Below are 72,089 nucleotides of genomic sequence, written 5' to 3'. Positions count from 1 at the left end.
CATTCGATTCCCAGCATCCCATATGGTTCACCGAGCATCGCCAGGAATAATTCCTGAATGCAGAGCCAGGAGCAACCCCCTGAGCATTGCTGGGTGTGACCCAAAAAGAAAAAGAAAGTAAGAAAGAAAGAAAAAAAGACAGACAGACGAAAGAAAGAAAGAAAGAAAGAAAGAAAGAAAGAAGGGAAAATTCAAAATAATGGTGGTGGGAAGGTCTATGGAGGTGGGATTGGTGTTGGAATATTTAATGTAATAAATTATTGTGAACAACTTTATAAAAATAAAAAAATTTTAAAAGGCAAATAAATATTTCCTTTTCCCTAATCAGTATGCCATCAACATTTCACTAAAGTATAAACATACTTCTCTGAACAAATTCATGTTTATACTCAATGTTTATATTTCTAATTTAACTAAAAACCTCCACAATGTTTTGCCCTGTATTCACCCTATATCTCCATTCACCTAACAAATCCAAGAGGCAGATAGGAGACACAGGTTAGGAGAAGAACAAAACTTAGGTGATGGAGCTGAGATAATTTCAGGCCATGATCGTTCTTCCCCGAGGTTCTTCAAGAGCTTTTTTCTTACTTTTACGTGTTCCTTCTGGAGGGATAGCACAGTGGTAGGGCGTTTGCCTTGCACGCAGCCAACGTGGCCGACGCGAGTTCGATTCCTCCGCCCCTCTCGGAGAGCCCGGCAAGCTACCGAGAGTATCTCATCTGCACGGCAGAGCCTGGCAAGCTCCCCGTGACGTATTTGATATGCCAAACACAGTAACAACAAAGTCTCCAATGGAGATGTTACTGGGCCCGCACGAGCAAATCTTGAACAACGGGAGGGCCTTTACTTTACTTTACGTGTTCCTTCCATGGCCATGGAAAAATCAAGGTATTTCACAGTAGAAAGAGAAACACTCAGACAAATTCATTTCACAAAGTCATGTCTGATCTACATCAAATTGAAATATTAGAACCAAGGGGCTAGAAGATAACAGAAGTGAGAATACATGCTTCTCACAAAATCATTGCCAGTCATATCTCTGGCATGACATGTTCCCTGAGCGTCAAGATAAAGCCTTACAGTCCCTTGAGCACAACCAGATGTGGCCCAGAGGTTTCCCCAGCATCAGTGGGGTGGCCTGCAGGACCTAACAACACTGCATCCTCAAACTGAGCAGGTAGGCCATACATCACTGAGAGGAGTTTTCAGGCCACCTAAACAGCATTTTTGAGAAACCCTAAATCAATTAATTTATCAGTTAAATTTGGACACCCAAACCAGAGAAACTTTGAGATCCAGATTCCTGACTCCAAAAACCAAAGGACCCCAGAACTTAGAGGCCAGCCGGGTATCCTAGAGGAAAGGGCTGTTCAGATAGAGAAGGGAGCACCAAATAAAGGATGTTTGGAGGATCCTCCCAGGAGGGGAGATGCATGTCGAAAGTAGACTATGGACTGAACATGTTTGCCACTCAATGCCTCTTTTGCAGACCACAACACCCAAAAGGAGAGAGAGAACACAGGGGATTGCCCTGCCACAGAGACAGGGGGGATGGGGGGATGGGGGTGGGAGGGATATTATCCATGGTGGTGGAAAATGGGCACTGGTGGAGGGATGGGTATCTGATCATTGTATAATTGAAACCAAAGCACAAAAAATTGTAAATCTACAACTTTAAAAAAAATAAAATAAAATAAAGGGGGAAAAAAAAAAAAACAAAAACCAAAGGACCCCAGAATTTCAGTGTCTTCAACTTGAGTAACTTTGAAGCTTTCAGAAGGACACATTTTTCACAAGAGGAACTAGAAGAGTCCAGCTCTCTGGAAATGACGCACAGAGGGACAAGGTCCACTGGCCTCCATGCTAATTAGAGATTTTGATGAGCTAGAATCCCATTCCCCATCTCCCACCCACACCCACACCATAGCCACTCACTGTTCTCGGTGAGCTTTCCCCAGCCAGTTATCCAACAAGATGTGCCAAGGGGCAGCTCCATGCCAGGGGTTGGAAGGCAGACAGGAATGATATAGGAGCTGAAGTTCACAGGTTGGTGCAGTTGTAACACCGTTGCAAAATGGTGGAGCTTCTTAAAGTCTGGATGATAATGGATGATAATGCAGCTCACAGTCACCCTCCTGGCGTATTGGGTGTCCTGGTAGAGCTGGGTACTTCCCCCAAACACCCAGTAATCTTCAGGGGCATGAGACTTCCTGCAGCAGGGAAGGTGACAGTCATTATCTTCTGCATATGGCAGCTTGCGCCTCTACACCATCATCTGACCCCCAGCACTGCCTTGTCTGCACCACCCCACATGACTCTCCCTTTCTGTCAGCCCTTCTCTCTGGAGACCAGCGGCGGTTTTAATCACAACTCAGCACACACCCACTACTGGAGGAAGGGATCACGGAGGGCTGGAGGCCCCCATGAGTCTAGACGATCCTGACCTTCCTTGGGCACATGCAGACAGCCCTGGCTCCGTCTTGGCTCTTGACCCGCCTTATGACCAAACTGCTCTAGCACCACTCCTTTCTCTCACTTCCTTCTATTTTATTTTTATTTTTATTTTTATTTGCTTTTTCGGTCACACCCGGCAATGCACAGGGATCACCCCTGGCGCTGCACTCAGGAATTACTCCTGGCGGTGCTCAGGGCACCATATGGGATGTTGGGGATCGAACCCAGGTTCGCCACGTGTAAGGCAAATGCCCTACCCACTGTGCTATCGCTCCCGCCCCTCACTTCCTTCTTGGTACTCACCTGTTCTAAAACTGCACAAAATCATTGGTCAATGGGAGACCATGTGTGCAGGATGTCCTGTGTTCTGACCATGAGGGAGGAAACATCGCACCTTCCACTCCACCACCTGGAAATTCCTCCCCACACAGTCGGTGACCAAACTCTTGCTTCCACAAGCTGACCTATGCCCACAGGAGCCTACCCATCTGCCTTCCACACTCGAATGGTGTCAGCCCTGCTCATCCACAGGGGGAACTTTGGCTCTGACTAAATAAAGACACAGTGAGGTGGGTCAAGCCAACCTAATCCATAGTGAGTGTCAAGTGGGACACAGCACAGAGCAGATGCTTGTGGTTCTCTATGTACCGAAGATCCAGCTCCTGGTTACTGCCCCTCCCAAACCTATAGGAACAGCCAACTAGACCAAGGACAGAGAGCAGCTCTGTTCTTCTTCAAGGTCACGGACTCCATATCTAGTGTCCATGCAGCTGGCCAATAGACATGTGGTGAGCAGAGACCCCAGGCCAGAGACTTGCAGAACACCAGCATCTGCCCCTGCATCCTAGGTTCCAGCCTCTCTCCGCCAACCAGGATTGCAGGGACATTGAGGGAAGCCCTGGTGTGAGGTGACAAAGAGTCAGCTCTCATTGCACCTGGGAGGCAGGATGAACACTGCCATCTCGGGGGCATACCTGTGTCGGGGGAAGGCACAGGGACAAGGATGGAAGATGAGCAAAGTCAGGTGAGGAGTGAGGACAATACAGGAGAGGACAGGTCACAGGCAGAAAGACTTGGACTAGAAGGACACAGATTATCCCAGCACACAGCCTTGAGGACTTGAGAGCTCTAATCTCTTAACCCTCCCCCCCCTGCCAGCCCAGCTGCAAGGACCCAAGAAACAACTCGCTTTGTAAATCAGTGGGCGGTAGAGAACACCCAGTGGGAATCAATGAGCACAGCTCTGCACGGATGAATGCCCCAGTACTGCAGGCTGGCCTGCCATGGCCACTGGCCCTCCACGGCCTCCTGGCCACCAGTGATCATCCCTACGTCCCTGGGCTTCCCGCACACTGTGGAGACCAGCCCGATGCCGTGTGGGAAACAGGGAGGTCCCCGTTTCCTCTCCGGTAGAACCTTGACCTCTTCTCGGTGGGAAAGCCAGGAGCAGGGCTCAACCAGCCCAGAGCCACAGGGCAGCTTGGTGTCTGATGTCCCTGCCTGCTGCCTGGGCAGCAGGAACCTGGACAGCAGAGCGCGCGTGAGCAAGCCCCGTGGGAGGACGCGGAAGGGATGTGGTGGTCACAGCTGGTTCCAGCCGCATCCCGGCGACCCCATGCCCAGAGTGCCCCCCACCCCACTCCCACCCCGGCCCAGACACCAGCTTTGTGTGCGGGGCTGTCCTAGTATCCCGCCTCCACCTCCCCGCTGTCTCGGGAGGGGCGGTGGTGGGCCGTGTGGCCTGGACAGGGTGGGCCGGGTGCCCCAACCGCGTGGTCGCAGTGGCTGGCTGCCCGCACGAAGACTGGGGAACACCGCGAGGAACAAACAGGCTGGGCCAGTCCACTCCAGGCTGTTCCCTGCCCAAGGCCATCCGCTCACCTGCGCCCAGGGCGCCCCAGGCACCTCCTGGGCCCTCGGGCTTTGGGGGCGGGACTTCCTGCAGGGGCTTCCTGGTTCTGTGCCCAGGGCCAGAGTGGCCCCGCCCCTCTGTCCTCTGACCCACCCTGACACTGCCCCCTGACCCTAAGACATACATGACCTCTCTAATCCCACCCTCCTCCTTGGACACAGCTCTCTCCTGAGCCCTCCTTGACCTCGGACCTGCCCCTGCGCTGTCCCCGCGCTGGCCCCGCCCTGACCCCGTCCTAATCCCCTCGGACCCGAGCTCTCACACCCCACCTTGGCCCCACTCTGACCAGGTCAGGCCCCGGAGAGTTGGAGCAGGGTCCACGGAGCAGCTGAGTGCTTCTGCTCACTCAAGGGAGGGACCTAGGGACTCCAGGTGGCTTTTGGAAGAGATCTGGGCTGGAGAGGTCGAGCTCTGAGTTGAGTAGGGGCCTCAGGCGCAGCTGGAGCTGCGGGGTGGATCCATCCTGAGATGAGAACGTTGGAGCAGAACGGGAGACCCCAGGAGCGAGCCGAGAGGAGGGACCCAGGGAGGCAGGATTGTACGGGGATGCTTCAACCCAGGAAGGGCAAGCCACACCACTAGATAAGGGATACGCGTCTTAGCTTGTTACAGAGTTCAACTGAGATAGAATTCATGTCATAAAATTCACCCTTTAGAAGGGACAATTCCATAATTTTCAGTATCATTTAGAATTTTTCAGTAATGACTTTCATTGTAAATAATCTGAAAGATCCTTAGTGAGTGAATCATCAGGGAAAACAGTATAATCCGTTGTAACAAATACTAAAGTCCAATATAAGAAACATTGATTCTATCAGAGGATGTCAAGTGAATTTTGCTCAGTCATCTAGTCAGTAGTCATTTCTATAAAATTTCATTTTCATAGCATGTATAGTCCCGTTCGGAGAATATCATTCTCAATAAGACAAAGTTATAAAGATGGAAAACTGTGGCATGGTGATCACTTACCATGAAAACCATCTTACTCAAAATATGAGATTTAAATATTGATGTTCAGTTTATTCATTTTTCAGCTTATTAATCTGGTGTTTTCTATCATCGCTAAGAATTTTACTTTTGCACCTTTGTCAAAACTGATTTTGTTTTTCTGTTTATGTGTCTGGGATTGTCAGAAATTTCTTATAAATTGCTAAGTCTGGAAATTAGATTCTTCCTCCTGGATTTCTTGGCTTACTGTAGTATTTTTTTCCTCCCCTTGTGAAATCTACAATAATATATATGCTGATTTGGAGAGTTTTCCAATTTGTTGTTGATTTTCTGTCGCAAAGCCTATTCCTTATCGTGTGTGGTCAGTGATGTTTCTGTTCTTTACTTCATGTCCTCCTTGTGTCCATCTGAGCTCTCAGCTCCCTGAGATCCATTATAACACTAGTGAACAAGAGACAAGAAAACAAAATTCACATTTTCCTCTGCTGTGAAATGTCTCTTCTGTCAGATGAACCTACAGGAGAGATCAGAGGCAGCTGATGTCAGAAAGACCCTGTCTTTCATCTTCTCTGCCGAAACCTATGTTAAAACGCAAAGAAGTGGGGCTGGAGCAATAGCACAGCAGGTAGGGCGTTTGCCTTACACATGGCTGACCCGGGTTCGATTCCCAGCATTCCATATGGTTCTCTGAGTAGCCCCAGGAGTAATTCCTGACTGCATGAGCCAAGAGTAAACCCTGTGCATCACTGGGTGAGACCCAAAAAGAAAAAAAAGAAAAAAAAGAAAAAAGCAAAGAAGAGCCAGACATAGGTACAGAGGTAAAGACTTGCATGTGACTAAATCCTGCTTTGATCCAGGAAACATTTATGGTCCTCTGAGCACTGCCAGGAATGGTTTCTGAGCACAGAACCTAGAGTAGGTCGTGAGCACCACTGGATGTATTCCAAAAACCAAAAGGGAAGAGAAAAAAATAACAAAAAAAGTAAAGAGAGAATATCTCATAAATCTACAGTCAAAGGCCTTACTTTGTCATTTATGAGTTCCTAAAAAAAGAAGAATGCCTGAGATAGAATTTCTTTCTGCATCACACCCACCAGACACCTTAGGAATGAGATTCAAATAATTTGGGCTCCTATGTCATTTTAATTTTTGTTTATTTATAATCAAGTTCCTATCATTTCCTTCTGCTAATTTTTTCTTTCCATCTCCATATTCTTCACATGTGACCTCAAATTGATTATTTGAATCTTTCTTACTTTTTCTTTTCTTTTTTTAAAGGTAGGCCTGTATCGCTTTGATCTTCCCTCATTCCCATCACTTTCTTTGCTGCATGTCCTAGTTTATTTTTACTTTGTCTCCTGTTATTGTTCATATATCTTATTTATTTCCTCATTATTTCAAGCGCTATTCAGAAGAATCTTGTTCTGCTTCTGTTTAGTGTGATTCTTACTGTTTGCTTTTGGGTTGATTTTTTTTTTCCTTTATAGCTTTGTAATGGGAAAAGATGCTTAATTTCACTTAAACGTTTATATTATTATTGATACTTTTGTAGAGATCTATGATTGAGTTGAACTGGACAACGATCCACATGCACTAAGAAAAACGTGAGTGTTTCCTCATAGGTTCATTCTCTTGAAGCCTTGCCAGCTTGTGATTTCTAAATCGCCGCTTTTTCCAATACCAGAAGGTGTCGCTGTGACCTTACTTCTGGGTTTCTTTTGGTTCCTGGTTGGAGGAGGGGAAAGGCAAGCCAGAGACAAGTTCCCTTAGCCACCCACAGCCCCTGGGCACATGGACTATTCACCTACTCTCACAGAGAAGCACGTGTGAACACACATGGATTCATGCACACACCTGACATAAAGACACACACTTTTCCACCTCTAGGTACGTGTACATGTATCTGCACATGTCCGCGCAAAGCCCACACAGTACACACAGATGTTGACACCCAGAGATGTTCACACATCGATCAAACTCAGAAATGCACAAACAAAGGCCAATGTTTGTACACAGAGACACAAATGCACACATGCACACAAACACTAGTAGAAATATTCAAGAACAGGTGTGCATACACACACAGAGCTCAAAGTAAAGACCACACGTCACTACCAAGTCCTGACAGAAGCAGCCCTGCACTTTCCCACCCCACAGCAGCGCCCAAACCCCCACCTTGGTGACAAAGGCCTCCTGGGAGCACAGCTCTTCCACGTAGCTCAGGAGCACCGGCTCAGGCAGGTCCCAGCTTTCTTGTGCTGCTCCTTCCTATCCGATGCCCGTCGGCCGAGATGGCCAACCTGGGTTCCATCCCAGTCATCCCAGATGGTACCCTGAGCACGGCCAGAGTAATTCCTGAGTGTGAAGGAATTACTGAGCACAGCCATTGTGGTTTAAATCCAAAACAAAAGAATCTCAAAATAAAACAGCAATAAAACAGCAGGAGCAAACAAAGCCCTACTACCTTGTGGACATTTTCTTATGATGCAAAAGCAAACATAGTGTTTCCTTATTGAAAACTTTAGCCCTTGAACGTGAAGAAAGTCAGGTCAGTTGTAAATGGGGAAAATGGGAAGCTCTAACATATGTGAAAATACATACATAGAAAAGTTTCACCTTTGTTTCCCAAAACGTTTTGGAACCAACAATTAGGTTCCATCACTATTCCCTCATCAATAAATGAAACAGTATTCTTGACTTAAAATAATGAAAATAATCCTAATCTGACATCCAATTGTTGTGCAATTGGTAGCAGGGTTAGCAGGAGATGCAAGAATTAAGCAAATATCAACAAAGACATGTAAGTTTCAGTTGAGCTTACAAAATTGACAGTGAAACTATGTTTTTGTATATTTTAATGCCTTAAAATATTTAAAATGTGCATTCATCATCTGTAATATTTTTGGACACAGACACTTCATTTATAGAGAACAGGTAGAGGTGTTCCAGCCATTGTCAGCTCACAAGCACATGGGTGTAATGATGCAATCCCAGATCTGTTTGAGTTTAAACATCATGATTACCAATTCGAAGAAAGCAGTAGGAGGGCCAGGTGACAAGACATGGATTTCAGGTTGTTTACTTAAGGAAGCAGCCAGTGAGATTTTGGATCCAGCAGGGCAAGCCACGCCTGGTGACCCATGAAATATGAGGAACCTGTGGTGGTGGTGGTGCTGGTATCACGACTAAACTAATTCAGTATCCTTCATTCCACGAAGAATTTGTTAGGATGATAAATATCTGCTGTTGAAAGGGCAGAGCAAAGAGCAATTGGAAAGAAACTTGAGAAATCCCAGGGGGAAGAAAGATGGTGTACTGGGCAGAGAAGGCGCCAGCTCACTGAGTGTGTCTACTCTCTCCTGGGAGTAGCCAGTCATGGAAGATTTTATGGATTCTTCTCCAGGACACAGAATGAGGGGTGTCCTTCCATTTCCCCACGAGCAGCTTCGGGAGTTTAAGTTGCTTTATGTAGCTGAGGACTGAAGGTCCAGTGTTGGTGTGTTTGAAAAATTAGGCACATGTGTAGTGTTCATGGGATGGGATGTAGTTTTCAGCATGTTATACGTGCATCGAACAACTAAGGGCATATATGTTGTCATCAGTAACTCTCGACCTGGGTGCCTTTCCCCACCATTGTCCTCAGATCACTTTCAGTCTGCTTCCTTGACTGAGGTTTTCTTAGTGTAATCAAAAATCAAGACATTCTCTTCATTCAGGATTTTTTAACTACCTTCTTTAATTTAAATAGCACGCTGAGGTCATACAGTATTTGTCCTTTCTCTGAATTATTTTGCTTGTCAGGATGCCCTCCATCCATCCATCCATCCATCCATCCATCCATCCATCCATGCATCCATCCATCCATCCATCCATCCATCCATCCATCCATCCAAATTGCAGGAGTCTGCAAGATTTTACCTTTTCTTGTAGCTGAGTAGTGTTCTGTTGTGTGTGTTTATACTACAACTTTGTCTGTTTGTGTGTCCATTTGGGGGTTTCCTGAGTATTGTACTTAGCACTGCAGTGAATATAGGAGTGCATATATCATTTTGATTTTTCTATTAAGGGGTTTTGGAGGTAACATGCAAATGTGAAATCACTAGGTCTTTTGGAACCTATATTCTTGCTCCACTTCCCAAGTTCTGCCACACTCCAGGCCGCTTTCCAGACGCTTGGGCCAAGCCTCACATATGAGTGAACATATTCCTGGGCAACACATCATAAGACACTCCCATATGTGTATATATATATATATATGACATATATATGTATATATATATATATATATATATATATACACATTTCCACGAAGCCAACATAGCCAACCCAAGTTTGATTCCTCCACCCCTCTCGGAGAGCCCGACAAGCTATCCAGAGTATCTCGCCCGCACTCCAAAGCCTGGGAAGCTCCCCATGGCGTATTCGATATGCCAAACACAGTAACAACAAGTCTCACAATGGAGACGTTACTGGGCCTGCTCGAGCAAATCGATGAACAATGGGAGGACGGTGACATATATATTTATATATATATATATATATATATATTATATCTCAGAGAGTCCGGCAATCTACCGACAGTATCCTAGTATCCTGCCCACACTGCAGAGCCTGGCAAACTACTCATGGTGTATTCAATATGCTAAAATCAGCAAAAATAATGAGTCTCATTCCCCTGACCCTGAAAGAGCCTCCAATCATTGAGAAAGATGAGTAAGGAAAGGCTGCTAAAATCTCAGGGCTGGGACGAATGGAGACGTTTTTCATATATATATATGTATGTATATATATACTCACACACATATACGTATATATCAGTTATATTTAGTTATATATAGCTAAAAATATATGTCTTTCTGACTCATGTGACTTGAAATTCATTGATTTTTAATTTTTGCTTTGCATTTCTTAGATAACAAGTGACTAGTAATATCTTTTCAGATGTCTGCTGGCTTTACTTAGCCATTTTGGGAAAATGGATACTCATATCCAGTTTTTTTTATATTTATTTATTTTTTAATAGTGAGGCACCATGAGGTACAGTTGTAGACTTACACATTTTTGTGCTTGGGTTTCGATTATACAATGCTCAAACACCCATCCCTCCACCAATGCGCATTTCCCACCACCACGGATCCCAGCATTGTGATTCATTGATTTTTAATTTTTGCTTTGCATTTCTTAGATAACAAGTGACTAGTAATATCTTTTCAGATGTCTGCTGGCTTTACTTAGCCATTTTGGGAAAATGGATACTCATCTCCAGTTTTATGTAATTGTTGAGTTTTTCTAGTTGAGCTTTATAACACTTTATGTATATATAATATTTAACCCTTTACCAAAAGCATGGCTTTCAAATGTTTTCTCCCATTTCATAGGAAGTGTTTTAATTTTAAGAAAGTCTGATTTTGATTTTAAGGAAGTCTGATTTTTTTGGCATGCATAAGCTTTCAGATGTAGGTCCATTTGTTTATTTCTGGTTTTATCTTATGTATTTTTTTCCTGAGTCAATCCTGTTTAGATTTGTTGGTGTACCATTGTTCACAGTAGCTGTATTCTTCTTTGTATTTTAATGTTGGTTTAAATGTTCACTTTTCAAGTTTTATCATTTTAGGCTATTTATTTATTTTTCTTCTCAATTTTGTTTATTATTCCAGATTGGCTAATTTTCCCTATCATTTGAGAATTTTCTTATATTTCTTTTTTTAATTTTATTTTTATAAAGTGGTTCACAATATTTGATACATTTTATATTTGATCACCAATCCCAACACCATTACACCTTCCCACTACCATATTTCGAATGTTTTCACCCCAAACCCCAACCCCTGCCCCAAAGCAGAACCAAAATAATTTATTTTGTATTGTTTGTATGAATAAACCACTGAAAATGCTCCAAAAAAGTTTCCTTAGAGAAAAGTGTGTGACAATTGTTGTATTTCACCAGGACCCACTAAGTCCTTCTATAAGACATTATGAGACTATGAGCATGTTGTTAAAGGTTGAGCCTTGTGTGTGTGTGTGTGTGTGTGTGTGTATATATATATTTAAATATATATATATATAGGGCTGGAGCGATAGCACCGCAGAAGGGTGTTTGTCTTGCATGCGGCCCACCCGACCGTCCCGAGTTAAATTTCTGCATCCCTCTCGGATAGCCCAGCAAGCTACCGAGAGTATCTCGCCTGCACAGCAAAGCCTAGCAAGCTACCCATGACGTATTAAATATGCCAAACACAGTAACAACAAGTCTCAAAATGGAGACATTACTGGGCCTGCTCAAGCAAATCGATGAACAACAGGAGGGCAGTGACAGTGATATATATATATATATATATATATATTCATTTATATTTATATATGTGTAAAAATATATTTCCCTCTGGGATTGGTTGCCTTCTACTTTAAACCCCATCAAATGTGGTGTTCCACTCTTGGAAGGTGAGTGGTGTCAGGTATGAGATGCAGCCGCACGGTCCAGGAATAGGTTCACTCATGGGTGAGGCTCAGCCTGAGCATGAGAAGAGCGGCCGTGAGCATGGCACCTGTTGAGTTCTGGAGGTTTTTGGCTGCCATGACTTGACGTAGGCCTTCAATGCTGTGAAATTTCTCTTAACTATGCAGCATGTCACGTGTTTTAGAAAGCTGTGTTTACATTTTCATTTGTTTCATTTTTTTCCCCTCTAATTGCCATTTAACTTTCTTTCTTGTGCCATTGGCTGTTCAGAGAGTTGTTTTATTTCCATGCATATATGTAGTTCTATTTTTTCTTTATGATTAATTTCTACTTTCTTGCCATTGTGTTCACATTAGTTACTTGGCATGTTTTAGATCTTCTTAAATTTGCTAAGAAAATTTTTGTGGTCTAAAAAATTATCAGACCTAGCAAATGTCCCATGTGCACTTGAGAGAAGATTGTGTTGCATCGAATGCTATATATATGTGTGTACTAAATATGTATGCATGTATATTTTTCCTTCATTGCTTTAAATTTGATTTCTGATTCTCTGGCTCTGCTGTGTTGGTTGGCCTCTGATTATTTGCACTCTGACTCTGTAGGTAGAGACCCCAGGTAGATTGTTGTGTTCCCTTCTGCCCATTCCAGGCTTGAATGAGTCCTAAATACACCAAGAGACCAGCACCCACTGAAATCTAGCTCCCAAGTGGGTTGAACACCAAAGGAGTTTATGGATGTCTAAGATGGTTAAAATAATAAGCATAGTGTGTGCATAGTCTGAGTCATGTGAAAGCAAGAGGGAATTTTTCTCATTGGAAACCATCACTACTTCAGTCCATAACATTTCAAGTCCTCATAAGTGAGGATGATGAGTGACAGGTCTAACTTAAATCTTTGCAGATCATGTGTGCCTTCCCTGTTAACATAGAATTAATAACCAACAGTTCTAACCACTACTTTGTTGGGGGACCAGTGTTTATTATTACAGTTGTTGCAGTTCATCCCACCAAAATGCCCAAGACTTTCCACCACTATCCATGTACTACTTCCAGCTTCACCTCTTGTTTTATCCCAATCCTCCCCAAGTGCATGGTAATCTCAGGTTTGCAATTCAAGGTCAAGGGGTTTCCCTTTATTTGACACTCTCTATTTCCTTGTTTTCTGACTCCCAATATCACAGATGAGTGAGATTGTGTGATTTTTGTCTTAATCCCTCTTACTTATTTCAGCTCCAGTCACAGATTTCATTATTTTTTAATAGCTTAGTGAAATTCCATTGTGTATGTCTGCCTGTGTGCACGTGTGTCCTAACTTCTTTATTCTTCCAACATTGATGTTTGTGTTGTCTCCATATCCTGGCTATTCTAATTAGTGTTTCAATGAACACAGGTATACATATATTTTTCCAAATTAATATTTTTTGGTTTTAGGGGGCAATGCCAAGAAGTGAAATCTCTGAATCATATGGAAATTATATTTTATTGCAATTTTTGACAAAGTGGAATAAAGTGGAATAATTTCCCCACAGACCACATAGAGTGGCAGGGTAAGCGTCATAGTTAGGATGCAAGGACCCGATGGAGCACACCTATGCTTGAGCCCATTTCCATGGTGTTTCACGTGTGACTTGCGAACATCGTCTATTTCTCAGGTAATATCAGCTGTGTCCTTAGATTCGGCAATATTTATTTCTGGCACAGCTTAACATATGGCATTCAACATTTTGGAATTAGCTAATATTGTTATAACTAGGGGCTGGAGTGATACACAGTGGGTAGGGCGTTTGATTTGCATGCGACCGACTTGGCAACCTGGGTCCAATTCCTTCACCCCTCTTGGAGAGCCCGGCAAGCTATCTCACCTGCACAGAAAAGCCTGGCAAGCTACCCGTGACTTATTTGATATGCCAAACAAGTCACAACAAGTCTCACATTGGAGACGTTACTGGGCCCGCTCGAGCAAATGATGAACAGTGGGAGGACCGTGCTACCCATTTTGGTGAAATCTCTGGAGTGTTTTCCCTAGAAGTTGAACTAGATCATATCCTCAGTGAGGGAGGGATCCTTTTTCACATTGCTGCCAACAGTGGTTGTTTCTACTCTTTCTGACATATGCCATTCTCACTGGTGTGTGATAACATTTCATTGTTTTGATTTGCAATTTCCTGGTAATAGTTGATACTGAACATGTTTTCATACACTTATTGATCATTTGTATGTCCTCTTTGTAGATGAGTCTCACCTCACATTTTGTGATGTGATGATTAATGTTTTGTTGGGCTTTTGCTTGCTTTATACATCTTAACATTAGTCCTTCTTTTGATCTACGTTTGAAAATATTTTCTCCTGCTCAGTAAGGCAGTTTTAAAATTTTAGCCCACGTTTCTTTTGCTCTGTAATCACTTGTACATTTGCTTTCATCCCCTTTGTATTTTTATTTCTTTTACCAGTGAAGTCAAACTATTGCAGACACCCATGAGGTTCCTTTCCCAGACAGGTCTGCGCATGCTTTCGTGAATGTATTGTATGGATTCTGGTCCAATCTCAACATCTATAATCCACTTTGAATTAAGTTTAGGTGGATATGAGATACATATTTCTTTGGTTTTTTTTACATTTTATTTTTCAGTTTTCCCAACATGTTAGTTGAAGAGGACTTGTCTGCCCCACTTTATGTACCCAGCAACATTGTCACAGATTTTCAATAAATATGTGAGTTATATCTGTGTGTTGTCAATTCTACCCCATTGGCCTGAGAGTTTGCTTTTCTTTCAGTAGATCACAATTTTGATCACTATGCTTTGCAACATTGTTTCTGACCTTTTCTTTAATGTGCCCCCTTCCAATCTTGATTCTTCCTGTATCTCCCTATCTTATTGGTTAACCCTATAGTCTCATGCTATCCCCACCACCACCTCCTCCAGTTAACTAATTTTCACCCCGGCCCCTTTGGGTATTGCTGGGGTCTCACTGAGAACCATACATTCTATAATGAGAAAATTTACTATAGTACAGTGTTAAGTCAGGAAATGCAATACTTCCCTCATTTTTTCTTAGAATTGCTTTTAGTTCTCAGGGAGTTTGATTCCGTATTAATTTCACAAAAAAAAATTTCTAAATCGTTGATGAATGTCATCAGAATCTTGAACAACTGCATTAAATATGTATAATTTGGGTATTATCATTTGGGCAATGTTATTTTTTCAAATCCATAAACATGTAATATTTTCCCATTTCCAGGATTTCTCTTCTTTTCATTTGTAAAATGACTGATAATACTCGTGTAGGTTTTTTACATTTGTTGTGAATATTAGGTTGATGTCTAGGTTATTGGTTTTTTTGCGTCACTCCCAGAGGAGCTCAGGTTTTACTGCTGGCTCAGAGTCAGAGTAAGCCCAGAACCCAGAGCACCTGTGGATGTGGTCCACAAACAAATAAAAAAGAGGTTATATATAGAAAAGAAAATTTGGGGGCTTGGGAAAACATATGGGTGCTGAGGATTTGGGTTGGTTGCATGTTACTGAATCCATTCTGGATCTGTACTTTTGTTTGGGGAGGTTTGTTACTGGTTTTTTTCATTTTAATTTTTTGTTTGGGGTCTACACAGGCAGTGCTCAGGGCTTACTCCTGGCTCTGTACACAGAGGTCACTCCTGGTGGAACTTGGGGGACCCTGTGTGGTGTTGAATATTGGATCCAAGTCAGCCTCATGCAAGAAAGAACCTTACCTGCTATACTATTGCATTTGTCTCTTTACTGTCCTTCTATAAATTCTATAATTCAGTGATTGTTTCTCTTCTGTTGTCAGTTAAATAGCTTACATTTAATTATTTAAAAATTTTCTTTTCTATATATAACCTCTTTTTTATTTGTTAAGGTGCCCGAGGGTACCAGCCTTCCTTAGCAGCCCATAGACTCCAGGAGAAGTTTGGTAGGCGGGCGAAGGAACAATGAGATTCACTGAGAACAGGTACCTTCCCGAACACCTTCTTACCTGGACAGACTTCCAGGAAAGCCCTTAGCTCCTCTCCCAGGGAGAGTTTGGATTCCAAGTCCTTTTCAGAATGTGAGGAGTGAATTTCCCCTCTGGATGGAGTTTGACTCTCAGGTGCCAGGACTGGCCCCAAGAGGCCCACAGAGTGCCTGGTCTGAACAACGTTTTGACAATGGTTTCTCACTCAGGGGCCTGAGAGAGTCTGATCACCTACTCAATGTAGGGAAGGGTTAATCAGCCACCCATGTATAGTTTTTGTCTTTTTTTGTTTGGGGAATTCCCAAGGATCTGGTATTCATTTCCCTGCTCACCATCTTTTTCTCTTTCCTCTTACCCCACTTCATCTGGTGAGCTGAGACTTTCTTTTCGTATCACTCTGCATGTGGAGGAGTGAGCAACTTTTCTGTCTTAGGAGGCTGGGATGAAATATTTTGGAGTTACTCATCTTTCTTATCTATCTTCAGGAGCTCACCATTATTTTACCAAGATTTCCATTCCCCAGGAAGCCAGGGGTTAATAACTTCCCTGTAAGAAAGCATAAGAGGTCCCCGACAGTTTGATTTTTAGTGACAAGAGAACCAGAACTCCTCCTCTCTGTTGGTGTCATACAAGTTGCTTTGGTCATTTCTCTGAAACTTATTAGCTGACAGGTTCCTACACGGAACACTAAGAAATTCTTTTTTAAAAATTTTTTTTTATTTTATAAGGTAGTTCACAATAAATGATAGCACAGCGGTAGGTCATTTGCCTTATGCTCAGCCAGTCCGACCGAGCCGGGTTCGATTCCTCCGCCCCTCTTGGAGAGTCTGGCAAGCTACCAAGAGTATTCAATATGCCAAACACAGTAACAAGAAGTCTCACAATGGAGACGTTACTGGGCCCACTCGAGCAAATCGATGAACAACAGGAGGGCAGTTTGTTTGTTTTATTTAATATTCAAACACCAATGCCATCACCATTACACCTTCCCACCACCCAATTTGTGATGTTTTCATCCCAAATCCCAATCCCAGTCCCAAAACAAAAACTGAAATAATATATTTTGTATTGTCTGTTATGAAAAAAACTCTGAAAATGCTACAAAAAATATCCATAGAGGAAACAGTGTGAAGATTATTCTATTTTGGCAGGGACCATTAAGATATTCTTTAGGATATCACTAACAAGTGCTAATACAGAGGATTCCAACACTTGAGCTTTTGAGCTTTTGAGTTTGTTTTGCTTGAAAGACTGATAAGACCCAAGGAATAGGGTAAAAATGAGCTAATCTGAGATGTGAGATAAAATAACTAATTTTTGGCTTCCTCTGTCTGGAGAGAGAGGTGTCTTTTTTTTTTTCAAATTTTATTGAATCACCATGAGATCGTTACAAGCTTTCACATTTGGGTTACAATAACACAATGATCAAACACCTGTCCCTCCACCAGTGCACATTTCCCAGCACCAATATCCCTTATATAACCCCCTTTCCCACCCTCTCCCTGCCTCCATGGTGTTGGTGGCACCCACCGCCCTCCTTCTTCTTCAGCAGGCTGTAGCCCCTCCACCTTGTCACATAAGCTGCAGAAAGTCCGCCACCTTGAGACTCCTTGTTTGCTGAGAAAATGCCTCTATCAGAACTAGAAAAGCTGAGAATGGTTATGTACCACTGTCTTGGTTTTGTAATCACTTGTTCATGATTTATCTTTGCCAACTTGATGCCAAGAGAGCTCTTTCATGACCTCTTTCCCTAAGAGACAGACGGGGCGGAATGGCATTTGAGGGGGGGGGTGTCTGAAGGGACACTGGATGGTCTCAATAGGCCAACAGGGCTCCATTTGCCCTGGGGACCACCCTATCTTTCTTGGTCTACCCCGAAGTCTTCTGGCCATTTGTGGAAGGGGAGGGATCAGAGAAACAGCAAAATCAATCGATGGCCTATGAGTATGTATGTGTGTGCATGTGAGTTTGCACGTTTGCAGTCAGTTTGTCCAATTGTCTGTGTGTAAAAGGCTAGAAAGTTAGAGCGAGGATGAAAGCAGAAGTAGAAGTCCCTCAAGGAAAGCCGCATGTGAAGTCATGAGTATCAGCAGCTTCTAATTTAGATTGAAGAAAAGAAAGTAGACAAAATGTTAAAAATATTTAGAACTATTTCAGGTTTTTGGCAACTTAAACTTTAACGATTCCAGGTTCACTGGATTAAGACTCAACTTTGATGTTTAGTGTTCTCATGGAGAAAAATATATACTCTGAGGACTTCTTATGATTCACTGTGAGCAGATCTGGAGCCCGTGCTAATTAGAGAAGGTCACTCTAAAATATCAGCAGCCTGCAAGTGTGCTTCCTTTGCAGTTTTTATTAACAAATGAAGACTAAACAGTTAAGATAAATCATTGTAATCAACTACATTCAATTATGAAATTTGTTGTAAGTTTGATTAGTATGTATGTCAAATGAACTAAATAAGCTTTAGTCTTTCTTGTCTTTCAGAAAACCAAGTTTGTTTTGAAAGTTTTTCATTGTGTTGAAATAAATAAATAGGTATTATTTTGTGGTAACTTTTGGAAAACAGGGCTTCCCAGAACTAAACTCTAAAGAAAAATTTGAATTGGAAGAAAATAAGAGGGGGTGAGAGTCTGAGAAGAGTTTCTAAGACAATCCATGAAATTTGCTATTTATAAATTCAGACCTGTTTGGAGTTTCATGGGAGGCATTGTCATTTTAAAAAAGGGGGGGAGAGTTTAGAATTATGTAGCTATAAAATAAAGTTAGGTGTTAACTAATTTCAGTCAGTTTCCCTTAGCTGAAAGGCAAACGTATAAACCAGAATTGACCATACTTAGAAATATTTTATTTTTGAGATTTTCTTGTAGTTTAAATTTTAGTGTTATTGAGTAAATTTAGAAGTAGCTCTGTTCCGTACTTTTCTCCACTCCTGACTGGAAGTAGTCTCCAGCTTAGGAATTCATTGTTTTCTACTTAAAACGAAAAAAAGTACTAACCTTTTTAAGCTCATTATCTACTTAAAAAGTTACTACTTAAAAAGTAGTAACCTTTTTAAGACCATGATCCAGAGACTCACAAATAAATTTTGGAAGAGAGCCAACATGCTACAGAGATACTTCCGAACCCCAAACCACCATTCAGTTAAAAATGTAACTTCAGCTCTACAACCCTATTTAAAAATTTAGAATTCCTGGGCATTTCATACTGTATGCCACTGATACACCAAGAGTAGCACAGCACATTTGATGGATGTAAGGTAGAAGGCAACTGATGTTGATAAAAAAGTGTATATATATATATATATATATGTATGTGTATATATATAGGTAAAAGGTAAAGGTAAAGACACAGTGTATATATATGTGTATATATATATGTATATATATGGGCTGGAGCGATAGCACAGCGGTAGGGCATTTTCCTTGCACACAGCCAACATGGCCGACCCGAGTTCGATTCCTCCTCCCCTCTCGGAGAGCCCGGCAAGCTACCGAGAGTATCTCGCCCGCACGACAGAGCCTGGCAAGCTACCCGTGACGTATTTCGATATGCCAAACACAGTAATAAGAAGTCTCACGATGGAGACGTTACTGGGCCCACTCGAGCAAATAGATGAACAATGGGAGGACCGTGATATATATATATATACATATATATATGTATATATATATATATAGGCACGAAAGGCTCAACCTGTAACAACATGTTAGTGATCTCCTAGGCAGTATAGCACTGTCCTCCCATTGTTCATCGATTTTCTCAAGCAGGCGCCAGTAACATCTCCATTGTGAAACTTATTGTAACTGTTTTTGGCATATCAAATACATCACGGAGTTTGCTAGGCTCTGTGATGCAGGCAGGATACTCTCGGTAGCTTGCCAGGCTCTTGATAGAGGGAACCTAGAAAGGTAAGCAAAAATATCAGGAAAAAATGATTTTAGTCACTAGGAAAGAAAGATTAATTCAGTCTTAAGAAGAAAATAAACACATTACTGTGGACTGAGTTCACAAAAAGGCTCCAGTAGTAGAGAACATGCCTTACACGTGGGAGGCCTGGGCTCATTCCCAGCACCTCCTGACACCACAAACTGCCAGCCCAACAGGTGCCTCCAGCACAGGGCTTGAGTACCACTAGGTACCTGGGCAATGCCAGGGACGGTCCCCATAAAGAAACTGGTTATCACCAGCCCTACCTAGATCTTTCACAAAGGTATTTTCCCTTTTGTAGTTTAATTTTCTTGTGCATTTAAATAAAAGCACTTATTCTACATAAAGGAACTAGGAAATAAGAAAACTGGGGCAATGTTCATAACAAAAGAAACCACAAACTACAGATGAATAATAGCAAATCACCAACAGTCACAAAACCTGCATGTAAATAGAGGTCTCAAAAAAGAAGAAGCCAGAGAGAATAAAAGGCTGCATCTGATAGGGTCTGCCACCCCTTCAGAAAAGGAACTTTAATGAAAAATACAACCAGCCAGTTTGAGAACAGTTATTGGCACTGGAACAAGTGTACCCATGGCATAAGATGGCATAAGAAATAGGCAGGATTAGAAAGACTCCAAGGAGTTGGTCTAGTCCAGCCTCATGAACAGTCAAAAGTGACTTACCAAAGATCCCGTCCCAGACAAGGGCTCACATGCTAAAGTAAAAGTGCTAAGGATAAAAACAAAATTGAATGGGATGGGGGGAATAAAGACAAAGAGAAGGCCCACAACAAAATATATGAAGAAAAAGAATGAGAGCATTTCAGAAAGCATCATTTCTAATACTCAATAATACCAACTAAACTAGGAAGCTGACCTGAACCTTGCCCCATTCTCAAAGTTCAATGCAAGTTACCTCCCATCAATATAAGGAACGAACTTCAGGGAGATGGCTAAGGGGACTGCTGTGCTTGTTTTACATATGTGAGCCCTCGGTTCTATCCTTAGCAACACATGGTTCCCCAATCACTGCTGGGAGCTACCTGAACACTGAGCCAAGTACCATCAGTTGTGGCTCCAATAAATAAAGAAGTCAGAGGGGCTGGAGCAATAGCACAGCAGGTAGGGCGTTTGCCTTGCATGTGGCCTACCTGAGTTCTATTCCCAGCATCCCATATGGTCCCCCAAGCACCACCAGGAGTGATTCCTGAGTGCAGAACCAGGAGTAACCCCTGAGCATCGGCTGGGTGTGACCCAAAAAGCAAATAAATAAATAAATAAATAAACAAGTCAGAGATTTACATTTGATGGGATGTAAGGTAGAAGGTTAACAGATCTTTTTATGTATTAGCTCACAAGGCTCAACATGTAACAACATGTTAGTGATCTCCTATACAGGGGCTTAATGGCTGCAAGGTGAGATACAACAAATTTCACACACTTTTTTGGATAATTTTAAGTCTATTATTCATAATAAGCAGTACAAAATAAATTATTTAGCATCTGCCTTTGGGGCAGGCTTGAGTGGTGGTGGGAAACTTCAAAATAATGATGGTGGGAAGGTGTAATGGTGGTGGGATAGGTGTTGAAATATTGAATGTAATAAAGTATTGTGAAAAACTTTATAATATAAAATTTTTTAAAAAATAATTGAGCAAGAAATTTGGGAGATTATTGTAATCAGTGTTATAGATTATATTGCTAATTATTTTGCAAAGTACCTGAAAGTGCCCCCTCTTGGTGAGCCCTGCAAGCTACTGAGAATATTCAATATGCCAAACACAGTAACAACAAGTCTCAAAATGGAGATGTTACTTGGCCTGCTCGAGCAAATCAATGAACAACAGGAGGACAGTGTGACAGTGTGACTTGAAATTGCAATATATGAAGATGATTTTATGTTGTGTCTGCTTTGTTACCATGTCCTAAACTAGTCTTGGTTTTTTATTTTGTTTTGTTTTGTTTTGTTTTTTTTTATGTATTTTTGGTTTTGTTTTTCCTGGCTTTTGGGATCACACCTGGCAATACTCAGGGTTATTCCTGACTCTGCATTCAGGAATTACTCCTGGGAGGAGACCATATGGAGTGCCATAAATAAAACCCGGGTCAGTCACATGCAAGGCAAATGTCCTACTGCTGTACTAGAGCTCCAGCCCAAAATTCTTGCTTGTTTTATAATCATCTAAGTGAATGCTTTAAACCCTTCAATATTTGTCTTCCAAGAAATTAAACTTTGAAGGCTGGAGAGTGCATCCCGGTTAATTTACAGTACAGAGCAAACTTTCTGCCTAGTTTACTCTGTATCATAAGATATTTAATTGTAAGTAAAATCATTGATCATTTGCAAAATTTATTGTGCCTGTGTTTAAGATTTAAGCTTTGTCACATTGTAAACTTGGTTTTGTCTCTTGATTTACCACAATGTTGTCTTGTCTGTGCATGTGTTAGAGTTTGAGAAAAGGTGATTATTAAAACAGGTTTCAAAATATGTTTATTATTCTACTATTAGAACTATGTTGTCAAATATCTGGTAAATGGCATGAGAGAACTTGTGACCAGGTTTTCATGTTATTTCATAGCACCATTGCATGCGCTCCTTGTGGAAGGGGTTGCACTGCATGAGTAGAAGGGGACACAGTATTGTCCTGTAGCAAGCATTATGCTACCCTGTCTTCGACATGGGATGGCCTACTCACCCACAAGAAATAAATTTTTTTCTACAAAATTCTAGTGTAGAATTTCTATATAGTGAAGAGCACAAGAAACCCTTAGCAACAGCATTTTGACAGAGCCAAAATAGATTCTTACAAATATCTGCAAAGATCATTCTTATCGTACTTGTAGTTTTATATTTGATAAAACAGTTTACACGGACAAAAAAATTAAAACAGGGCTTTCATGTTAGAAATACAATAATTTAGCCCTTGCTAAAGGTATTCAGAAAGAAAGTGGAGATATTTTTAAAATTTTTTTTATTTTATAAGTTAGTTCACAATATTTGATTACATTTAATATTCAAACACAAGGCCCGATCCCTGTCCCAAACACAACTGAAATAATATATTTCATATTGTCTTTTATGTAGTAGTGCTGAATATGCTTACCAAAAAAAGTATTCATATAGAAAACTGTGAAGAAATATATATATGCATATATATATATTTCCCTCTATGATTTGTTGCCTACTATCTGAACCCCATCAAATATGGTGTGGTAATTATGGAGACGTTACTGGGCCCACTCGAGCAAATAGATGAACAATGGGAGGACCGTGATATATATATATAGGCACACAAGGCTCAACCTGTAACAACATGTTAGTGATCTCATAGGCAGTATAGCACTGTCCTCCCATTGTTCATTGATTTTCTCAAGCAGGCGCCAGTAACGTCTCCATTGTGAGACTTATTGTAACTGTTTTTGGCATATCAAATACACCACGGGGATTTTGCTAGGCTCTGCCATGCAGGCAGGATACTCTCGGTAGCTTGCCAGGCTCTTGATAGAGGGAACCTAGAAAGGTAAGCAAAAATATCAGGAAAAAATGATTTTAGTCACTAGGAAAGAAAGATTAATTCAGTATTAAGAAGAAAATAAACACAATATTGTGGACTGAGTTCACAAAAAGGCTCCAGTAGTAGAGAACATGCCTTACACGTGGGAGGCCTGGGCTCATTCCCAGCACCTCCTGACACCACAAACTGCCAGCCCAACAGGTGCCTCCAGCACAGGGCTTGAGTACCACTAGGTACCTGGGCAATGCCAGGGACGGTCCCCATAAAGAAACTGGTTATCACCAGCCCTACCTAGATCTTTCACAAAGGTATTTTCCCTTTTGTAGTTTAATTTTCTTGTGCATTTAAATAAGAGCATTTTTTCTATCTAAAGGAACTAGAGAAATAAGAAAACCGGGGCAATGTTCATAACAAAAGGAACCACAAACTACAGATGAATAATAGCAAATCACCAACAGTCACAAAACCTGCATGTAAATAGAGGTCTCAATAAAGGAGAAGCCAGAGAAAATAAAAGGCTGCATCTGATAGGGTCTGCCACCCCTTCAGAAAAGGAACTTTAATGAAAAATACAACCAGCCAGGTTGAGAGCAGTTATTGGCACTAGAGCAAGTGTACCCATGGCATAAGATGACATAAGAAATAGGCAGGATTAGAAAGACTCCAAAGAGTTGGTCTAGTCTAGCCTCATGAACAGTCAAAAGTGACTTACCAAAGATCCCGTCCCAGACAAGGGCTCACATGCTAAAGTAAAAGTGCTAAGGATAAAAACAAAACTGAATGGGATGGGGGGAATAAAGACAAAGAGAAGGCCCACAACAAAATATATGAAGAAAGAGAATGAGAGCATTTCAGAAAGCATCATTTCTAATACTCAATAATACCAACCAAAATAGGAAGCTGACCTGAACCTTGCCCCATTCTCAAAGTTCAATGCAAGTTACCTCCCATCAATATAAGGAATGAACTTCAGGGAGATGGCTAAGAGGACTGTTGTGCAGGTTTTACATATGTGAGCCCTCGGTTCTATCCTTAGCAACACATGGTTCCCCAATCACTGCTGGGAGCTACCTGAACACTGAGCCAAGTACCATCAGTTGTGGCTCCAATAAATAAAGAAGTCAGAGGGGCTGGAGCAATAGCACAGCAGGTAGGGCGTTTGCCTTGCATGTGGCCTACCTGAGTTCTATTCCCAGCATCCCATATGGTCCCCCAAGCACCACCAGGAGTAATTCCTTAGTGCATGAACCAGGAGTAACCCCTGAGCATCGGCTGGGTGTGACCCAAAAAGCAAATAAATAAATAAATCAGCCAGAGATTTACATTTGATGGGGTGTAAGGTAGAAGGCAACAGATCTTTTTTTGTATTAGCTCACAAGGCTCAACCTGTAACAACATATTAGTGATCTCCTATGCAGGGGCATAATGGCTGCAAGGTGAGATACAACAAATTTCACACACTTTCCTTTAAGGAAGTCTTTTTGGATAATTTTAAGTCTATTATTCATAATAAGCAATACAAAATAAATTATTTAGCATCTGCCTTTGGGGCAGGCTTGAGTGGTGGTGGGAAACTTCGAAATAATGATGGTGCAATGGTGGTGGGATTGATGTTGAAATATTGAATGTAATAAAGTATTGTGAACAACTTTATAAAAATAAAATTTTTTAAAAATAATTGAGCAAGAAAATTGGGAAATTATTGTAATCAGTGTTACAGATTATATTGCTAATTATTTTGTAAAGTACCTGAAAGTGCCCCCTCTTGGTGAGCCCGGCAATCTACCGAGAGTATTCAATACGCCAAACACAGTAACAACAAGTCTCAAAATGGATATGTTACTGGGCCCGCTCGAGGAAATCAATGAACAACGGGAGGAGAGTGAGACAGAGTGACCTGAAAGTGCAATATATAAAGATGATTTTATTTTGTGTCAGCTGTGTTACCATGTCCTAAACTAGTCTTGGTTTTTTATTTTGTTTTGTTTTGTTTAATGTGTTTTTGGTTTTGCTTTTCCTGGCTTTTTGGATCACACCTGGCAATACTCAGAGTTGCTCCTGACTCTGCATTCACGAGTTACTCCTGGCATTGCTCAGGGACCCTAGGGGGTGCCAAAGATCAAACCCGGGTCAGTCACATGCAAGGCAAATGTCCTACTGCTGTACTAGAGCTCCTGCCCAAAATTCTTGCTTGTTTATAATTATCTAAGTGAATGTTTAAACCCTTCAATATTTGTCTTCCTAGAAATTAAACTTTGAAGGCTGCACAGTGTATCCCGGTTAATTTACAGTACAGAGCAAACTTTCTGCCTAGTTTACTCTGTATCATAAGATATTTAATTGTAAGTAAAATCATTGATCATTTGCAAAATTTATTGTGCCTGTGATTAAGATTTAAGCTTTGTCACATTGTAAACTTGGTTTTGTCTCTTGATTTACCACAATGTTGTCTTGTCTGTGCATTTGTTAGAATTTGAGAAAAGGTGATTCTTTTTTTTTTTTTTTTTAATTTTTTTTTTCCCTTTATTTTATTTTATTTTTTTTAAAGTTGTAGATTTACAATTTTTTGTGCTTTGGTTTCAATTATACAATGATCAGATACCCATCCCTCCACCAGTGCCCATTTTCCACCACCATGGATAATATCCCTCCCACCCCCATCCCCCCATCCCCCCTGTCTCTGTGGCAGGGCAATCCCCTGTGTTCTCTCTCTCCTTTTGGGTGTTGTGGTCTGCAAAAGAGGCATTGAGTGGCAAACATGTTCAGTCCATAGTCTACTTTCGACATGCATCTCCCCTCCTGGGAGGATCCTCCAAACATCCTTTATTTGGTGCTCCCTTCTCTATCTGAATAGCCCTTTCCTCTAGGATACCCGGCTGGCCTCTAAGTTATGGAGTAATCCTCCTGGTGCTGATCTCAGCTATTCTTGGGTATTAATCTCATACTTTGTTACTTTATATCCCCCAGATGAATGCAATCTTTCTATGTCTATCCCTCTCTTTCTGACTCATTTCGCTTAGCATGATACTTTCCATATTGTACCACTTGTATGTAAATTTCATGACTTCATCTTTTCTAAGAGCTACATAGTACTCCATTGTGTAGATGTACCAAAGTTTCTTTAACCAGTCATCTGTTCTTGGGTATTCAGGTTTCTTCCAGTTTCTGGCTATTGTAAAGAGGGCTGCAATGAACAAACAAATGCAGATGTCACTTCGACTATACATTTTTGCCTCTCTGGGATATATTCCCAGGAGTGGTATTGCTGGGCCAAATGGGAGCTCAATTTCTAATTTTTTGAGAATCGTCCATACTGTTTTCCAGAAGGGCTGAACCAGTCGGCATTCCCACCAACAGTGAAGGAGTGTCCCTTTCTCGCCACAACCACGCCAGCATCGGTTGCTTTTGTTCTTTTGAATGTGGGCCAGTCTCTGAGGTGTGAGATGGTATCTCATTGTGGTTTTGATCTGCATCTCCCTGATGATTAATGATGTAGAGCATTTTCTCATGTGCTTTTTTGCCATTCGGATTTCTTCTTTGAGAAAGTTTCTGTTCATTTCATTGCCCCATTTTTGGATGGGGTTGGATGTTTTCTTCTTGTGGAGTTTAAACCAGTATTTTGTATATCCTGGATATCAACCCCTTGTCAGATGTGTATTCGGTGAATATCCTTTCCCATTCTGTAGACTGTCTTTGTATTTTGGTCACTGTTTCTTTGGAGGTGCAGAAGCTTCTTAGTTTAAGATAGTCCCATTTGTCTATCTCTGTTTTCACTTGCTCGGCCAGTGGCGTGGCATCTTTGAAGATACCATTAGCTTCAATGTCATGGAGGGTTTTGCCAACTTTATCTTCAATGTACCTTATGGTTTCTGGTCTGATGTTGAGGTCTTTAATCCATTTTGATCTTACTTTTGTACATGGTGTTAGGCAGAGTTCTGAGCCTATTTTTTTGCATGTAGCCGTCCAGTGATGCCAACACAATTTATTAAAGAGGCTTTCCTTACTCCACTTCACATTACTTGCACCTTTATCAAAGATTAGATGAGCATATGATTGAGGAGAGATGTCAGTGTATTCAACCCTGTTCCATTGGTCTGCAGTTCTGCCTTTGTTCCAGTACCATGCTGTTTTAATTATTACTGCTTTGTAGTACAGTTTGAAGTTCGGGAGGTTGATTCCTCCCATTTTCTTTTTCCCAAGAATTGCTTTAGCTATTCGTGGGGGCTTATTGTTCCATATAAATTTCAAGAGTGTTTGCTCCATTTCTTTGAAGAATGTCATGGGTATCCTTATAGGGATTGCATTGAATTTATACAATGCTTTCGGTAGTATTGCCATTTTGACAATGTTAAGTCTCCCGACCCATGAGCAGGGGATATCTTTCCATTTCCTCATGTAAAAGGTGATTCTTAAAGCAGGTTTCTAAATACATTTATTATTCTACTATTAGAACTATGATGTCAAATATCTGGTAAATGGCATGAGAGACCTTGTGACCAGGTTTTCATGTTATTTCATAGCACCATTGCATGTGCTCCTTGTGGAAGGGGTTGCACTGCACGAATAGAAGGAGACACAGCATTGTCCTGTAGCAAGCATTATGCTACCCTGTCTTCGACATGAGATGGCCTACTCACCCACAAGAAATAATTATTTTTCTACAAAATTCAAGTGTAGAATTTCTATGTATTGTAGAGCACAAGAAACACTTAGCAACAGCAAGTATTTTTACAGAGCTAAAATAGATTCTTACAAATATCTGCAAAAATTATTCTCATGGTACTTGTAGTTTTATACTTCATAAAACAGTTTACATGGATAAAAAAATTAAAACAGAGCTTTTATGTTAGAAATACAATGGTATATAATTTAGCCCTTGCTAAAGGTATTCAGTAAGAAAGTGGAGATTTTTTTAAATTTTTTTATTTTATAAGTTAGTTCACAATATTTGGTTGCACTTAATATTTAAACACCCTTCCCACCACCATTACATCGTACCACCACCAAATTCAGGATGTTTCTATCCCAAGCCCAATCCCTGTCCCAAACACAACTGAAATAATATATTTCATATTGTCTGTTATGTAGTACTGCTGAACATGCTTACCAAAAAAAGTATTCATATAGAAAACTGTGAAGAAATATATATGCATATATACATATTTCCCTCTATGATTTGTTGCCTACTATCTGAACCCCATCAAATGTGGTGTGGTAATTATGGAGACTGGGTAGGGGGTGTCTTTTGATGTGTCCAGGAATATGTTCACTCATATGTGAGGCTCCGCCTGAGCACGTAGGGAACAACCTTGAGCGTGGTGGCAGTAGGGTTGTGGAGTTTTTTGGCTGCCGGAGCTGGGTCTCTTGAGGCGGGGGGGGGGGGGGGCGGGGGGGGGAGGGGGCTCTCACCTGCCCCGCTCTGAGGCGCTCCGTGTGAAACAGCCTGGCACGGAGTTCAGTGGCACGGTTATGGGGGCCTTATGTTATGCTCCCTTTCGGGAGAAGCAGCCGTGGGATCTGGTCGTGGCCGTTGAAAGTGGAGATATTTTTATTCCCAAGTAACTTGGTTATTTTTATTCCCAGATAACTAATAGTTGATTCTCTCTCTACTACTTCGTTGTCTGTCATGAGAACTCTTGTCTTCTGAACACTTGCCTTATGTTATGCTCCCTTTCGGGAGAAGCAGCCGTGGGATCTGGCGGTGGCCGATGAAAGTGGAGATTTTTTTTATGGTAATACATATAGTTTATTCAAGAGGAACATTTAAATAATATATGAAACTGCAGCAAATTCTTATTTGCCATTTAAATCTTTTACATAGATTTGGAAACTGGGCTGTTGATTGATGTTACGGTGTTATGGTCTAGTGATTTTTAAAAAATTTTTTTAATTTTATTTAATTTTTAATTTTTTTAAATTTTTAGTGAAACACCATGAGGTACAGTTGTAGATTTACAATTTTTTGTGCTTGGGTTTCGATTATACAATGATCAAATACCCATCCCTCCACCAGTGCCCATTTTCCACCACCATGGATAATATCCCTCCCACCCCCATCCCTCCCATCTCACCCTGCCTCTGTGGCAGGGCAATCCCTTGTGTTCTCTCTCTCCTTTTGAGTGTTGTGGTCTGCAAAAGAGGCTTTGAGTGGCAAACATGTTCAGTTCATAGTCTACTTTCAACATGCATCTCCCCTCCTGGGAGGATCCTCCAAACACCCTTTATTTGGTGCTCCCTTCTCTATCTGAGCTGCCCTTTCCCCTAGAATGCCTGGCTGGCCTCTAAGCTATGGAGTAATCCTCCTGGTGTTGATCTCAGCTATTCTTGGGTATTAATCTCATATTTTGTTTCTTTATATTCTTCAGATGAATGCAATCTTTCTATGTCTATCCCTCTCTTTCTGACTCATTTCGCTTAGCATGATACTTTCCATGTTGTACCACTTGTATATAAATTTCATGACTTCATCTTTTCTAACAGCTACATAGTACTCCATTGTGTAGATATACAAAAGTTTCTTTAACCAGTCATCTGTTCTTGGGTATTCAGGTTTCTTCCAGTTTCTGGCTATTGTAAAGAGGGCTGCAATGAACAAACAAGTGCAGATATCACTGCGACTATACATTTTTGCCTCTCTGGGATATATTCCCAGGAATGGTATTGCTGGGTCAAATGGGAGCTCAATTTCTAATTTTTTGAGAATCGTCCATACTGTTTTCCAGAAAGGCTGAACCAGTCGACATTCCCACCAACAGTGAAACAGTGTCCCTTTCTCACCACATCCGCGCCAGCATCGGTTGCTTTTGTTCTTTTGGATGTGGGCCAGTCTCTGAGGTGTGAGATGGTATCTCATTGTGGTTTTGATCTGCATCTCCCTGATAATGAATGATGTAGAACATTTTCTCATGTGCTTTTTTGCCATTTGGATTTCTTCTTTGAGAAAGTTTCTGTTCATTTCCTTGCCCCATTTTTTGATGGGGTTGGATGTTTTCTTCTTGTGGAGTTCAACCAGTATTTTGTATATCCTTGATATCAACCCCTTGTCAGATGTGTGTTCGGCGAATATCCTTTCCCATTCTGTAGACTGTCTTTGTATGTTGGTCACTGTTTCTTTTGAGGTGGAGAAGCTTCGTAGTTTAAGATAGTCCCATTTATCTATCTCTGTTTTCACTTGCTCGGCCAGTGGCGTGACATCTTTGAAGATACCATTAGCTTCAATAGCTTCAATGTCATGGAGGGTTTTGCCAACTTTGTCTTCAATGTACCTTATGGTTTTTGGTCTGATGTTGAGGTCTTTAATCCATTTTGATCTTACTTTTGTACATGGTGTTAGGCAGAGTTCTGAGCCCACTTTTTTGCATGTAGCCATCCAGTGATGGCAGCACAATTTTTTAAGACACTTTCCTTACTGAAAGTGGAGATATTTTTATTCCCAAGTAACTTGGTTATTTTTATTCCCAGATAACTGATAGTTGATTCTCTCTCTACTACTGCTTTGATTCTCTCTACTACTGCTTCGTCGTCTGTCATGAGAACTCTTGTCTTCTGAACACTTGTCTGTCGAAGAAATATAATTTTTCAAGAGCACAGTCATGGAATAGATTCTGACTCAAACGAAACAAGTGATAAGACTTTATGGGACAGGAAAAGCTTAAACAATACCGACCTGAAGGTCTGTTGTATGGGAATATGATGGGATGTCACCAGAAAAAAATCACCCTGCTCTAAACTTTTACCCTGTTTAAGTTTTAGATGAAAGGAATTTGTGTATTTCTTACTGTGTTTATGCAAAATAAATGGCAGTATTTATCAGAAGTAAACGTAACCCATTATTTTGTGGATTATTTAGTGAATTACTAGTAGAGGAGAAGAGAAAGCAATGTTTCAGTCATTTCCCAATTTTTTGTCATATTTAGAGCTTGCATTCACCAAGTGTGTGAGTGTGTCTTAGTAGGTTTACTTCAAGGAAACCCAGCAGACTCACCACTCAGGTTGAGGAAGCTACTCCTGAGGATTTCCAGGTGACTGAGAAATTCTAGTGCTACCCCAGTCACATCCTGGGGACTATCTGGCCAGCAGTGCAGAAGCCAAGGAATGCCGCGTTGACCAGAGGTCAAAGTCTGTTACCTCTGTGCAGTGAGCTGACACTGAGTTTGGCTGTTGCTGGTGGGCATTAGCTCTGCTGCTAGCACAGAGCTGGTGGCCACTGCTCCTAAGGATTGGGACTGGACAGAAAATACTTTATTAGAGGTCTTATTAGAGTAACTCCTGAGTACAGAGACAGTGAGATTCACTGGGTGTGACCTCTGGACCTCCAAAAGATATCCTGTTCGCATTAATCTGTTGTTAATATTGTTCCCGTTGAAATCATTTTCAGGCTTGAACTCTGCAGGAGAGATATTACAGAAGGTAAGGCGCTTTGCCTTGCATATGGCCAACACGGGTTTGATACCCGGCACCTCATATGTATGGTCCCGTGAACCTGCTAAGAGTGATCCCTGAGCAGAGAGCACAGAGACAGGAGTTACAACTGAACACTGCCTGGTTTGGTCAAAAGCCAAAATAATAATAATAATAATAATAATAGTAATAATTCATCACCATCAACAATATAAGGCTTTAACTCAGATTCCTCCCAGGGCAAACACTGACAGGCATAACCTGAACGCCCAGAAGCATCTCTGGGCTCCTCAGGAACTTGTAAGATTTAGCGAGATCCTGAAAGGAAAACCATGGAAAATCCTGAGTCAGTCTCAGCCCTGGACACGGGGAGACAGTGTGACAAAGATCAGGTGAGGGAGCAGGTGAGAGGGGGAAGTCCCAGGTCCCAGGTGTGGCTCCCAGTGTCCCCAGGGTGGTGTTGGGGGCAGGAGATCAGTCCTGGGGATTCCTGGTCTCAAAATTTCACTTCTCCCTCAGCAACCTGTGTCAGCGCCTTCTGCCCGGATTCTCGTGACGCGTCCCCAGTCCTCATTCCCATTGGGTGTCGCTGTCTAGATCAGCCAATCGGCGTCCTCGCGGCTCCCGGTTCTACACTGCGGGCAATAGTGAGGGAGTCAGAATCCACTTGATTCCTTCCGTGTGTGGGAGCTGCGGCCCCTCCTGCTGCTGCTCTCGGGGGCCCTGGCCCTGACCCAGACCCGGGCGGGTGAGTGCGGGGTCGGGAGGAGAGTTCGTTGCGGGAAGAAGGATGGGAACTTCCAGGCGTTGCTGTGCACGACCCCCGAGAAGGAGTTTCTCCGTTCTCTGCCCGGATGCCCCCCCAGATGTTCGTCCTTGTCCCCCCAATCTTCAACTCCTCCCGCGCCCCTAAGTCTCGCCCTTCTCGGTCACTCCCCGCGTTCCTGTCTCCCTCCCCCCATCACCATGGCCCGGGGCGCGCGGGGCGGCGGGTCGGGCCGGGTCTCACCCCTTCCCCTCCCCCAGGCTCCCCCTCCATGAGGATTTCCAAACCGGCGTGTCCCGGCCCGGCCAAGGGGATCCCCGCTACTTCGGAGTCGGCTACGTGGACGACACGCAGTTCGTGCGCTTCGACAGCGACTCGGCGAGTCCCAGGATGGAGCCCGGGCGCCGTGGGCGGAGCAGGGGGACCCGGGCCCTGGGAGCGGGAGACGCGGAACACAAAGGCCTCCGCACAGACTTTCCAGGGAACCTCGACGCCGCGCTCGGCTGGGACGAGCCGGCACAGGGACCGGCCGGGTCGCCCGAGGCGGGTCCGAGCGTCCCCGAGGCTGAGGACCCGCCCCGACCTTGACCTGGAGGCGCCGCGGGGACCGGGCCCGGTTCCGTTTTCGGTTCGACTCTAATCTGTGCGGGGCTGGCCAGACTCTCACACCAGGGCATGTCCGGCTGCCACGTGGGGTCCGACGGGCGCCTCCTGCGCGGGTACCGTCAAGCCGCCTACGCCGGCGCCCACTACCTCGCCCTGGACGAGGACCTGCGCTCCTGGACGGCGGCGGCGGGCACGCAGGCTTGGCGAACCCAGCCAAAGTGGGAGCAGGAGGGTGGGGCTGAGCACTGGAGGAACTACCTGGAGGGCAGGTGCGTGCAGTGGCTCCTCAGACACCTGGAGATCGGGAAGGACACGCTGCTGCGCGCAGGTACCGGTCCCTGAGGGTGAGGACCCCTGGCCGCCCCTGGGGGGGGGCGACTCCCCACAAGGGCGGACACAAGGGGGTTCAGTGTCAGAACAGCGCCCCTTCCTCAGTCGGGAGAGGGACGGAGCCCCTGGTTTCCATGTTCTCCACCCGAGAGACTTGCCCTCACACCCACCCTGCGTCCCCGGGACTGTGAAGGACCCGAGTGTCCCTGGGGGAGGGGCGACCTCCTCTGAAATAACGAATGTGGGTTCCCTGGAACCCAGCAGCCATCTGTGATCTCGCTCAAAGATGCTCTTAGCTCTGACTCCTGCTTCTCTCAGCCTCTCACCCTCCTCCCAGGGCAGGACCAGAGTCAGTGTGTCCGAAAGACCCTGACCTCCTTCCCAAACCCTGTTCTAGAACTTTCCAAGCAATAGGATTTTATCCAGTTTCTCCAGCCAAGTCTGTGTCTGGATGTTTGCCTCCTATTCCAAACCAATGATCCTGTTCAACCCCATTATGGAAGTGACCCAAAGTGTGAATTTTCTCATTTTCCCTCCTCAGAAGCCCCCAGGACACACATAACCCACCAACCCTGCTCTGACCGTGAGGTCACCCTGAGGTGCTGGGCCCTGGGCTTCCACCCTGCCGAGATCACCCTTACCTGGCAGCGTGATGGGGACGACCTGACCCAGGACACAGAGCTGGTGGAGACCAGGCCTTCGGGCGATGGAACCTTCCAGAAGTGGGCAGCTGTGGTGGTGCCTTCTGGAGAGGAGCAGAGATACACGTGCCGTGTGCAGCACCAGGGGCTGCCAGAGCCTGTCACCCTGAGATGGGGTAAGGAGGGGGACGGGGCACAGAGCCTGTTCTCTGGGGAATTAGGGTTGGCCCCTCTGGGGAACTGTTGAGGGTCAGGCTGAGGCTGGAGGTCAGACCCTCTCCTTCTTTCCTTTCCAGAGCCCCCTTCTCAGTCCACCATCCTCACTGTGGGCATCACTGTTGGCCTGGCTCTCCTCGGGGCTGTGATCACTGGAGCTGTGGTGGCAGCTGTGATCCGCAGGAGGAAGCGCTCAGGTGAGATGGGGGAAGCAGGTGATGGGAATCTGTCCGACCTGGCAGGTCTTGAGTCTTGTCCCCCTTTAGGCTTCCCCCTATATTAGTTCTCCTGCCCATTAACAGGAGCACCGCCCGCCCCCGTGTAGTTGCTCACACTCCCCCTGTGTGTGCCGCTCTCAGGTTTGCTCATGAAAGACACTTTCACCTCCATAAGCGGGGGATGAACATGGGTCCCAGTGTCCCAGGTCACAGGGACTGTCCTGCTGAGCACACACCGCCAGGAGAAGGCTCCTCGGTCGTGGAGCATTTTCTTCCTGCGTGTTTCCTGGTCCTGCCCTCACTGTTCAGAGTTCTGACGCTTCCCTGGGATCTGGACCTAGAGAGCTGCTCTGTGGCCTCAGGACCCAGTGCTCTTCCTGATCTTCCCTGGGATGTTTCCTTCCCCCAGGTGAGAAAGGAGGACAGCACACTCAGGTTGCAAGTAAGTGTGGGCAGGCCTGGGGCCCTAGAATCCTGGGGATAGGGATTGGGAGCTATTGAACCCCTAGGTCCTCCTCTAGTCCCCACCCCTGTGTCTCTGACCTTGCCCTGTTTGTTCCTCCCCAGACAGCGACAGTTCCCAAGGCTCTGATGAGTCTCTCTCGAATCCTAGAGGTGAGACTCTGGAGGCTGGAATGGGTGGGATTGGGCAGAGGGGACAGGATTAGGCTTGGCGGTTCTTTGAGAGGGATGCTGGGAGCTTGCTCAGGATGTCACCACTTCTGTGACTCACCTGAGTCTCTTCATTCTTTTCTCTTACAGTGCGAGACAGTTGCCCTGCTGGGTTTCCTCACATCCTGATATTGTGATTCAAGAACTGCTGATTCTCTTTCTGCCCTGGGACCTGAGTGTGTCTGTGTCCTGCCACTTACGGTGATGGGAGAGACTGGCCCACCCCTGCCCACCGGGCCCTCCCCACACTGACCTGCATTCTCTTGCTGATGCTCTGGGCTGTGCCAGCAGAGACAGGAGTCAGCCATCTCCATCTGTGTTAGCTTCTTGTTTTTCTGAATGAATGTTTCTCCCTTACTGAAATAAGCATCTGATTTGCATTTTTCTAATTCCTGTTTTGTGGGATTGAGGGTTAATAAAGGAAATTCCTGAAATTTGAGAAGGAATAAATGGAAATCCTGAGACCTTCCATGTGTTTTCTGTTTTGATTTGAATCTGTCCCAGATGTGACAGGAGAGGCTAGAGGGTATGGGGGTGGGGGGGTGGGGGGGGGGGGAAACATACCTGTGCCCAGTCTGTCTCTGTCTCAGCCACTGTGGGTTCTGATGTGGCCACTCCTCTGTCTGGGTCATCTCTCCTGCTCCTTGTCCTGGTCCCTCAGTAGTACCACATCCCACGGGCCCTTGTTCACAGGGACTCAGGTCACACCCAGGCTCATCCTGTCCCAGGACCATGAGCAGTGAGGGCTTCTGTGCTGGTCAGTCTAGGCTCAGGCCTGGGTCTGCTCCTCAGCCCCATCTGGGTGTTTCTTTGTTGCTTCTGTGCAGGAGGCTGCCTGATCTCTTGTCCACACATTCATAGCTCATTCTCTCAGTGTGTGTCCCCATCTCTGAGCCTCAGGAGGCATTTGCCTCTCACTGTCCCCTCAAGACCAGCCTGAACCCTGCACACAGTAGCCTCTGTGATATCAAGAGATGAGTTTTCAGACTTGTGATGTTAGTATTCAGCCATCCCACCTACTCTAAAACTTAGGGGTTAGAAAATGGGATCTTGAACCCAAGATCCTCTTCTAAGAGAGAAAGTGCTGTGTGCTGTGGGGTGCCAGTGTGGGAGAGTGAGAAGCACTTGTGAGAAAAGTGGAGGTGACATCGATGTCACTTGGAGTAGACATTGTAACTGCTATAGCACAGCATGTCGGTTGATGTTGCATGAATAGGACAGTGTCTCTACTATAGTCTACACTGATCATCTATCTACCCACTGTGAAGATATGGCGATGATATTTTGGGGTCTATCATAACAACAGAGAATTAAAATCAGGCAAAACTAAACCACAATGCCCAAAAGTAAAGAGAGAGTATGGGGGAAATTGTCTGCCATGGAAGCAGGGGGAGGGTTGGAAAGGGGAGACATTGGTGGAAAGAATAGTTGCTGGTGGAGGGATGGGTATCTGATCACTTTATGACTGAAATTCAATATGAAAGCATGGTTTGTTTGCTTTGTTTTTTATAAGGTAGTTCATTACATTTCAATATTTAAATATTACAATATTTCATTACATTTCAATATTTAAATATTACAATATTTCATTGCATTTAATATTCAAACACCAATCCCACCACCATTACACCTTTTCACTACCATATTATAGGTGTTTCTATTCTGAATTCCAATCCCTGCCCCAAAGCAAAACCGAAATAATATATTTTGTATTGTTTGTTATGAAAAACCGCTCTGTCTAACGTTCATTGATTTAAAGAAGGCCTTTGATTCTGTTGAGACGGAAGCGGTCATGGAAGCCCTAGCCAATCAGGGCGTACAAACTCAATACATCAGGATCCTTCGTGAGCTCTATTGCGGATTCACTACCAAGATCTCACCATTCTACAAAGAAGTAATCATCCATATCAAGAGAGGGGTTCGGCAGGGTGATACCATTTCACCAAAACTCTTCAGTGCCACCCTCGAGAACATCATGCGACGACTAGAATGGGAAAACATGGGAGTGAAGATAGATGGTCGGCAACTACACCACCTCCGCTTTGCTGATGACATCGTTCTAATAACACCAAACATCAGCCAAGCGGCACAAATGCTTGCAGACTTTGACCGTGAGTGTGGAAAGGTCGGACTACAGCTGAATCTTACGAAGACAATGTTTATGAGAAACAGCCTTGTTCCTGACGCTCCATTCGCTCTCAACGGAACCACCATCTCCGAATGCAACAGTTATATATACTTAGGTCGAGAAATCAACATGATGAATGACCTGGCACCTGAGTTACGCAGGAGGAAGAGAGCGGCTTGGAATGCCTTCAAGAGCATTGAAGAAATAACTAAAAGGACAAAGAACCTCCAGCTACGAGCACATCTCTTTGATTCCACTATTCTTCCTGCATTAACATATGCCTCAGAGACCTGGACCCTACGAAAACAGGATGAGAACACTATTCGGGTCTCTCAAAGAGGAATCGAAAGAACTATGCTTGGAATATCACGATTCACTCAAATGAGAGATAGAATCCGGAGTTCTGATCTTCGTCAACGCTCAAGAATCAGGGACGCTGTCTCATTTGCCAAGACATCAAAAATCAGATGGGCTGGACATGTAATGAGGTTTACAGACAACCGCTGGACTAGAGCCATTACTGATTGGATTCCACGAGACATCAAAAGATCACGTGGACGCCCACCTATAAGATGGTCAGACTTCTTCGTCAAGACCCTAAATGATCGGTTTGAGGCTCTACATGTTCCTAAAACGAACAGATACCATTGGGCTACGCTAGCACGCAACCGGGATGAATGGAGACGTTACTGGCACCCGCTCGAATAAATCGATGAATAACGGGGATTAAGTGATTAAGTGATTAAGTTATGAAAAACCAATGAAAATACTACAAAAAAAGTATCCTTAGAGGAAAGAGTGCAGAGATTGAAACATGAAAGCTTTGAAACTGTATCTCATGATAATTCAATAAAAAAGAAAAAAAGAAGAAAATCAGACAAAATTTACCAGCCTTTGAGATTTAATATGAAGGGACATACTTACGGCTGAAAATATAACCAAAGCAAATGTCCTGGTTTGAAATTGATAATCTGTGGGGAATGGGACCCACTTATAAGTGTGTGGGGACTGGAACAGTGACTGTTTTCCTTGCCCTGTCGGTGTGGCTCCACAGGAAGGTGACCTTTGAGGAAATATGGAATGATGTGAGGGTCTGTCTGTGTGGGTATCTGGGGCCATGCAGGAAATGTCAGTGGAAATGCACCAGGGCAGGCGCGAGTCTGTGTCAGGGAAGAGTAGACAGCAGTGTGGCTGGAGCAGTCACTGAGATGAGGTCCTGGTGCCCTCAGGCCCTCAGAGGCTGCTATGACTCTGGAAGATTTGCCTTTTATCTAAGAGGGGCAGCTACAAGCAGGTTTGAATGAAAGTTCAGGCTGGTGCGATTGTCTCTGGGTCATCAGTCTGGCTGCTGTGCAGATGGACAGGTGAGGGGACAGTGAGCTGCAGGGAACTGGGAAACTGGTGCAGATTCCAGGGAAGAGATGTTGGGGGCTTTGGGGTGTGAAGAGGTGAAATAATGGAGGTGACTGGATTCTGCAGGCATTTGAAGCGGACTTTACAGCATTTCCCAATGTATGGAATCTGGGTTTGATCCTGGCACCCTGTGTGGTCCCCCGAGCAATGCCAGGACTGATTCCTGAGTGAGAACCAGGAGTAAATTCTAAGCACCACCCCAAGACAGAAATATAGTAAGAATAATAACTGTCAAAATAGAACTGAAGATTTTGTCTATAGAACAGAACTTACTTGGAGGGGGAGGGGTCTTTGCGACATGGCAGAGGGAAGCGGGCTCTCTGGTGGTGGGTGTGGGGTGGGAGTGATATTATACATGAAAAGTATGAGTAGCAATATTGTAAACCCATGTACCTAAATTAAAATGCCAAAAAAGGGGGTAGGCTAAAAATGTTTAAAATATTCTTTAAAAACATAAGGGGGTATGGTGCCCCCAGCAGGTCAATCTGTACCTGTGCGGCGAGTGCATCAGCAGCCTGATGGCACAGTCAGACTTTCAGATACCCCCAAATTGTTGCTGTGCCTTTGGCCAGACCCCAAAACTTGGGGCAAAGTTTACCAAGAAAGTAAATGGCCAAAAGTTAGGTATGTGGAACACACCCACAAACCACCTCCGGCTCAGCTATATAATTGGAGGCATGGCCTCTCTGGTTCTCGAGCGAACTGCTTAACGGCCATGATCCCAGAGACTCAGAAACGAATCTCGGAACCCAAAAGTTTTTGGCAGAAATGCATCCTGTTCCTGGAGTAGGTTACTGGCACTGGGCCACTCCAGGTGGAAATAGGTTTTGTGCCTTGGCCTGTTCCCTTTGGCGGCCCGGTGGCCACCATCCTCCAGAGGCCACTGGACAGTCAGGTTTGGGCCTGCAGTGACAAGACACGCCGGGCCTCACCAGATGGGGGTGGAATCAGCCCTTTCCTCCCCATCCCAGCGAGATGCCGAGTCGCCACCTACAAACAGCCTCTCTGGCTGCTGATCAAGCTAATTAATGGGCATGATCCCAGAGACTCAGAAACAAACCTCAAAACCCAGCGGCTTTTGGCAGAAATGCATCTGGACCACATACAAGGTGGCTGCCACCTCAGAGCTTCTTGGAAAGCCAGGTATGAGCTGGTGGTGACAGGGCAACTGCAGTCTCATGGGAAGGGGGGGCAGTACCGGCTCGTCCTTCACGCCCTACCAAGGTCACGAGTTGCCCCCCACAAGCAGCTCTTCGGTACAGCCATGGCTCCAGAGGCAAAAGAACTTAATCCAGAGCCCGGCAGCTTGCAGCAGAAAAGTCAATGGACTACGCATTAAACTACGGTGCCATGCCTCCCCGGGAGGGAAAGGGTGTTGCTTCCTTCCACCTCCCCCCGCCCCCCTCCCCGGCAGCAAGGTGGCCGCCACCTCAGAGCTTATGGGAAAGCCAGGTATGAGCCGGTGGTGATGGGGCAACTGCAGTCTCATGGGAAGGGGGACGGTACTGGCTCATCCTTCACGCCCTACCGAGGTCACAAGTTGCCCCCCACGAGCGGCTCTCCGGCACAGCCATAACACCAGACGCACAGAAACTAATGTCGTAATTATCTGGCTCTTTGCAGAAATCCAAAATCACAAGGCCGCGATTCTGCAATTCTGACCATAGTTCGATCAGCAATTCTAATTGTTGGGGGGGAAATTCTAAACAATAATGGTGCATCTTTTGTAGAAACAATGAATGTAATCAATGTAGAGAAGAGTTAAGTGGAAATAATCTGCCTTACAGGCATTGGGAGGGCTGGAAGGGGGGTATATTGGGTTTCTTGGTGGTGAAAAATGAGTACTGGTGAAGGGAGAGGTGTTTGATCAATGTATGACTGAGACTTAGACCTAACTTGACAAAAATAAAAATAACAAGTGCAGTGCAGGTGGGTCTTAAGCACTCTGACGATGGAGGAAGTACAGTCATTTTTAGACTGAAACCATAAGAATTAGCATTATTGTAACAATGTTGCCTTAACTACAGACAAAAAAAGACAACAAAAAAATGTTTGGTCAACTTTATGGGCACACTGAGCAGGATGTTGCCCAAAATAGGTTGAACCTAGTGCCAGGGCCTCTCACGGCAGATTCCTGTCCCTTTTTCCCCTTCAGTGTGAACTCTCAGTCCAAAGTGCTGGATCCTCAGTTTCTTCCAGAAGCCAGAGCACTTCAACCACTAGGGAAACCTGCGAGTGCTTTAAGCTCCAGGAGAAAGCGCCCAGGAGAGTCCCTGGAGAGATGGGACATCTAGAGAGAATAAGCTCCCACCTGACATTAGGAGGAGCAACGTTTCCTTCCTGCTCTCAGTACATGTGATGAAAGTTTCTTCAGCTACTTCTCTTCCCACTTCGGGGAGCTTCTTCACGCTCAGACAGGAACAAGTACCGTTCTACTGTCACTCCTGGCAGTTTGCTTCACTGTTCGGTCCTGAAAAATTAATACAAAATAAAGAAAGTAAAGAGACAGAAAGTCATGGCTGTCAGAAAATATTGGAATTTGAGCTAACAAAGATTTTACAAATCATTCTAATTATACAGATGAAGGAAAGTCAATTGTGAAGGTTATTAAGGCAAGTAGGTGATAAAACACGGATGTAAACCTAGGACTTCTGACCCAACCACGATTTTCAGGAGTATAAACAGAGGCTGGAGATGTGGGAAAGCAGCTGGAGTGTTGTCTCTTCTTGACACTTTCCATCATAGACGCATAGAGATCAAATGGAGATTCGGCCACTGGAGTGACAGGTCTCATACAGGTGGCTCCGTCCTACAGTGCGTGTAAGTTGATTGGTCACAAAGTTTAAGCTACAAATTGGCAACAACTCTAATAATCTTTCCTCAAAACCTCTTAGCTAGAAATAAAATTAGAACAGCATATGGAACCGGGAGCTCCAGGACCATAGATGATATTTTTTATCCAAGCCTACTAAGGTATGAAAAAGGTAGGAAAAAAATTCATTTACCGAGTTCAAACAACACTAATAAACTCCTTAGGGTCTGCATTCTGATCGATGTCCCATGGAACAACTTTCCCCCAGGAAGAATAGCCAGAAGTCATTGACAATGTCAACTAGGAACAGGAATTTGCATGGGGTGATCAGTTCTCTGCCTCTGCCGGGTGTGAGCAGCACAATACTTTGGAGGGTCCCTGTTCAGCAGTGGGAGCTGGTTGGGTGAACCAAATGTCTTAATACAACTCAGAGTTGGAGGGGGCTCCCTCACTCAGCATCACTCAGTCTCCCCTGGTGTGCACATCTCCTTGGGGTCGCAGACAATGGCTGAGCATCTCTCCCCTCCAAATCTCAGTCTCCAAGCTCTATCTCAGGGGCAGAGATCTGAACCCCCTCTCACAACAACTCTGCCTCCATCTGACATTTTCTAACACTGGAGGAGAGGCTCCTGAATGCTTCACCAATAAGTCTTTGTTCATTTCCTACCTCCTGTCAATATGGTTCTAATAACAAACAAGATATATATGATTGGTCATTTATGTTCATACAGTGTTATAGGTATTTTTAATATTAGCATGAAATAGACGGTATAACATCATTTGGAGGGCAAAGCAGCAGGGAGGGTGTTTGCTCTGCATGGAACTGATCCGAGTTCAATCCCCAGCACCCCACATGGCCCCCCAAGCCCACCAGGAGTGATCCCTGAGTACAGGGCCAGGAAAAAGGCTGAGCACCATTGGGTGCGGCCCCCCAAAACTACAAAACCAAGAAAGAAAGAAGAAAGAACGAAAGAAAGAAAGAAAGAAAGAAAGAAAGAAAGAAAGAAAGAAAGAAGGGAAAGAAGGAATAAGGAAAGGAAGGAAGGAAGGAAGGAAGGAAGGAAGGAAGGAAGGAACGGAGGGAGGGAGGGAGGGAGGGAGGAAGGAAGGAAGGAAGGAAGGAAGGAAGGAAGGAAGGAAGAAGAAAATCAATATCATCTGAAATTAGAGAAAATAAGCTGCAAACTGAAACTGAGATCCTAGACTGGGCTTGCTGTTCCCGCAGAGATGATAGAACTCTAGCTAAGAGGAACCAGTTTACCACCTCTGATGATTCTCCTTAAAATTTTTTTTCTATTCATTAAAGAACAATGATTTATAAAGTTACTGTAGTTAATATTTTATCACCAATCTCTTCACCAATGTCAGCTTCAGTTCTCCTTCTTTGGAAACAAGGCATTTCTTTCCTTCGGAACAAAAACCACTGAAGATATATTTACTTATAATCTTAAATTTTACACTGAGATTCAAAAATAGGCCCATAGTCATCTGGCTAAAGGAGAAACATCAGAGATGGTGAATATTAGTACAGCTGATAGGGTGTTTACCTGACATGCAGCTGACCAAGGTTCAACCCTCAGCACCGCATATGGTCCCCCGAGTCCTACTAGGAGTAAACCCTGAGCATGGCCAGGTGTGGCACCAAAATAAACAAACAAAATAGAATGTTTCACACAAAGCTGCAGAGCAGCCCATAGTGTTCTTTCTAAAGAAGCAGTGAGGGAAAGAGGAAAAGAAAACTTTTGACTCTCTGGGGAGTAGTTTGGGGAATGGCAAGAAAATGCAAAACCCAAAAATAATATAAGGACATGGTGGATGGTATTAGGCACTTTGGGGGTGGAGAGATGCAGTAACTGTACATTAACACTAGATGTATCACCTTAACTACAGCAATAAATGTTTGTATGTATAAAGTAAAACATGTGTCTTCAATGGGAGAACCTGAGGAATGTGTCTAATTAGGTGGCGAGGGTGACAATTGTTAGTAATGACCAAGTGACCCCTTCACTCCCTGATGTGCTGTTGAGAATGACACGCCTAGCCTCGGTCACCACAACCAAACTGAGGGGCTTTCTGCTTTATGGCCACACGGGGGCGCCGCTGCTCTGCTCGCTCCTACTTGCAGGGGCGGGGCTGTGGTCTGACTCAGGCTGTGACGCTAGCCTGGAGGAGGACACTCAGGGGACAAGGTGCCTTCAGAGCAGTCCTGGTGTCAGGCTCGGGAGCCGGGCGGAGAATTGCGGAAGGGAAACCTCTGGGACCTTGTGCTGTGTCTAGGTTCCATCATGGCCCCAGAACCTCGTGATGCCAAACCGAGAAACTACAAGGTAACTCCCTTCCACTCCCTGTTCTTTTTCTTCTTTTTTTTCTTGTCTTGTCTTGTCTTGTCTTTTTTGCTTTTTGGGTCTCACCCAGCGATTCACAGGGATTACTCCTGGCTTTGCACTCAAGTTTTACTCCTGGCGGTGCTCGGGGCACAATATGGGATGCTGGCAATTGAACCCGGGTCGACCGCGTGCAAGGCAAATGCCCTACCCACTGTGCTATCACTCCAGCCAGCCCCCCTGTTCCTTTTCTTTTTTTTAATTTAATTTTTATTCATTCATTTATTTATTTTTTAAATTTTATTGAATCATCGTGAGATACAGTTACAAGCTTTCATATTTGAGTTACAATCATACAATGTTCAAACACCCATCCCTCCACCAGTGCACATTTCCCACCACCAGTCTCCCCAGTATACTCCCCCTTTCCCACCCTCCCCCTGCCTCCCTGGCAGACAATTTGTTCCATACTCTCTCTCTCTACATTTAGGCATTATGATTTGCAATACAGATACAAGCCCAGTATTTCTTAATATAAATAACATTTTTTATGGAATTGGCTATATTTTTCAAAACTAAAAATGAGAGAGAGAAGTGATTTTGTTTTACAAACACTTTTATTTTTTATTTTATTTTATTTGCTGTTTGGGTCACACCTGGTGGTGCACACGGGTTACTCCTGGCTCTGCACTCAGGAGTTACTCCTGGCGGTGCTCAGGGAACCATATGGGATGCTGGGAATTGAACCCGGGTCGGCCGCGTGCAAGGCAAACGCCCTACCCGCTGTGCTATCTCTCCAGCCCCTACAAATATTTTTAGACTTTAAATTTTTGTGCTTGAGTTTCAGTTATACAATGATTGCGTACCCATCCCTCCACTAGTACCCACTCTCCACCTCCACTAATCCCAGAATCCCTCCCACCCACCCCCATCTCACCCTGCCTCTGTGGCAGGGCACTCTCCTTTTTTCTCTCTCTCCTTTTGGGTGCTGTGGTTTGCAAAAGAGGAACTGAGTGGCAATCATGCCCAATCAGTGGCACTGTGGTATGTGTGTGAGCCTTGTGTCTGACAGACGTGTCCGGAATAGACATGGGCCGCAGCCCTCGGGGACACCCCGGAGGTGGATGAGGGCCAGGGACGCCTGGAAGCCTCTTTTGTGGTAGCCTCGGAGAGGCTACATCGGGTGTGTCAAAGGAATCATCCTCTGCTCTATTACTTCTCTATTCTTCTTTCCTTGTGCTTGCGTCATTCTTTTTTGTAGGTTGGATCACGCTCGTCTTTTTTCTCTTCCTAGACACCGTCTTTGGAACCATGGGACAATCTCCGTCCATTCCTCTCTCACTCACTCTCTCCCACTGGTCAGAGGTCCGCTCTCATGTTCAGAATCTTTTCTGATTGTTAAAAAGCCTAAATGGCAGACCTTTTGCTCAGCAGGATGGCCGACCTTCCAGGTTGGTTGGGCCCCCGAGGGATTGTTCCACTTGCCGCTTATCTTCCAGGTCAAGGGAGTCATCTACCAGCCTGCTCCCCGGGGGCACCCGGACCAGGAGCCTTAGGCAGGAGTCCTGGGCGGGAGAAGGGACCCCCACTGACTCTGCTCCTCCTCTGCCCCTGAACCCCGAACTCTATAATGCCACTCCCGGGCCAGCATTGGCCTTTCCCTACTTCCGATCTCTTCAGTTGGAAGAACTAAACCCTCCGGAGGTGAAATATCATGTGCACGCCCTTTGGGCATATTCGGGAGTCCCAGGGTGACTGGTGAGTGCGGTGCGCACCCGTGTGAAAGAGTGGACCGGTCCAAGCGAGTGCCGAAGTGTGATCTGTGCGTGTATCCATAGTGTGTGTATTTATTATCTTTCTCCTAATTCTGTTTATTAAGATTGTTTAATACGGGTCAGAATTGATCACTTCTCTGAGATCCACAGGAAAGCTCAGGATCTGGGCTTGATGATCAAGAAAGGTAAATTTGACACTTATTGTTCATCAGAATGGGCTTCCTTCAGGGTGGATTGGCCCCCATGAGGTTCCTTCTCTCCAAATCTTGTGGCTCAGATAAAGGAGGTAATCTGTGGAAGACCTGCTGTGAAGGTATGCTCCCTTGGAAATCTCTAGGGGGACTGGGGGAGGAATGTGATAACCTCTGTGTGAATGCGTGTGTGTATGAGCACCCTGATAGGTCCTCCCATCGGGCTTCAGAATGCTGAACCACTAAGGCTAAGTTCTCCCCTGGCCAGGCAAGCATCTGAATGGTTTCTGCAAAGAGGCACCCCTCCTTTGTCTGTTTTGCATCACCATCCACTATGGGAGGGACAGGAGGAAAGCCCACTAGTGAGAAGATTGGGAAACTAAGGCAGAGCAATTTCCAGGCAGAGAGGTCAATTGAAATGTTAATGAAGGCAGTTCAATTGTAAGGCAGAAAAAAAAAGGGTAAAGGGACAGAAGCAGCAAGCCAGCAAAAAGTGGGAAAAGTAGAAAGCTAAGAAAGGCAGAACTGTTTTTTTAAGGAGCAGAGTTTTTAAGACCACAGCACGAAGTTCGTCGGGCACACAGCTGTGGGTCTGTCCAATGCCAGGCCCGCCCAGGTGGACATGAGCCTCTGAATAAAGGCCAAAGTGATAGACCTGGGGAGAAGTTTTGCCAAGGATTCCTCCTTTTTCATAGATTATTGCTTGCAATTAGGAAAACATCTGAGGAGTTTCCAACTAGGTAGTTTTAGATAAGAAGATCTTGTTGACCTCTGTAAAACACCATGTGGCCTGAGTATAGTGGGGAAAGATAGCCAGTGAATGGCAGTTTGCATTACCAGATCATTTTGCAGTCAGATCTTTGCAGGTAACAAAAGAAATAGGAGAGTATCAAAGCAGAGGAGGCAGGAAAATGCAAGATCTTATGATTAACTGTTTGACATCAGAAACAAAGAAGCCTATCCCCATGTCTGATAAGATACTAGCTCCCTGCCTCAGAATTAGTCTTGGCCAAAATATGGTAACATCTTTGTCATAGTTTATTTTGCCGGCTTATATTAACAAAAGCGCTTTCTTGACCCATTTTTTACAAGCAGGATACTGGCTGGTCAGGCTGGGAAATAGGGAGCAGAGTTCCCAATCAGCCGATAAGGTTTCTTCGCCCTTCCTTTCTCAGTCCATCAGTTTCTCCCTGCCATTTTTTTGAAGAGTCAGATTGAAGGATCAACTACAGATGTGTGCACATGTACGTGTGGTGTTTTAGTCAGTTCATTGTCTTGTTTGTCTGTCTGTCTGTCTGTGTCTGTCTATCTGTCTGTCTATGTGGAACACTCGAGTGTTGGAACCAGGCTGAAATCAGAAGTAGAAATTTTAAAGAAGTTAGTGACATGCTGTTAGGGCGCGGATCGTGATCTCCCTTTAACGACAAAGAGACTCCAGAGACTGCAAACAGCAAGCAAGGTTTATTGTAATGAAGGAATCCATATTGGGGCATCAAATTTTTGTGTACTTTAGCTAACTTGCAACATTGCTTTCTGTAAAACTGCTTGGCTGCTTTGCACCTGGGGGAGAGGGGACTTGCAAAGTGAACAGGGCATAACTTCTTTCTACAAGATTCAGGTGTATTTACTGTCCCTGAAATGTATTGTCTCAGTAAAGCACCCTGCAGATTTGGGTAAAGGCTAACTCAGGATGCTGGTGGTTGGGGGAAATTGCCCTTTCCTGGAATGTATTGTCTCACTAAAGCACCCTGCAGACTTGGGTAACACAAAAGGAGGATGGTCAAGGGAGATTACCTAAGGCTTAATGATTCCAGCTATAACCTTGCTTGTGCTGACAATCGATGTACGTAAATGCTGATCTTTGAATCTATAGGCTAAGGAGTGAGGTACTTTTAAATGGATTGGTTAAGAAAGTATATGTTGTTACAAATCTATTGGCTATGAAATGTGCGGGCTTTGCTGTAACGGCCAGTGAAGGCCTATATAAGATCCCCTTTGAAGAAGTTCGGGGCTCTCAGCCACTGCCCATTTTTGGGGTATGCTGCAGAGCCCCAGCATGCTGGTCTAAATAAACCCCGTTTTTACTCCTGCAGGAATTGTGTCTATCTGGTCTCTCCGCGCCTCCCAGGGCCAGGGAACTCCCGATCCCAACAGTAAGACTGGCTAGCCAGGGTCAAGCCGCCTACACGGACACGCAGGTCAGTTAGGTGAGGCAAGACCCCGAACCTCTTCAAAGGGGATCTTATATAGGCCTTCACTGGCCGTTACAGCAAAGCCTGCGCATTTCATAGCCAATAGATTTGTAACAACATATGCTTTCTTAACCAATCCATGTAGAAGTACATCACTCCTTAGCCTATAGATTCAAAGATCAGCATTTACGTACATAGGCATTGTGACTAGTGGGCATCAGGTAACTTGGACATTTGGTTATCACCTTGCTTCCTCTGATTCTCAGCCCTGCATTCCGGAGGTGGATAAGGGAATAGTTCTTAAGGGAGGTAACAGATAAGGAGGGCAGGAAAGGGAGAGTTAAAATTTATAGAGTTTTAACTCTGGAATCTCCCTTAGGGTCCCTAGGGACCTAACATTCCTCCCTTTCTCTACTTCATATTGAGGAATCTTTCTCAGTGGGCTCTTCATACAGAGGAGTAATTTCCTCAGTGGGCAGAGTCCAGTATTGTTACCCAGAATTAGGAGGATTTTCAAGACTCAACCCAATTCTCCCAGGCCTCCCTTTCTCTCCGACGTTGTTCAAGGCCTTCCCGTAGCTTGGCCATGGAGTCTCTGACAACCTCAGTGTGGTCTGCATAGAAACCGCATTCTTCCACCAGATCAGTGCAGAACCCTCTGTTCTTGAGGAACAACAGGTTGAAGGTCGAGTCCTCTCAGGTTTTGGGAAGACTATCTCGGGCAGGGATGTTAGAGATTTCTCCATGCAGTCTTAAAAAGAGTTAAAGCAACAGAAACCAAAGCAACATTGGCCAATTCACACATTTACCCAATCATCTCTGTAGAATTAGAATCTGATTCTTACAAAAAGAAAGTTACAGAAACATGGTTTTCTCTCCACCTTCATTTTAAAACTTTGCAAGATAGCTTAACAAACCTGGCTTGTTCTTTTGCATAAACACAGTAAGATTAGAGAACTCTCCATTTGGGATACCCCATTATTTACTGAGAAGTCCTGGGAATTGGCTAAAGACAGGAGACACACCAAAAGTGGCATTAATCTTATCTGGCACGTCAGAGCTACCCAGGCCTGGCCAGAAGATGTCCCCCGATGAACTGGATGGATGTCTTTGAGCCTTCAAGTTGAGCTGGATACGACTCTGGGCCTCATTTTCTACAGAGATGCCCTGGCAGAAAGGAGTCCATCCCATCCCTTCTTCAGGGGTGGGAGAAATCCAGGTTTCCAGGTTTTTCCTTGACACCAGGCCCAGACTGAGTTAGTCATTGCAGAATCCTAGATTCCTCATTCTCTATAGCAGTGATAATTTCCAGTCTTTTCTTGAGCCGGCCTGCCTCTAGGGTCGCCCTGAGGTTTATAGGGTACTTGAAACAGTACCTGTTTAGTCCCTGCTCCTGTCATTTAGACAGATCCCCTGACTGTTTCCCTGAAAGAGGGCTTTGGGGTCCCATGGCTGGTTTTTCCTGTCTGCATGAGGGGTAGACCCTATTACAGAGAGGAAAGACTTATCTGTATTTATGCAAACCAACGTAGTGCCATAAAGCATCAAAAACATCTGAAGGTACAAAAGAAGAGAAAAGCAAGCTTTTCACCTTACTCACAGTGAGGTGTAATACACCCATTTGCTGTGGGTCCTAGTCAAAATAAGCTTAAATCTGTAGCAATAAAGGGTACAATTTAGCAGCATTTTTAAACCTTGACTAACCATTTAAACCTTGACTTCCCATTTTCTAAGAGCACTGTACCAGGAGTCTGGACAATCTGTCCAATATCTTTTCAATAAGAGCTTACCAAACAGGCACCAGAACAATTCTGCAGGTGTAATTTAAAGTTTCTTATAACAATACAATTTGATCAGTTCCTTTTCTTAAAACACAACCTCAAACCCTCTGCACATTCCTTAACATTCATTCTGTCCTGTTTTCCCACTGACGATATCTCCATCCATTATCTCTCTGACTTATGACATACATCTACAGTAGTACAATGTACAATGTGATCTCCCAAATTTAGACACAAGTTACCAACCATCTCACTTAACATGACAAAGCTGTACTCTGCATTGCTATTTCAGAAGCATTAGATCAGTTCTATAGATATTCAAAAAGCCTTTAAAATGCTCACAATTAAAGCTCTTACAAGGTATATTCACTGGGCAAAAGATCACTTTACATTAGAAATTAACCAGAAGACATCTTAAAATTCTGATTTACAGGAAAACACAAATACAAAAAGATTAAAACACTCATAGATTATCATGAAACAGAAAGCATTTCACATTTAGGTACAAAGTTCTCAGGTCAGGACTAGTTTGATATCTGGAGACAAAGCTTGGCATGAAATAAAATTATCAAAATAATAGCATGCACTTTTAAGCACTAGACAGGCTGATTAACAACATAGTAAAATTTCCCACATTTTCCATGCAATTCTCCATTCTCAGAAACTATTACAGAAGGCTGACATCTGAGGTGAACCCATTTTATAACTCTTAGTAGTTCTAGAAATTTTAGTTACCAAGAGTCTCAGAGATCATATAGAGCACTGGTAGAACAAACTTTGCAATCAATTTTATAACTCTAGAAACCTCAAGTTTAAACTAAACCATTACTTTTTGACCCTGTTTTCATGTGTCATAGTTATTTTAACTCCTTCTAGGTCAAATATTCTAATCCAATGCAGATACAAATATGTACATTAACATAACAGTATAAGACCTATAAACAATCAATTTTTATAAAACATGATAAAACTTTCTTTGGCTTAACTTCAATAGTTCTTGTACCTTAATTATTTAAAATCATGAGCTCTCTATACCAGACATTTTTAACAATTCCACAAAAATACAAACATGCTTTCAGACACAGAAAAAGCCCTTTGGATTTTTTTTTTTTTACCAAACTTTGATATCAGCATAAGAAATATTTGAATTGCTGTGTGAGCACAAAAAGGATGGCAACAATCTATCTTTCCCACCGCCCGCATTCGGTAGTTTCCCCCACTCCAGGGAGGTAGATGGAGATGGGCAAGAAAAGGAAGGAAATCTTATGGCCAGGCTGCTTGATCTTAGTTGCAGTTTATTCCAATCCTTTCTCCACTCGTAACTCTCCTGCCTCTCCTAGCCGCCCATTCTTGCAGTCTCATTATATCCCATAAAAGGAACTCAGGTTCTCTCAAGCATGTTTTCCCCTGTTCTCTCAGACCTCCTAGTGGAGAGGCCCAAAGTCTCATGGTACTTCTAAAGGGGCAATACAGTGATGTCATCAAAAGGAGAAAGAACATTGAGGCAGCAAAACATACATCTGCAGGCCAGTAATTTTGGCCTCCGAAAAGAAGATATGAAACCAAACTGAAACCTTTCCCAAAGACAAGTATCTGAGCTTTGCATCCCAAAGACTAGCCTGACTAGAGCTGGGAATCTATGTCCCAAAGATCAGGCCTGGCTAGCACCTGAGATCTGCTCTGTGAGATAAGGGAAGCTGCCTCTTGCAGTATACTGAAATTATTTACTGAAGGCAGTTTGAAAGGGAAAATTGTTTACCCTCATCCAAACTAGTCAGGACACTCTTCTAGGACAGATTCTCACTTAGCAGATCAACTCACAATTTACAATACAAGTTCAGTGTCCTGGAAGGATCTGATCTCACAAATTAACAGATTCTGACTAGGGAGAAAGCTGATTAACTGGCTGGGGAGGAGAGCATAGAGAAGTGGTTACAGAAAAACAAAGGAATGGAAGTGACTCAGGAGCACTGTGATGGGTGTAACATGATAAACCTTAGCTCCTTGTGTCAAGGGAGAATGACAGATCCAATTGTTATCCTATAAATTGCCACTGTTTAGGAAAATAAGGAAACTTCATTTTAATGGCTTCTGTACCTCTGTAGTTTGTAAAAGCGGCCTAATTTTCCATTAAAGTTAGCTGAGGCTTATAAGATAAGGTCTTGCTTTCTCTGAACTCTTATTTCACTTAAGTTTCAGGCTCTAGTTCCATAGCTCTTCTAGATAGTACAAGATTCTTAAGTTCAAAAGGATTTCAACTGTTAATCACATAATCATTAATGTTCTCCTACCAAGAAATTTAGATTGAGAATTCTACTCTCTCTGTTGGCTTAACCTTCTGATAAGGATTCTTCTTTTAACCCCTGTCTGACAGGTTCCAAAAACAACTGCATTTTTTTAAGTCACTGGGTTGCATATCACTAACTTCTCAAGAATTTCTACTCCTGATTTCAGCCTGGTCCCAACACTCGAGTGTTCCACATAGACAGACAGATAGACAGACACAGACAGACAGACAAACAAGACAATAAACTGACTAAAACACCACACATACATGTGCACACATCTGTAGTTGATCGATCAATCTGACCCTTCAAAAAATGGCAGGGAGAAACTGATGGACTGAGAAAGGAAGGGACTGTCCCCAGGGCGAAGAAACCTTATTGCTGATTGGGAACTCTGCTCCCCATTTCCCAGCCTGACTAGCCAGTCTCCCGCTTGTTAAAAATGGGTCAAGAAAGCGCTTTTGTTGATATAAGCCGGCAAAATAAACTATGACAAATATGTTACCATATTTTGGTCAAGGCTAGTTCTGAGGCAGGGAGCTAGTATCATGATCTTGCATTTTCCTGCCTCCTCTGCTTTGATAATCCTATTTCTTTTGTTACCTACAAAGATCTGACTGCAGAATGATCTGGTAATGCAAACTGCCATTCACTGTATATCCTTCCCAATATTCTAACTTACACTCAGGCCACGTGGTGTTACAGAGGTCAACAAGATACTCCTTATCTAAACCATCTACTTGGAAGCTCTTCCGGTGTTTTAAGGAGCAACCCAAAGGAGAATATTTAGGTACTGATGTAGAATTTCCCATATCTCCTAAGTGTCAGCAATAACCTATGAAAGGGAGGGAAAAGAAAAATCTAGGGTAGGATAATTCCTTAGCAAGCTCTCCTCCTAATAGTTTCTAGTGTTGTGGTTCTAGAGAGAGCACGGACACGACCACAACTGCATGCCAGCCCATCAGAAAAATCTCTCTTTAAAGGATGTCTCCTTTAGAGATTTCTGAGTCATCCTAGGAATCCCTGGGTCCTGCCTCCCGAGCGTCCACACAACCATAGCTTGCACATGTGGAGCCATACCTAGAGTGCCATGGGTTTCCAAGAAGCCTATTAAGGGGAGAAGAGAAAAAGTTCTGCCTTTCTTAGCTTGCCACATATTCCAATGTTCCCGGCTGACGCTTTCTTCCACAAACTTCTTGCCTGTCTTTTTACCTCTTTTTTTTCTCTGCTTCACTTTGCCTAGGGCTAAACCTGCTGACTGTCTCCATTAGCATTTGAATTGACCTCTAGCTGATTCTGCTGGTTAGAATGCTTGGGGAAAGGGATTTCTAACTAGAAATTGATCTGCCTTAGTTTCCCAGGATCTTCTCACTAGTGGGCTCTCCTCCCATAGTGGACGGTGACTCGAGACAGACAAAGGAGGGGTGCCTCTTTGCAGAGACCATTCAGATGCTTGCCTGGCCGGAGGAGAACTTAGCCTTAGTGGTTCAGCATTGTGACTTGCGACTGGCAACTATGCCAGTGCCACCATTGACCGTATGTTCTCCATGGAATCTCAGGCAGCCCACTCGAGCTCCCTGACTTTAGAGGGACTTTAAGAGTGCCAGGTCGTGGAGCTACAAAATCACGCCCGACAGGAGGACCTATCAGGGTGCTCAGACACACACACATTCACACAGAGGTTATCACATTCCTCCCCCAGTCCCCCTAGAGATTTCCAAGGGAGCATACCTTCACAGCAGATCTTCCACAGATTGCCTCCTTTATCCGAGCCACAAGGTTTGGAGAGAAGGAACCTCCTGGGGGCCAATCCACACCAAAGGAAGGCCATTCTGATGAACAATAATTGGCAAACTTACCTTTCTTGATCATCAAGCCCAGATTCTGAGCTTTCCTGCGGATCTCAGAGAAGTGATCAAGAATTAAAGCCTTGGGGGTCGATTGATTCTGACCCATATTAAACAATCTCAATAAACAGAACTAAGAGAAGGATAATAAGACAAATACACACACTAAGGACACACGCACAGATCACACTCCTGCACTCGCTCGGACCGGTCCACTCTCTCACACAGGTGCGCACCACACTCACCAGTCACCCTGGGATTCCCGAATATGCCCAAAGGGCGTGCACGTGATTTTCACCTCCGGAGGGTTTAGCTCTTCCAGGTCTTCTCCCGGCGCCGGATTTTCCAGAACAGATGAGGCCTCCAGAACAGACAGACGAGGACCCGAGGAAACCCTATGTCCCCCCAAGTCCTCCCAGTCAGGGTTGGCCACTTCCCTGCCGCGGTCCAGAACAGGCGAGGCCTCCAGAACAGACAGACGAGGACCCGAGGAAACCCTATGTCCCCCCAAGTCCTCCCAGTCAGGGTTGGCCACTTCCCTGCCGCGGTCCAGAACAGACGAGGCCTCCAGAACAGACAGACGAGGACCCGAGGAAACCCTATGTCCCCCCAAGTCCTCACAGGGTTAGCTACTTCTCTGCCGCGGTCCAGAAGGGGACACCGTCCCCCCACAGAACAGATGGAATATTCCCCAGAATTTTTTTTTTTTTAAGGCCTTTTCAAAACCCGCTCTCTGGGACCATTTGCCGTTGGGAGATCTCGCTGGGGCCTCCAAATGTTAGGGCGCGGATCGTGATCTCCCTTTAACGACAAAGAGACTCCAGAGACTGCAAACAGCAAGCAAGGTTTATTGTAAGACTGGCTAGCCAGGGTCAAGCCGCCTACACGGACACGCAGGTCAGTTAGGTGAGGCAAGACCCCGAACCTCTTCAAAGGGGATCTTATATAGGCCTTCACTGGCCGTTACAGCAAAGCCCGCGCATTTCATAGCCAATAGATTTGTAACAACATATGCTTTCTTAACCAATCCATGTAGAAGTACATCACTCCTTAGCCTATAGATTCAAAGATCAGCATTTACGTACATAGGCATTGTGACTAGTGGGCATCAGGTAACTTGGACATTTGGTTATCACCTTGCTTCCTCTGATTCTCAGCCCTGCATTCCGGAGGTGGATAAGGGAATAGTTCTTAAGGGAGGTAACAGATAAGGAGGGCAGGAAAGGGAGAGTTAAAATTTATAGAGTTTTAACTCTGGAATCTCCCTTAGGGTCCCTAGGGACCTAACAATGCAACCCAGTGATTTAAGAAATTCAGTTGTTTTTGGAACCTGTTAGACAAGGGTTAATCCTTATCAGAAGGTTGAGCCTACAGAGAAAGCAGAATTCTCAATCTAAATTTCTTGTTAGAAGAACATTGATGATTATATTATTAACAGTTGAAATCCTTTTTGAACTTAACAATCTGTGCTATCTAGAAGAGCTATGGAACTAGAGCCTGAAACTAAACTGAAATAAAGTTCAGAGAAAGCAAGAACTTATCTTACAAGCCTCAGCTAACTTTTATGAAAAATTTGTAAGAGGCAGTTCCCTTTCCTCACAGAAACCTAGCTGGTTTTAGATATGCAGATCTCAGGTGCTAGCCAGGCCTGATCTTTGGGATGTAGATTTGCAGCTCTAGCCAGGCTAGTCTTTGGTATACAAAGCTCAGATACTTGTCTTTGGGATGTAGATTCCAAGCTCTAGCAGACTGGTCCCAAGTGCTCTTAGCTTGTGAAAGTACTTGTGAAAGGTTTAAATATTTTCTTATGCTAATATCAAAGTTTGGTTAAAAAAAAAATCCAAAGGACTTTTTCTGTTTCTGAAAGCATGTTTGTATTCTCATGGAATTGTTAAAAGTATCTGGTGTAGAAAGCTCATGATTTTAAATAATTAAGGTACAAGAACTATTGAAATTGAGCCAAAGTAGGTTTTATCATGTTTTATAAAATTTGATTGTTTACAGGTCTTATGCTGTTATGTTAATGTACATATTTGTATCTGCATTGGATTAGAATATTTGACCTAGAAGGAGTTAAAATAACTATGACACATGAAAACAGGTTCAAAAAGTAATGGTTTAGTTTAAACATGAGTTTCTGGAGTTATAAAATTGGTTGCAAAGTTTGTTCTACCAGTGCTCTATATGATCTCTGAGACTCTTGGTAACTCAAATTTCTAGAACTACTAAGAGTTATAAAATGGGTTCACCTCAGATGTCAGCCTTCTGTAATAGTTTCTGAGAATGGAGAATTGCATGGAAAATGTGGGAAATTTTACTAACTATGTTGTTAATCAGCCTGTCTATTGCTTAAAAGTGCATGCTATTATTTTGATAATTTTATTTTATGCCAAGCTTTGTCTCCAGGTATCAACCTAGTCCTGACCTTCAGAGAGCTTTGTCCTCAAGTGTGAAATCCTTTCTGTTTCATGGTAATCTATGAGTGTTTTGCTCTTTATATCTGTGTTTTCCTAGAAATCAGAATTCTAAGATGTCTCTTGATTAATTTCTAATGTGAAGTGAACTTTTGCCCAGTGAATGTATGTTGTAAGAACTTTTTAGTTGTGAGCATCTCTAAAGCCTTTTACATACCTATAGAACTGATATAATGCTTTTGAAATGGTACTGCAGAGTATTTTTGTCAATGTTAAATGAGATGATTGGTAACTGGTGTTCCAAACTTGGGAGATCATGTTGTGCTAAGTTCAGTATAGATGTATGTCAAAAGTCAGAAAGATAATGGATGGAGATATCGTCAGTGGGAAAAGGGAAATGAATTCTGTTAAAGTGAAGTTGATTTTTAAATGAATGAAAGTTACAGAATGTATGTAAAGGAATGTGCAGAGGATTTGAGGTTGTGTTTTAAGAAAAGGAACTGATCAAACTGTATTGTTATAAAAAACTTTAAAGTACACCTGCAGAATTGTTCTAGTGCCTTTTTGGTAAGCTCTTATGGAAAAGATATTGGACAGATTGTCCAGACTCCTGGTACAGTGCTCTTAGAAAATGGGAAGTCGGTTTTCAACCCCTGATCCGCGTGGGACGGGCACAGAGGCCCAGCTCTGGGCAACAAAGCTGAACGGCTCCAATTCCAACAGGTACAGCCCGCCCCCAAGGGCCTGGGTTCCTCTCTGGGCACGCGCAGCTAGAAACAGCCCCTAGACAGCCGGTTTTCAACCCCTGATCTGCGTGGGACGGGCACAGAGGCCCAGCTCTGGGCAACAAAGCTGAACGGCTCCAATTCCAACAGGTACAGCCCGCCCCCAAGGGCCTGGGTTCCTCTCTGGGCACGCGCAGCTAGAAACAGCCCCTAGACAGCCGGTTTTCAACCCCTGATCCGCGTGGGGCGGGCACAGAGGCCCAGCTCTGGGCAACAAAGCTGAACGGCTCCAATTCCAACAGGTACAGCCCGCCCCCAAGGGCCTGGGTTCCTCTCTGGGCACGCGCAGCTAGAAACAGCCCCTAGACAGCCGGTTTTCAACCCCTGATCTGCGTGGGACGGGCACAGAGGCCCAGCTCTGGGCAACAAAGCTGAACGGCTCCAATTCCAACAGGTACAGCCCGCCCCCAAGGGCCTGGGTTCCTCTCTGGGCACGCGCAGCTAGAAACAGCCCCTAGACAGCCGGTTTTCAACCCCTGATCCGCGTGGGGCGGGCACAGAGGCCCAGCTCTGGGCAACAAAGCTGAACGGCTCCAATTTCAACAGGTACAGCCCGCCCCCAAGGGCCTGGGTTCCTCTCTGGGCACGCGCAGCTAGAAACAGCCCCTAGACAGCCGGTTTTCAACCCCTGATCTGCGTGGGACGGGCACAGAGGCCCAGCTCTGGGCAACAAAGCTGAACGGCTCCAATTCCAACAGGTACAGCCCGCCCCCAAGGGCCTGGGTTCCTCTCTGGGCACGCGCAGCTAGAAACAGCCCCTAGACAGCCGGTTTTCAACCCCTGATCCGCGTGGGGCGGGCACAGAGGCCCAGCTCTGGGCAACAAAGCTGAACGGCTCCAATTCCAACAGGTACAGCCCGCCCCCAAGGGCCTGGGTTCCTCTCTGGGCACGCGCAGCTAGAAACAGCCCCTAGACAGCCGGTTTTCAACCCCTGATCTGCGTGGGACGGGCACAGAGGCCCAGCTCTGGGCAACAAAGCTGAACGGCTCCAATTCCAACAGGTACAGCCCGCCCCCAAGGGCCTGGGTTCCTCTCTGGGCACGCGCAGCTAGAAACAGCCCCTAGACAGCCGGTTTTCAACCCCTGATCCGCGTGGGGCGGGCACAGAGGCCCAGCTCTGGGCAACAAAGCTGAACGGCTCCAATTCCAACAGGTACAGCCCGCCCCCAAGGGCCTGGGTTCCTCTCTGGGCACGCGCAGCTAGAAACAGCCCCTAGACAGCCGGTTTTCAACCCCTGATCTGCGTGGGACGGGCACAGAGGCCCAGCTCTGGGCAACAAAGCTGAACAGCTCCAATTCCAAACAGGAGACATTCCCAACTCCTCGCCCAGTGCCAGGGATTCTTTCCGGAGCCGCGGCCGCTAACGCGGCCGCGAAATATTTTCCCACTACATATGCCATAGGAACCATAAGCTAACTTCTTAGATGGAAACTTCTCTATTTTAGCTCAGCCACTAGAAACACAGTTGCCAATAACTCATAAGCCTATCTTAACTCACACTGCATATCAAGCAGAATAGTAACACTGAACGTGAAGGACTAAACCACACCTCTCACAATGGTAAAGCAACGCAAAAGCCCACCAAACATTCATATTGAAGAGTCTAGCCCAGATGACACCAACAGTACTGTAGTGTTAGACAACCTCTCTGACAAGGAATTCAGAAGGGATCTACTTAGGATGCTTAGGGAATTAAAAGAAACAATGGAAAGCAATGCCAATAGAAGACAAGAGGATCTGAAGGCAGAAATGAGGAAAATGCAATCAGAAATGTCAGACCTGAAAAATCTCATAGGCGAATTGAAAAGCTCAGTGGAAGGCCTCAGCAGCAGAGTAAGAGCGACTGAGAACAGAATCAGTGAGCTCGAAGATCAAGTTCAGAGACTCTCCAGAAAAGAGCAGAAAATGGAAAAGAGACTCACAATTCGGGAACAGATGGCAAGAGAAGATCGTGATGAAGCCAAGAGGGGTAACATAAGAATTATTGGAGTCCCAGAGGGACAGGAAGAAAACCTCGATGAAGAAGAAACTGTCAAAGACATCATTGCTACAACATTTCCAGAGCTGAAGAAAACTTGTGACCACATTCAGGAGGCCCGAAGGGTACCAGCTAGAAGAAATCCGAATAAAAATACTCCAAGACACATTCTGATCAAAATGACCAAAACCTTAGACAGAGACAAAATTCTGAAAGCAGCAAGATCGAAGAAAGAAATCTCTTACAAAGGAGCATCCTTAAAATTCACAGCTGATTTTTCTGATGAAACCCTCATGGCCCGAAAACAGTGGTGGGACATAGTAAAAAAACTCAATGAAATAAATGCCTCCCCCAAAATACTTTTCCCAGCAAGACTCATTCATAATAGAAGGAACAACACACAGTTTCACAGACAAACAACAGCTCAGGAACTTCATAGACTCAAAACCATGGTTACAAGAACAACTAAATGGGCTACTTTAAGGCAAGAAAGGCCCCTCAAATACACCAAATTTTAACAGAACAATGGGACAAAATCCCATAACAATAATCTCTCTCAATGTCAATGGGCTAAACGCACCAATTAAAAGACATAGAGTGGCAGGATGGATTAGAAAATTGAACCCAACATTCTGCTGCCTGCAAGAAACGCATCTCAATAGTCAAAGAAAACACAGACTCAGAGTCAAAGGCTGGAAAACAATCCTACAGGCAAACAGTTCCCATAAAAAAGCTGGGGTAGCCATCCTTATATCAGACCACATCGATTTCAGAGTGAGGAAGGTCATAAGAGACAGTGAAGGCCATTTCTTATTGATCAGAGGATCTGTACAACAGGAAGAACTTACAATAATAAATGTATATGCACCTAATGAGAGACCAGCAAAGTACTTAAAACAACTACTCATAGATTTGGAAAAAGACATCAATAGCAACACAATACTAGTGGGAGACTTCAACACTGCTTTGTCACCTCTTGATAGATCAACCAGGCTCAAGCTTAGCAAGGACATACTTCATTTGAGGGAAACAATGGAAGAAAGGGACTTAGTAGATATATACAGGACACTTCATCCACAAAAAGCTGAATACACATTCTTCTCAAGCGTACATGGAACATTCTCCAAGATAGACCACATGCTGAGCCACAAAACATGCCTCCATAAAATCAAGAAGGTAGAGATTGTATCAACAATCTTCTCAGACCATAATGCGCTGAAATTAGAAGTAAATCACACACAAAAACAGAAAACTAAATCAAACACCTGGAAATTAAACAGTGCACTATTGAACAACGAATGGATTAGACAGGAAATCAAAGAGGAAATCAAAAGATTCCTAGAAACGAATGAAAATGAGAACACGAGTTACCAAAACTGATGGGACACAGCAAAGGCTGTGTTAAGAGGAAAGTTTATAGCTCTACAAGCATTCCTCAGGAAGGAGGAGCGAGCACACATAAGTAACCTAACCTCACAGCTTAAGAGCTTGGAGAAGGACCAAAAAAAGGAGCACAACCCGAACAGGAGAAAGGAAATAATAAACCTCAGAGCAGAGATTAACGAGATGGAAACCCAAAAAACAATCCGAAAGATCAATGAAACCAAGAGCTGGTTCTTCGAGAAAATTAACAAGATCGATAAGCCTCTAGCAAAACTCACAAAGAAAGGGAGAGAGAAAACCCTAATAAACCGAATCAGAAATGAAAAGGGGGTCATTACAACAGAAACCACAGAAATTCAGAGGATCCTCAGGGAGTACTTTGAGAAGCTTTATGCCACGGAACATCAAAACCTCGAGGAAATCGATAAATTCCTAGACTCCTACAGACTCCCAAGGCTGAACCAAGAAGACCTGGAATACCTGAACAGACCTATCACCATGAAGGAAATTGAAATGGTAATAAAAAGTCTCCCCAAGCACAAAAGTCCTGGCCCGGATGGATTCACTAGTGAATTCTTCCAAATCTTTAAAGAGGACTTACTCCCAATGCTCTTTAAGCTTTTCCACGAAATTGAAATATCAAAAACACTTCCAAACAGTTTCTACGAAGCAAATATCACACTGATACCAAAAGCAGACAGAGATACCACAAAGAAAGAGAATTACAGGCCGATATCCCTGATGAACACAGATGCAAAGATCCTCAACAAACTACTAGCAAATAGAATCCAACTACTCATCAAAAAGATCATACACCATGACCAAGTAGGATTCATCCCAGGGATGCAAGGATGGTTTAACATTCGGAAATCAATCAACATAATCCACCGTATCAACAAAAGAAAAGATAAAAAGCATATGATCCTATCAATAGATGCAGAGAAAGCATTTGATAAGATCCAGCACCCCTTTATGATGAAAAGCCTAGCCAAAATGGGTATAGAGGGGACCTTCCTCAACATAATTAAAGCCATCTACCACAAGCCTACAGCAAGCATCATCCTCAATGGGGAAAAACTGAGAGCCTTCCCTCTAAGATCAGGGACGAGACAGGGATGCCCACTCTCTCCACTGCTGTTCAATATAGTACTGGAAGTACTTGCAATAGCGATTAGGCAGGAAAAAGATATTAAGGGCATTCAGGTAGGAAAGGAAGAAATCAAGCTCTCACTATTCGCAGATGATATGCTACTCTACTTAGAGAACCCAATAACTTCCACCAAAAAACTCCTAGAAACAATAGACTCGTATAGTAAAGTTGCAGGTTATAAAATCAATACCCAAAAGTCCATGGCTTTCCTATACGCAAACAGTGAGAGAGAAGAAAGCAACATGAAAAAAACAATCCCATTCACAATTGTGCCCCAGAAAATCAAGTACCTAGGAATCAGCTTAACTAAGGAAGTAAAGGACCTGTACAAAGAAAACTACAAAACGCTACTTCAGGAAATAAAAGAGGACATGAGGAAATGGAAAGATATCCCCTGCTCATGGGTCGGGAGACTTAACATTGTCAAAATGGCAATACTACCGAAAGCATTGTATAAATTCAATGCAATCCCTATAAGGATACCCATGACATTCTTCAAAGAAATGGAGCAAACACTCTTGAAATTTATATGGAACAATAAGCCCCCACGAATAGCTAAAGCAATTCTTGGGAAAAAGAAAATGGGAGGAATCAACCTCCCGAACTTCAAACTGTACTACAAAGCAGTAATAATTAAAACAGCATGGTACTGGAACAAAGGCAGAACTGCAGACCAATGGAACAGGGTTGAATACACTGACATCTCTCCTCAATCATATGCTCATCTAATCTTTGATAAAGGTGCAAGTAATGTGAAGTGGAGTAAGGAAAGCCTCTTTAATAAATTGTGTTGGCATCACTGGACGGCTACATGCAAAAAAATAGGCTCAGAACTCTGCCTAACACCATGTACAAAAGTAAGATCAAAATGGATTAAAGACCTCAACATCAGACCAGAAACCATAAGGTACATTGAAGATAAAGTTGGCAAAACCCTCCATGACATTGAAGCTAATGGTATCTTCAAAGATGCCACGCCACTGGCCGAGCAAGTGAAAACAGAGATAGATAAATGGGACTATCTTAAACTAAGAAGCTTCTGCACCTCCAAAGAAACAGTGACCAAAATACAAAGACAGTCTACAGAATGGGAAAGGATATTCACCGAATACACATCTAACAAGGGGTTGATATCCAGGATATACAGAATACTGGTTAAACTCCACAAGAAGAAAACATCCAACCCCATCCAAAAATGGGGCAATGAAATGAACAGAAACTTTCTCAAAGAAGAAATCCGAATGGCAAAAAAGCACATGAGAAAATGCTCTACATCATTAATCATCAGGGAGATGCAGATCAAAACCACAATGAGATACCATCTCACACCTCAGAGACTGGCCCACATTCAAAAGAACAAAAGCAACCGATGCTGGCGTGGATGTGGCGAGAAAGGGACACTCCTTCACTGTTGGTGGGAATGTCCACTGGTTCAGCCCTTCTGGAAAACAGTATGGACGATTCTCAAAAAATTAGAAATTGAGCTCCCATTTGACCCAGCAATACCACTCCTGGGAATATATCCCAGAGAGGCAAAAATGTATAGTCGAAGTGACATCTGCACTTGTTTGTTCATTGCAGCACTCTTTACAATAGCCAGAAACTGGAAGAAACCTGAGTGCCCAAGAACAGATGACTGGTTAAAGAAACTCTGGTACATCTACACAATGGAGTACTATGTAGCTCTTAGAAAAGATGAAGTCATGAAATTTACATACAAGTGGTACAATATGGAAAGTATCATGCTATGCGAAATGAGTCAGAAAGAGAGGGATAGACATAGAAAGATTGCATTCATCTGGGGGATATAAAGTAACAAAGTATGAGATTAATACCCAAGAATAGCTGAGATCAGCACCAGGAGGATTACTCCATAACTTAGAGGCCAGCCGGGTATCCTAGAGGAAAGGGCTGTTCAGATAGAGAAGGGAGCACCAAATAAAGGATGTTTGGAGGATTCTCCCAGGAGGGGAGATGCATGTCGAAAGTAGACTATGGACTGAACATGTTTGCCACTCAATGCCTCTTTTGCAGACCACAACACCCAAAAGGAGAGAGAGAACACAGGGGATTGCCCTGCCACAGAGACAGGGGGGATGGGGGGATGGGGCTGGGAGGGATATTATCCATGGTGGTGGAAAATGGGCACTGGTGGAGGGATGGGTATCTGATCATTGTATAATTGAAACCAAAGCACAAAAAATTGTAAATCTACAACTTTAAAAAAAATAAAATAAAATAAAGGGGAAAAAAAAAAAAAAAAAGAAAAAGTAAGAAAGTCTCAAATAATCAATTTGAGCTCACATGTGAAGAAAATGGAGACATAAAGAAAAAATTAGCAGACAGAAATGATAGGAACTTTATTATAAATAAACAAAAATTAAAATGACATAAGAGCCCAAATTATTTGAATCTCATTCCTACAGTGTCTGGTAGGTGTGATGGCACAAAGAAATTCTAACTCAGGCATTCTTCTTTTTCTAGGAACTCATAAATGACAAAGTAAGGGCCTTTGACTGTAGATTTCTGAGATATTCTCTCTTTACTTTTTTGTTATTTTCTCTCTTCCCTTTTGGTTTTTGGAACACACCCAGTGGTGCTCAGGGCCTACTCTAGGTTCTGTGCTCAGAAATCATTCCTGGCAGTGCTCAGAGGACCATAAATGTTTCCTGGATCAAAGCACGATTTAGTCACATGCAAGCCTTTACCTCTGTACCTATGTCTGGCTCTTCTTTGCTTTTTTCTTTTTTTTCTTTTTTTCTTTTTGGGTCACACCCAGCGATGCACAGGGTTTACTCTTGGCTCATGCACTCAGGAATTACTCCTGGTGCGACTCAGAGAATCATATGGAATGCTGGGAATCGAACCCGGGTCAGCCACGTGTAAGGCAAACGCCCTACCTGCTGTGCTATTGCTCCAGCCCCACTTTTTTGCGTTTTAACATAGATTTCGGCAGAGAAGATGAAAGACAGGGTCTTTCTGACATCAGCTGCCTCTGATCTCTCCTGTAGATTCATCTGACAGAAGAGACATTTCACAGCAGAGGAAAATGTGAATTTCATTTTCTTGTCTCTTGTTCACTAGTGTTATAATGGGTCTCAGGGAGCTGAGAGCTCAGATGGACACAGGGAGGACATGAAGTAAAGAACAGAAGCATCACTGACCACACACGACAAGGAATAGGCTTTGCGACAGAAAATCAACAACAAATTGGAAAACTCTCCAAATCAGCATATATATTATTGTAGATTTCACAAGGGGAGGAAAAAAATACTACAGTAAGCCAAGAAAACCAGGAGGAAGAATCAAATTTCCAGACTTAGCAATTTATAAGAAATTTCTGCCAATCCCAGACACATAAACAGAAAAACAAAATCGGTTTTGACAAAGGTGCAAAAGTAAAATTCTTAGCGATGATAGAAAACACCAGATTAATAAGCTTAAAAATGAATAAACTGAACATCAATATTTAAATCTCATATTTTGAGTAAGATGGTTTTCATGGTAAGTGATCACCATGCCACAGTTTTTCATCTTTATAACTTCGTCTTATTGAGATTGATATTCTCCAAACGGGACTATACATGCTATGAAAATGAAATGTTATAGAAATGACTACTGACTAAATGACTGAGCAAAATCCACTTGACATCCTCTGATAGAAACAATGTTTATTATACTGGATGTTAGTATTTGTTACAACGGATTATACTATTTTCCCTGATGATTCACTCACTAAGGATCTTTCAGATTATTTCCAATGAAAGTCATTACTGAAAAATTCTAAATGATACTGAAAATTATGGAATTGTCCCTTCTAATGGGTGAATTTTATGACACGAATTCTATCTCAGTTGAACTCTGTAACAAGCTGAGAAGCGTATCCCTTATCTAGCGGTGTGGCTTGCCCTTCCTGGGTTGAAGCATCCCCGCACAATCCTGCCTCCCTGGGTCCCTCCTCTCGGCTCGCTCCTGGGGTCTCCCTTTCTGCTCCAACGTTCTCATATCAGGATGGATCCATCCCGCAACTCCAGCTGCGCCTGAGGCCCCTACTCAACTCGGAGCTCGACCTCTCCAGCCCAGATCTCTTCCAAAAGCCACCTGGAGTTCCGAGGTCCCTCCCTTGAGTGAGCAGAAGCACTCAGCTGCTCCGTGGACCCTGCTCCAACTCTCCAGGGCCTGACCTGGTCAGAGTGGGACCAAGGTGGGGTGTGAGAGCTCGGGTCCGAGGGGATTAGGGCGGGGTCAGGGCGGGGCCAGGGCGGGGACAGCGCAGGGGCAGGTCCAAGGTCAAGGAGGGCTCAGGAGAGAGCTGTGTCCAAGGAGGAGGATGGGATTAGAGAGGTCATGTATGTCTTAGGGTCAGGGGGCAGTGTCAGGGTGGGGTCAGAGGACAGAGGGGCGGGGCCACTCTGGCCCTGGGCACGGAACCGGGAAGCCCCTGGCAGGAAGTCCCGCCCCCAAAGCCCCCGGGCCCAGGAGGTGCCTGGGGCGCCCTGGGCACAGGTGAGCGGATGGCCTTGGGCAGGGGACAGCCTGGAGTGGACTGGCCCAGCCTGTTTGTTCCTCGCGGTGTTCCCCAGTCTTCGTGCGGGCAGCCAGCCACTGCGTCCACGCGGTTGGGACACCCGGCCCGCCCTGTCCAGGCCCCACGGCCCACCACCGCCCCTCCCGAGACAGCGGGGAGGTGGAGGCGGGATACGAGGACAGCCCCGCACACAAAGCTGGTGTCTGGGCCGGGGTGGGAGTGGGGTGGGGGGCGCTGTGCGCATGGGGTCGCCGGGATGCGGCTGGAACCAGCTGTGGCCACCACATCCCTTCCGCGTCGTCCCACGGGGCTTGCTAACGCGCGCTCTGCTGTCCAGGTTCCTGCTGCCCAGGCAGCGGGCAGGGACATCAGACCCCAAGCTGCCCTGTGGCTCTGGGGCTGGTTGAGCCCTGCTCCTGGCTTTCCCACCGAGAAGAGGTCAAGGGTCTACCGGAGAGGAAACGGGGACCTCCCTGTTTCCCGCACGGCGTCGGGCTGGTCTCCACAGTGTGCGGGAAGACCAGGGGCGTAGGGATGATCACTGGTGGCCAGGAGGCCGTGGAGGGCCAGTGGCCATGGCTGGCCAGCCTGCAGTACCGGGGCAGTCATCCCTGTGGAGCTGTGCTCATTGATTCCCACTGGGTGTTCTCTACCACCCACTGCTTTCCAAAGTGAGTTGTTTCTTGGGTCCTTGCAGCTGGGCTGGCAGGGGAGAGGGTTAAAAGATTAGAGCCCCCGCATCCTCAAGGCTGTGTGCTGGGATAATCTGTGTCATTCTAGTCCAAGTCTTTCTGCCTGTGACCTGTCCTCTCCTGTATTGTCCTCACTCCTCACCTGACTTTGCTCATCTTCCATCCTCATCCCTGTGCCTTCCCCCGACACAGGTATGCCCCCGAGATGGCAGTGTTCATCCTGCCTCCCAGGTGCAATGAGAGCTGACTCTTTGTCACCTCACACCAGGGCTTCCCTCAATGTCCCTGCAATCCTGGTTGGCGGAGAGAGGCTGGAACCTGGGATGCAGGGGCAGATGCTGGTGTTCTGCATGTCTCTGGCCTGGGGTCTCTGCTCAGCACATGTCTATTGGCCAGCTGCATGGACACTAGATATGGAGTCCGTGACCTTGAAGAAGAACAGAGCTGCTCTCTGTCCTGGGTCTGGTTGGCTGTTCCTATAGGTTTGGGAAGGGCAGTAACCAGGAGCTGGATCTTCGGTACATAGAGAACCACAAGCATCTGCTCTGTGCTGTGTCCCACTTGAGACTCACTATGGATTAGGTTGGCTTGACCCACCTCACTGTGTCTCCATTTAGTCAGAGCCAAAGTTCCCCCTGTGGATGAGCAGGGCTGACACCATTGGAGTGTGGAAGTCAGATGGGTAGGCTCCTGTGGGTATAGGTCAGCTGGTGGAAGCAAGGGTTTGGTCACCGGCTGTGTGTGGGGAGGAATTTCCAGGTGGTGGAGTGGAAGGTGGGATGTTTCCTCCCTCATGGTCAGAACACAGGACATCCTGCACACATGGTCTCCCATTGACCAATGATTTTGTGCAGTTTTAGAACAGGTGAGTACGAAGAAGGAAGTGAGGGGCGGGAGCGATAGCACAGTGGGTAGGGCGTTTGCCTTACACGTGGCCCACCCGGGTTCGATCCCCAACATCCCATATGGTCCCCTGAGCACCGCCTGGAGTAATTCCTGAGTGCAGAGCCAGGGGTAATCCCTGTGCATTGCCGGGTGTGACCCAAAAATCAAATAAAAATTAAAATAAAAAATAAAAAAGAAGGAAGTGAGAGAAAGTGGTGCTAGAGCAGTTTGGTCATAAGGCGGGTCAAGAGACAAGACGGAGTCAGGGCTCTCTGCATGTGCCCAAGGAAGGTCAGGATTGTCTAGCCTCATGGGGACCTCCAGCCCTCTGTGATCCCTTCCTCCAGTAGTGGGTGTGTGCTGAGTTGTGAGTAAAACCGCCGCTGGTCTCCAGAGAGAAGGGATGACAGAAAGGGAGAGTCGTGTGGGGTGGTGCAGACAAGGCAGTGCTGGGGGTCAGATGATGGTGTAGAGGCGCAAGCTGCCATATGCAGAAGATAATGACTGTCACCTTCCCTCTTGTAGGAAGTCTCATGCCCCTGCGGATTACTGGGTGTTTGGGGGAAGTACGCAGCTCTACCAGGACACCCAATACGCCAGGAGGGTGACTGTGAGCTGCATTATCATCCATCCAGACTTTAAGAAGCTCCACCATTTTGCAACGGTGTTACAACTGCACCAACCTGTGAACTTCAGCTCCTATATCATTCCTGTCTGCCTTCCAACCCCTGGCATGGAGCTGCCCCTTGGCACATCTTGTTGGATAACTGGCTGGGGAAAGCTCACCGAGAACAGTGAGTGGCTATGGTGTGGGTGTGGGTGGGAGATGGGGAATGGGATTCTAGCTCATCAAAATCTCTAATTAGCATGGAGGCCAGTGGACCTTGTCCCTCTGTGCGTCATTTCCAGAGAGCTGGACTCTTCTAGTTCCTCTTGTGAAAAATGTGTTCTTCTGAAAGCTTCAAAGTTACTCAAATTCTGGGGTCCTTTGGTTTTTGGAGTCAGGAATCTGGATCTCAAAGTTTCTCTGGTTTGGGTGTCCAAATTTAACTGATAAATTAATTGATTTAGGGTTTCTCAAAAATGCTGTTTAGGTGGCCTGAGAACTCCTCTCAGTGATGTATGGCCTACCCGCTCAGTTCGAGGATGCAGTGTTGTTAGATCCTGCAGGCCACCCCACTGATGCTGGGGAAACCTCTGGGCCACGTCTGGTTGTGCTCAAGGGCCAGTAAGGCTTTATCTTGATGCTCAGGGAACATGTCATGCCAGAGATATAACTGGCAATGATTTTGTGAGAAGCATGTATTTCACACTTCTGTTATCTTCTAGCCCCTTGGTTCTAATATTTCAATTTGATGTAGATCAGACATGACTTTGTGAAATGAATTTGTCTGAGTGTTTCTCTTTCTACTGTGAAATGCCTTGATTTTTCCATGGCCATAGAAGGAACACGTAAAGTAAAGTAAAGGCCCTCCCGTTGTTCGTCGATTTGCTCGAGCGGGCCCAGTAACGTCTCCATTGGAGACTTTGTTGTTACTGTGTTTGGCATATCGAATACGTCACGGGGAGCTTGCCAGGCTCTGCCGTGCGGGTGAGATAATCTCGGTAGCCTGCCGGGCTCTCCGAGAGGGGTGGAGGAATCGAACTCGGGTCGGCCATGTTGGCTGCATGCAAGGCAAACGCTCTACCACTGTGCTATCGCTCCAGAAGGAACACGTAAAAGTAAGAAAAAAGCTCTTGAAGAACCTTGGGGAAGAACGATCATGGCCTGAAATTATCTCAGCTCCATCACCTAAGTTTTGTTCTTCTCCTAACCTGTGTCTCCTATCTGCCTCTTGGATTTGTTAGGTGAATGGAGATATAGGGTGAATACAGGGCAAAACTTTGTGGAGGTTTTTAGTTAAATGAGAAATATAAACATTGAGCATAAACATGAACTTGTTCAGAGAAGTATGTTTATACTTTAGTGAAATGTTGATGGCATACTGATTAGGGAAAAGGAAATATTTATTTGCCTTTTAAATTTTTTTTATTTTTATAAAGTTGTTCACAATAATTTATTACATTAAATATTCCAACACCAGTCCCACCTCCATACACTTTCTCACCACCATTATTTTGAATTTTCCTTCTTTCTTTCTTTCTTTCTTTCTTTCTTTCTTTCTTTCTTTCTTTCTTTCATCTGTCTGTCTTTTTTTCTTTCTTTCTTACTTTCCTTTTCTTTTTGGGTCACACCCAGCAATGCTCAGGGGGTTGCTCCTGGCTCTGCATTCAGGAATTATTCCTGGCGATGCTCGGTGGACCATATGGGATGCTGGGAATCGAATGTGGGTCAGCCGCGTGAAAGACAAATGCCTTCCAGCCCCTAACGGCCTTTATTTATTTATTTATTTATTTTATTAGTGAATCACCTTGAAGTACAGTTATAGACTTACAAATTTTTGTGCTTGGGTTTCAGTTATACAATGATCAAGAACCCATCCCTCCACCAGTGCCCATTTTCCACCACCACGGGTCCCAGTATCCCACCCATCCCCGACCCCTCCATCCCACCCTGCCTCTGTAGCAGGGCATTCCCTTTTGTTCTCTCTCTCCTTTTGGGTGCTGTGGTTTGCCAGAGAGGCATTGAGTGGCAATTGTGTTTGGTCTATAGTCTACTTTCAGCATGATTCTCACATCCTGGGAGGATCCTCTTAACACCCTTTATTTGGTGCTCCCTTCTCTATCTGAGCTTTCTTTTCCCCTAGCACGTGTGACTGGCCTCCAAGTCATGGAGCAAAATTCCTGGTACTAATCTCGGCCACTCTTGGGTGTTAGTCTCCTATTTTGTTACTTTATGTTCCCCAGATGAATGCAATCTTTCTGTGTCTATCCCTCTCTTTCTGACTCATTTTGCTTAAAATGATACTTTTCATGTATTACCACTTGTATGTAAATTTCATGATTCATCTTTTCCAACAGCTACATAGTACTCCATTGTGTAAATGTACCAAAGGTTCTTCAACCAGTCATCTGTTCTCGGGCACTCAGGTTTTTTTCAGATTCTGGCTATTGTAAAGAGTGCTACAATGAACAAACAAGTGCAGATGTCACTTCGACTATACGTTTTTGCCTCTCTGGGACATATTCCCAGGAATGGTACAGCTGGGTCAAATGGGAGCTCAATTTCTAATTTTTTGAGAATCATCCATACTGTTTTCCAAAAGGGTTGAACCAGTCGGCATTCCAACCAGCAGTAAAGGAGGGTCCCCTTCTCGCCACATCCGCACCAGCACCGGTTGCTTTTGTTCTTTTGGATGTGGGCCTGTCTCTGTGGTGTGAAATGATATCTCATTGTTGTTTTGATCTGCATCTCCCTGATGATTAACGGTGTAGAGCATTTTCTCATGTGCCTTTTAGCCATTCAGATTTTTTCTTTGAGAAAGTTTTTGTTCCTTTCATTGCCCCATTTTTGATGGGGTTGGATGTTTTCTTCTTGTGGAGTTCAACCAGTATTTTGTATATCCTTGATATCAACCCCTTGTCAGATGTGTGTTCGGCGAATATTCTTTCCCATTCTGTAGACTGTCTTTGTATTTTGGTCACTGTTTCTTTTGAGGTGAAGAAGCTTCTTAGTTTAAGATCGTCCCATTTGTCTATCTCTGTTTTCACTTGCTTGGCCAGTGGCGTGACATCTTTGAAGATACCATTAGCTTCTGATCTGCTGCCACCATCCCTCGCTCTACCTTTTCCGAGTCTCCTCCTCCTCCTCGCCCTTTGTTTCTTCGATCCCCACACCCAGTTGTGTCTCCATTCTGCCCCCATCACTCTGTGGTCTGTTTCCTTGGCAGCTGTGATCTTGCCCAGGCTGCAAGAGTCCCCAACTCTTCTCGCCAATATAAGGGAGGGCTGTTGGCCCTGTTTCCTGGTCATAGGATTGGCCACTGGCCTTCTCTGCTCTTCTCCTGCTCCCTCCCTGCTAACAACTGGATCACAAGAACCCAGGACCTGATTTTATCTTCCCCTGGTGAGAATGGTGAGAACCCACAGATCTCATAGTGCCGTTCTGTAAATATTCTCCCAAATATCAGGTATTTGGGACTCTTCCCCCATCTGTGATGTCTGACATTCTCTTGTAGCCCCTCTGTTGAATTCACAGTCAGTGCTGTCTTTTCGTCATAGTACTTCAAGACCCGCCCGCTGCAGATCTACTTCTCCATGGTTGGATGACCAGTATAATCCCTAACTGCCTTCCTTGCTGCCCACAATGCTTCTGCTTTTCCTACCACACTGGGACCCTCCTCTTTGTACCCTCTGCTCCCTTGACTCCAGGATCACAAGGTCATTTTCAGTTTCTTGCTTGGAATCCCAGCTCAGCAAAGCCTTCTGCCGCCAGCCATGAGCAACGCCCCTCCCTTCTAGACAGCTCCCATCTCTTATGAGATTTGATTGCACATGTCAATCTGAGAGAGGTTTCTGGTCTTCTCTGTATGTGCCTGTG

The 72,089-nt window shown here is 44.4% G+C and overlaps 1 pseudogene; it reads left to right on the top strand.

The window, feature by feature from the left end:
• The first annotated feature begins 31,927 nt into the window (after window positions 1-31,927).
• LOC130036161 (patr class I histocompatibility antigen, A-126 alpha chain-like) lies at window positions 31,928-71,818 on the top strand (annotated as a pseudogene).
• The last annotated feature ends 271 nt before the right edge of the window (window positions 71,819-72,089 follow it).

Source organism: Sorex fumeus, unplaced genomic scaffold (assembly GCF_029834395.1).
Source record: "Sorex fumeus unplaced genomic scaffold, SorFum_2.1 ptg000063l, whole genome shotgun sequence".
In the NCBI taxonomy this organism is placed as follows: Eukaryota; Metazoa; Chordata; class Mammalia; order Eulipotyphla; family Soricidae; genus Sorex; species Sorex fumeus.
This window is presented reverse-complemented; position numbering and strand designations above follow the sequence as displayed.